At 39.2% G+C, this 54392-nt stretch overlaps 1 protein-coding gene and 1 long non-coding RNA gene across 5 annotated transcripts; one reads left to right on the top strand and one right to left on the bottom strand.

The window, feature by feature from the left end:
• Positions 1 to 2509: 2509 nt before the first annotated feature.
• LOC129058094 (uncharacterized) lies at positions 2510 to 34511 on the bottom strand. Of its 4 annotated transcripts, none has more exons than XR_010136072.1 (5): positions 34182 to 34511; positions 32355 to 32424; positions 30984 to 31052; positions 3871 to 3972; positions 2510 to 3005 (listed from the first exon to the last, which is right to left on the bottom strand). It is a non-coding gene; the product is annotated as an uncharacterized LOC129058094 (long non-coding RNA). The 4 variants fall into 4 exon arrangements; XR_008522943.2 differs by having other exon boundaries at positions 34284 to 34506; XR_008522944.1 differs by lacking the exon at positions 30984 to 31052 and adding an exon at positions 32513 to 32676 and having other exon boundaries at positions 34284 to 34495.
• An 18-nt stretch (positions 34512 to 34529) lies between these two features.
• On the top strand, positions 34530 to 51090 carry C11H2orf69 (chromosome 11 C2orf69 homolog). Its single transcript, XM_002812712.5, has 2 exons — positions 34530 to 35027; positions 47899 to 51090. The coding sequence occupies exons 1-2, from the start codon at positions 34677 to 34679 to the stop codon at positions 48721 to 48723; spliced, it is 1176 nt and encodes a 391-aa protein (XP_002812758.1). The 5' UTR covers positions 34530 to 34676; the 3' UTR covers positions 48724 to 51090.
• The last annotated feature ends 3302 nt before the right edge of the window (positions 51091 to 54392 follow it).

The raw sequence follows: 54392 nt of genomic DNA on the forward strand, positions 1-54392 counted from the left end.
GAGGTCAGGAAATCGAGTCCATCCTGGCTAATACAGTGAAACCCCGTCTCTACTAAAAAATACAAAAAAAATTAGCCGGGCGTGATGGCAGGCGCCTGTAGTCCCAGCTACTCGGCAGGCTGAGGCAGGAGAATGGCGTGAACCCGGTAGGCGGAGCTTGCAGTGAGCCGAGTTCACGCCACTGCACGCCAGCCTGGGCGACAGAGCGAGACACCGTCTCAAAAAAAAAAAAAAAAAAAAAGGATTTAACGTATGGTTTAAGGCACGATGTTAATATTTTCCTTTCTATATCTTCTTTAGGCACCTGTAAAATGTGGATAATAACTAATTCTTCCTTATCATAAAATACCAAATGAGAATTCAGAGAGCAAATCTATTGCTTTTGTCTCAGGTGAAACTTTTGTAAGTCGTGACCAACAAAAAGAAAGTCAAAGCTTAAAAAGGAGTAACACCAAGAGAAAAGGTTTGGTGAAAGGGATAAATTATGTTTGAGATGAAAAAGGTATGAACAAACAAACTGCAAAGTGTTGGAGACAAGCAAAACAAAGATGCAGCAGAAATGTGGGGGCAGAAAAGCAACCAAATATTATACTAAATGTCATGTGTTTACTTTGGGAATCAGGGAATGAACATTTACACACAGAGAAAAGGAGTCAAAATGAAAAGTAGCAAAAGGTACAGGGACACAATGAATGAATAAATAGGAGAGGAAAATTGAATGTCAAATGCAGGAAAAGAACGGTAAAGAGGTTCTGGAATTTATATCATGCCTAATTATTCCCATAAGATCCATGAGAAAAGAAAATTCTGCTGAAGGAAAAACACTAAACAATTTCTGAAGGGAAGAGCACAGAACCCAGAACCTAAAGGGCAATTCACAGTTGGGAAATTTTTAAGTCAGCAAATGCCCACACAAGGATTTGGTTGAAGGGAATTTGATTATAAAGTCACTAGGGATGACTTAAGGCTTTTTCATGGACTCAGATGCCAGGATGAAAGACTGACTTTCAGGAACAGACCAATTTTAAACAAATTAAAAAAAAAATTGTGAGAGAAGAAAATCTTCTGGCTATGAATGCTATTAAGATAGGATATGGGGTTTTTAAATGAATGTGTTATTTACTATATGCTGACAGAAAGAGATTACATAAACGCTAAAAATCCTGAAAAAAAATTGAATGTGGAAAAATTATAAAAGTATAAAACATCAATAGAAAGTTAATTTATCAGTTTGTGCCTGTCCTCCCTATATTTCCCCGTTTTCTCTCCCCCCACATTTCAAGCAAGAAGCCATGCTGTGTATTCACTTTGTCAGGAGAGTTGTGTAGCTGTTTAGTTTAGTTTAAAAGCAAAAGTCACTTATATTCAACAAGCTCTTTCTATCTTTTGTAAAAGTCAAAATTCATCTAAGATATTGAAGCAGGAAATTTTCCCCAATCCCTTCACAGGCAGGATCTGGAGTATGGGCTCTGGAGTTAGCCAGCCACTTTGGTGTTCACAGGGGCAAACTCCATTTACTCAAACTGTGAGGGGTTGTGCTCAACTCCTCAAAGGAGGGAGCACACAGGTGAGTGACTTGCAGGAGCTGGCGTGAGTGCTTTTGGGCACCAGCAGGAGCAAAACTCCGTGTGGTTCCTGAAGCAGCATCCAGGCAAGGGGGACTGGCGACCCCTGAAGCCCCAGGAGTGTTACAGTCAGCTCTCTTTTACCTTTGCCATCTGCAGATGGCTTAAGTGTTAACAGCTCAGTGGCCCTCTGCCTTTTTGCATGAGGCAGCTGCTTTCTGCCAGCAAGGGCACAGGGTCAGTGTGACAGCCTTTTGCATCTGCACCCATGGTACGTGAGCTCATGTTCAGCATCCGGAAAAAAATCAGGTTGCATGAATGAATTGAAGGGTGGTGAATGCAGAGGATTTTATTGCCAGTGTAAGTGGCTCTCAGTGGGAAGGGGAGCTGGAAAGGGGATGGAGCAGGAAGGTGATCTTCTCCTTTCTGAATCCATGCTGTCAAACTGTCCCTCTGAAGTCAAGCTGCTTTTCTCCAACGTCAAACTGCAGTCTCTGACGTCCAGCTGCTTCTCCTCTTCTCTGCTCTCTGCTGGTGGAGACTGCGGTTTTTATGGGCACAGGATGGGGGTGGGGCAGGCCATGGGTGGTTTTGGAAAAGGCAACATTTGAGTGGGAAAACAGGAATGCATGTTTACACTTTGGGCCAGGTTCCAGGCTTGAGAGTGGGGCCCTCACCAGGTACCCACCCTCTTCTGCTAAGAATTTCCCTGCCTCCTGACCCTATCAATATTATGGTAGGTGCCCCCAGTGGGGAGGGGGAAAAGACAGCCAGAAAGAAAGGTATCAACTATGCCAGTGGAGTTTTCAAATGTTCCAAAGGACTTTCAAAGATGAAAAGGTACTGCAGTACTTAACGATTGTGGTGCTTTTAATAATATCTAATATATTCAAGTTGCAAATGTAAAACTAGTTTTTCTTAAACCATTAAACACCACTTTGAAATCTAATGAATGTATTTTATTTTATTGTGGATTTAAAAAAATAAAATAGTTCATACTGTAACCAGCAAAGGGGGCCTCGCTGCTCACCACTTGTAGAAAAGCCAAAATAACAAGAGTGAGGTGTGATTAAAAGAGGGTGAATCTTTTTATCCATGCTAAGAAGGAAAAGACTGCCAGAATTCTTTCCAACAATTGGCACTGTCCAGCTTACGGAGGGAACATGGGGATTTTAAAGAGAGGGGTTTGGAATGCAGGAGAGGCAAGGGGGCGAGAAGGTGTCAAGCGGTGTGACCTGCTCTGATGGCTTGTCTGGAATTATTGTTCCATCTGGTGAAGGGGCTAGCATCACTGTGGGCCCAATCAGGTTACAAGTCAATCTCAGTGCATCTTGTAGTCAGTCTCCAGCAGGGAGTGAGTTCTGGCCTTGAAGTAATCTTTTGCTTGGGATAGAATTCTGGAGGTGCCTGGTTCATGTCAGGATCCAGCCCCTGAAGCTTCTAAAGAAAGATATGACCAGGTAAGTGAGCATGGTGTGCATTAACAAGCATTTGGGTAAATAAATATGCATAAGGCATAGGAGCATAAAGTGAGAAAGGGAAGGCAGTGGAGGTTCACCGCACATTCTGAGGCTATATTTCAAGAGGAAGAAATAAACAATTGTAGTTTGTCTCAAAGCTACATCATGAGACTGAGGAGAAAGGAAGAAAGAAAAAAAGTTTTAAAACATGGTTGGAAGCTAAGCCACTTGGTTACAATACTACAAAAAAATATATGTGTATGTATATGTGTACACACATATATAAAATGACACATATAAAATTATATACATATATATATATATATATATATATATTTTTTTTTTTTTGAGACGGAGTTTCACTCATGCTGCCCAGGCTGGAGTGCAATGGTGTGATTGCGGCTCACTGCAACCTCTGCCTCCTGGGTTCAAGTGATTCTCCGGCCTCAGCCTCCCAAGTAGCTGGGATTACAGGTGCCTGCCACCACACCTGGCTAATGTTTTGTATTTTTAGTAGAGATGGGGTTTCACCATGTTGGCCAAGCTGGTCTCGAACTCCTGACCTCAGGTGATCCATCTGCCTTGGCCTCCCAAAGTGCTGGGATTACAGGCGTAAGCCATGGGCCCAGCCCTATAACACTGTATACATATATGATTTAAAGAATAATACAGTTGCTGGGTGTGGTGGCTCATGCTTGTAATTCCAACACCTTGAGAGGCCGAGGCAGGAGGATTGCTTGAGTCTAGGAGTTCAATAGCAACTTGAGAACACAGAAAGAGCCTGTCCTTACAAAAAATAAACAAACGAACTGGGTGTGGTGGCAAGGGCTTGTAGTGCCAGCTACCTGTGAGGTGGAGGTGGGAAGATCACGTGAGCCTGGGAGGTCAAGGCTGCAGTGAGCTGTGATCGTACCACTGCACTCCAGCCTGGGTGACAGAGCGAGACCCTATCTCAAGAAAAACCAAAAAATAATAATAAACATCCACGTAGCCACAACCCAGCTTAAGAAAAGGAACATTGCCTTTCAGGTCCTTTGAGCCCCTCCTGATTACAATCTCTTCCTCTGCCACTCCTTCCAAAAATAACTACCTTTTTTATTTTCATATTTACAGTTCCCTTGCTTTCCATAATAGGTTTTTTTTTCTTGGTAGAATGTGCTTAGATCTATCTATAATAGCTTTGTCCACAAATGTATGTGTGTATTCCTAAACCATATTGTTCAGTTGTCTGCTTTCAAACTTACATGGTGTCATGTTTTACATTTGTTTGTAATTTGCTTTTTTTACTCAACATTATATTTTCAAGACTCACCAAAGTTATTCCATCTGGTTATAGTTAACTTGTTTTTCACTGCTTTATAATATTCCATAATTTGAATGAATAACAATTTATATGACCATGCTCCTGTGAATAGACATTTGGGTTATTTTCAGTTTTTGTTTTGTTTTGTCTTGCTATTGCAAACAAGGCTACTGTGAACATTCTTGGACATGTCTCTTAGTGTATACATGCAGGAATCTTTTTAGGGTAAATATCTAGGTGTAGAATCACTGGGTTGTAAGGAATGCCAAATAGTGTTTCAAACAATTCTACTGCTTTACATTCCCTCAAGCAACATGGTCTTCATCTTCCCCAACTTTTTCATCATTACCAATCTGCTGGAGGATAAAAATCCTTTCATTTATTCTTGATTAATGTTCAATTAATTTATAAGTTCAATATTAAAATTCCTTAAACGGTTAATCCCCCACTTACAAAAAAATTATCTTAACCATTGTAAACTATATTGACAAATTTAAGATATATGTTTATCTGAGCCACTTCAAACAACTAACAAGGCAGACTTGTTTCAATAAGCAAAATCTAAGATTTATAACTATTATTAGTCTAATGAATGAAACTCATTCATGTGTTCAATCAGGGCTATCTTAGACATTCAAGCACTATTTAAACATTTAATTATCTTACATATTTCAAATTAAAATCTTAAGTCTAGCATCAAATTGTCTTAAAGTTTCCTAATTTAAACCACAAGCTAATATATCAAATCCTCTTTAATTTTTTAAATACTTAAAATAACAGGCTGGGGGTGTTCGCTCATGCCTGTAATCTCAGCACTTTGGGAGGCCAAGGTTGGAGGACCACTTGAGGGTTAGAAGTTTGAAACGGGCCTGGGTGACATAGTGAGACTCTGTCTCTGCAAAAAATACAAGATTAGCTGGGTGGGTTGGTACATTCCTCTAATCCCAGCTACTTGGGAGGCTGAGGCGGGAGGATCTTTTGAGCCTGGGAGGTTGAGGCTGCAATGAGTCATGATTGTACCACTGCACTCCAGCCTGGGTGACAAAGCAAGAAACCGTCTCAAAAAAAGAAAAAAAATCCACAAATATAACAGCAGTAATTACAAAATTTATCACTAAACCTAACCATTATTATTATGAATTTGCTTTGCTTCATCATTGTAAATTGACTTACCTAACTATGGGGCATATACACACATATATATGTTTATGTGTGTGTGTGTGTATATATATATATATGATCATGGGCAGGCTAGAGATCCCAAACTGTTTTATAGATCACTGGTTAGAGACGATACCTCAGTCAAAATTAGATGTTACTTCCAAGACCATTCTATCAAAGAAATAAATGAAACCATGAGTTCTTATTGAGACTTCAGCTTGTTCTATTTATTTTCAAAATTATCTATTGCTTTATAATAAACTCCCCCAAGACTTAGTGGCTTAAAAAAACCATCATTTTATACCTGATATATTTTGAGTCAGAAATTCAAGCAGATATTGAATAGGTGATTCGTTTGCTCCATAAAGCTTTAACTAGAAGGTAATTTGGTGGCATTCAGCCGGTGGCTGGGTTGTGTTGGGGAGTCCAAAACAGTGTAGCTCATTTGGTGTCTTCATGTGGACGACACGGAGGCTGGGCTTAGGTAGGTTCCTTTTCACATACTCTCTCCTGCAGAGTAGTTAAACTCACATGGCTGCTCAGGGATCCAAAAGGGAGCATTTCAGGAAGCCCAATAGAAGCCTTTCAGCTTTTTATGACAGTCTCAGAAATTCCAAAATGTTATTTCAGTGTATTCCATTGATGAAGCAAGTCACTAAATCCAATCTAGATTAAAGGATTAAGGAATTAGACCCCACTTCTCCATGGGAGGAATGTCAAAGAATTTGCAGCCATCCTTAATCCACTGCAGCTGAGCTCTGCTTGCTGTGTCAACTGCTGAGACTATACTCAAGCTGATCCTCTAGAATTTAGTTTCCCAGGAAATGTGTTGCTAACATATTTCAAATTTCACATTTTCTAAAGTTTTACAGTAAATGTTTTCAAAACTTAATTACCTGATTTGGCAAAATAGGATTCTGTACTTCCCACTAGCTTGCAGCTCATCTCTTAGCGAATTATTAGAGTTAACTATATGCTCCACGACTCTCTCCAATCTGGCTTAGAACACTATTTAAATTTTTCTTTTTATCTGCTTCTCCAGGCACAGTTATAACCATGATATTACATCTTTTGTTGGGAAAGGTCAGAAGTTGTCAGATCCCAGAATGTTAGCACCAGAGATGTGGTAAGACATCAGAGGATATGTAGGAAAGCTGGACTAGAGGCACATGAACTACTAACTAGAAACATATTTCTGTCTCCCAAGCAGGCAGCAGAGTTATTGGATCTAAAAGGGCTGGTCAAGGGTTGGTAGCAATGGTTATTTCAGTAGTAAGCATTATGAGCTGATAATTTATATCTGGATGTCAAAAGGGGGGCTCCACAATACCTGTGGCTTTTGGACAACTCTGGGAGTCCCAATAATGACTGAGAATGGATTACCCTCCACCCTCATTAACTCGAGGTTTAGAATTAATTTTAAATTGCCTTTAAAAAAATAATGTGGTATTTTTTGCACACCTGAGCTTGTGGAAAAAATTCACACTGGTCTCAGCTGGAGCCTTAATACTCTGCCAATTCTCTTACTCAATACTCTGCCAGTTATTTGGTGAAAATGCCCTATCTCGCCCCACCTCTCACCCCAAGTAGCTATTACAAAGTTCTACCATTCTCGAGGCCCCTACTCTCAATTGATAGTCCTGTTTCCTTCTTCGCAGGAAACTCAATATCTTGTCTATCTGATGTGGTTTGCTGTGTCCCCACCCAAATCTCATCTTGAATTGTAGCTCCCATAATTCCCACATTCTGTTGGAGGGACCCTGTGGGAGGTAGTTGAATCATGGGGGCGGGTCTTTCCCGTGCTGTTCTTGTGATAGTTCACATGAGAGATGATGGTTTTGTAAAGGGGAGTTCCCCTGCACAGGCTCTCTTGCCTGCTGCCATGTAAAACATGACTTTGCTTCTCATTCACCTTCAGCCATGATTATGAGTCACCCCCAGCCATGTGGAACTGTGAATCAATTAAACCTCTTTCCTTTATAAATTACCCAGTCTTGGGTATGTCTTTATTGGTAGTGTGAGAACAGACGAATATACCATCTGTTCCCTAAATTTACCTATGCCCATGTGCATTCTTCCCTAATTAGTACATGCCTTCTTCTTTGAGTTTTAGATCAATACATTCAAGTTAAACTCCACAAAAGGCTGAGATAAGAATATAGTAGTGGGAAGAGGGTAATCTACCTTAAATAGAAAAGTCAGGAAAGACTTTAGACAGGTGCAAATTGAGACCTGAAAAAATAAGGACCTAGCCAAAAAAGAGCAGAAGAGTGAATCAGGCAGAGAAAGGCAAAAGCCCTAAAGCTGCAGAGGTGGGTTGTTCTAGGCAATCAAAGACCAGTATGGCTGAAACACCATGGGCAAAAGGGAAAATGGAAAGAGATGACATTGGAAATATGGATAACACATAGGTCATACAATGTTCAGGTCATGGTAAGAAGTGTGGATTTTATTTTAAGTACATATCACACCAAGATTTATGGGTTAAGTAATCAGAATTTGGGAGGATGCTGGATTGGTTGACTGAGACAAGGAAGTTTGAAGGTAGTAGGGACAGGTTTAAGGGAAAACAAAGATATCCATTTTGGACATATTGAGTGTCTGTGAGACACCCAAGTGGATATGTCAGTTAAAATTTAAATCTTACATTAGGAAGAGCGTTCAAAGTCAGCATGTAAATTAAATGCTTGTATGATACAACTTTACCTAAATAATGGAATATGTGAAAAGAAAAGCTCTGGGCTGGGCATGGTGACTCACACCTGTAATCCCAGTGCTTTGGGCTTAGGTGGGAGGATCACTTGAGGCCAGGAGTTCAAGACCAGCCTGGGCAACATCTGTAGCAACACCCTGTCTTTATTTAAAAACAAAAATACAAAAATTAGCTGGACACGAACCTGTAGTCCTTGCTACTCAGGAGGCTAAGGTGGGAGGATCACTTAAGCCTGGGAGTTTCAGGCTGCAGTGAGCTATGATCAAGCCACTGCATTCAGCCTCGAAAACAGAGTGAGATTCTGTCTCAAAAAAAAAAAAAAAAAAAGATATTCTGAGTTGGAGATATAAATTTTGGACTTACCAGTCTATAGATGGGAATTAAAAGCACTGGTAATAAAGCTGGGCACAGTGGCTCACACCTGTAATCTCAGCACTTTGGGCAGCTGAGGTGGGCAGATGGCTTGAATCCAGGAGTCTGAGACTAGTCTGGGCAACATGATGAAACCCTGTCTCTACAAAAAATACAAAAAGTAGCCAGGCGTGGTGGTGCGTGCTTGTGGTCCCAGCTACTTGGGAGGCTAAGGCAGGACAATTACTTGAGACCTGGGAAGGGGGAGGCTGCCATGAGCTATGATCATATCACTGCACTCCAGCCTGGGCAACACAGATCCTGTCTCAAAAAAAAAAAAAAAAGAACTCTGGTAATTAATGAGATTACTTAGGAAGAAAATGTATAAAAAATGTATGAAGAAGAGTGAGCCTAGAACTGAACTGTAATTTACTTCAGTATTTAGAGAAAAGGTAAAGAAAGATAAACAGACTGAGAAGGAACAGGTAGTGAAGTAGTTGGGAAACCAAGACACTATGGTTTCCGCAATTTCTCTGAAGACAGCCAAGAAGAGTGTTCAAGGAAAAAGTCTTTAAGTGTTTTAAAAGGTGCTAAGAAGCTGGGCTAAATGAAGACAGAGACATAACTTTTACATCTGACAGCGTGTACATCGTTGATGACTCTAATAAGAGAAGTGCCAGTGAAGTGATGAGTATAGTAACCAGTCAGGACTGAGTTGAAGAATTGATAAGAAGTGAGAAATAAAGCTAATTTTCCAGAAGTTTTATTGTGAAAGGATTCATAGAAATGGTGGTAGCTAGAGGATAACAAATAGTGAAAGGCTTTAAAAAACATTCTTTTTAAATGTGGATGGGAAAGAATGGTGATACAGGACAGGGAAGGCGTAACTGAAAAGATGAAGGGCTTGAGGAAAGTAGAAGTAGGATCCAGAAAACAAATGGTGGGAGAAGGAACATATCCTTCATTGCTAGGGAAGGAAAGAAAAGATGGCATACATAGTTAAGTTTACAAATTTTGATAGTGGGAAGATGAGAGTACTCCTGTCTGATGAATTCCCTCAAATTAAATATAAAATATTGTCATCAGGTGAGTAGGAAGGAAGGTATAAAATAATTGACTCAAAGTGGAAAACTGCACTTACTTGGTAAATAAAATAATATTTCCAGGTCATGTTGAGTGTCTCAATTGAAGTTTATAATTACGAATTTAGTGTGAAACCTCTCCTAAAGTGCACACAGAAAAACCTCTCCTCTCATGCACACAAAAAATGTATATATAGTAATTTCAGTTGTAGCACTTTGTATTATCAAATGACAGAAAACCAAAATGTTCATCAATAGCAACACTGTCTCAATAAATGATACATTTTTGGGGTACTACTACATATTGAAATACTATGTATCTATTAAAAGAAATAAGTAAATTTGTCTGTGATGATAGGGAAAGAATTCTAAGATATATAATTAAGCGAAAAGAATAAAGTGCAGAATAATTCATACCATACTGCTCATGTTTATATTAACAATATAGAGGAGAGAGAAGGGAGATGTGAATTTGAGGACTTTGATGAAACCAAATTAACCAAAATCTTCCCTGCTAGAGTTCTGAACAACTGAGAAAGGAGACAAAGAAATAAGATAGAAGAAGCCAAATTATCACCTTTATTAAGCTGATATATTAATGAATATACTTTACATGTGTGGGCAAATGAGTTTCCTAATACCAAACCCCAGAATTAGCACATTCACCCACCCACAGTGCAGCACTGCACCAGGGCAGGCCTCTTCCCATCTTGGCACAAGGTCAGAGGATTACAGAGAAATTTATGGGTTTATTACCCACCTGCAGAGAATAGGTAAAAGGAATGAATTGAGCTAACCATGCCCAGTATATTCTTCCCAAATTTTCCAATCAGACAAGTTTCTCTACCTCTCCAAGCGGAATGAATAAAGAAGTAAAGCTAGGTATTAACAAAAGAGTCATAATAATCACCCATAGAATTTAAGCTAGTCAAATAGGAAGGTAGAATAAAGAAGAGGTTGATTGATAATGAATATCAGTGGGTTAAGGTATTGAGAGTCTGCATTAAATCAACAAATTGTGGCTATAGGAGTTCTACAGAAAAAAAAGCACAAAGGATAAAAGGATATTAGCCAAAAAGTCAAATATTTCAGCCAAGATTTCACAGATAGTGCAGACTTCGGTTCTGATAAATTTGGGAAATGGCTATGGGAATGTGCCCAGAGTGAAATGCAAGAAAAGGTGTTGGAGGTGAGATCAAGGAACTGAGAAAGCAGGTGTAGAATGGGTTATCTGCAAGGAAAAAATTTTAAGCAGAAGGAGGTGAAACGTGAACTATGAACCAAAAGCTAAAATTTTCAGTGGATGAAAGGGGAGGGAGGACATTAAATATTAGCAATAAGGGGGGAAGAAGAGGGAATGAAATTTGAGGAAAGAGATAACCTATAGGAAGGTGGCAGTAAAATGGTTTGAAAGCAACAATGGGACACAAAGACATCTATTCCAACTCTTAGCCCTAAGATACTCAGCGGTAGAGAAAAAACAGGTGAAACAAACTCCTCTGAGCTAAAGGAGCATGTCTTACCCAATGCAAGGAAGCTAAGTACCTTGAAAAATGGTTAGAGGAATTGCTAACTAGAACAACCAGTTTAGAGAAGAACAGAAATGACCTGATGGAGCTGAAAAACACAGCAGAACTTCGTGAAGCATACACAAATATTGATAGCCGAATTGGTCAAGTGGAAAAAAGGATATCAGAGATTGAAGATCAATTAATGAAATAAAGCGTGAAGACAGGATCAGAGAAAAAAGAATGAAAAAGAATGAACAAAGCCTCCGAGAAATATGGGACTATGTGAAAAGACCAAACCTACGTCTGATTGGTGTACTTGAAAGTGAAGGGAAGAATGGAACCAAGTTGGAAAACACTCTTTAGTATATTATCCAGGAGAACTTCCCCAACCTAGCAAGACAGGCCAAATTCAATTCAGGAAATACAGAGAACACCACAAAGATATTCCTCGAGAAGAGCAACCCCAAGACACATAATTGTCAGATTCACCAAGGTTGAAATGAAGGAAAAAATGTTAAGCACAGCCAGAGAGAAAGGTCAGGTTACCCACAAAGGGCTGAAGCCCACCATCCAACAGCAGATCTCTCTGCAGAAACCCTACAAGCCAGAAGAGAGTGGGGGCCAATATTCAACATTCTTAGAATTTTCAACCCAGAATTTCATATCCAGCCAAACTAAGCTTCATAGGTGAAGGAGAAATAAAATCCTTTGCAGACAAACAAATGCTGAGGGAATTTGTCACCACCAGGCCTGCCTTACAAGAGCTCCTGAATGAAATGCTAAATATGGAAAGGAACAACCAGTACCAGCCACTGCAAAAACATACCAAATTGTAAAGACCATCGACACTATGAAGAAACTGCATCAATTAATGGGCAAAATAACCAGCTAGCATCATAATGACAGGATCAAATTCACACATAACAATATTAACCTTAAATGTAAATGGGCTAAATGCCTCAATTAAAAGACATAGACTGGCAAATTGGATAAAGAGTCAAGACCCATCGTTGTGCTGTATTCAGGAGACGTAGCTCATGTGCAAAGACACACATAGGCTCAAAATAAAGGGATGCAGGAATATTTACCAAGCAAGTGGAAAGCAAAAAACAAAGAAACAAACAAAAAAAGGGTTGCAATCCTAATCTCTGATAAAACAGACTTAAACCAACAAACATCAAAAATGACAAAGGCCATTACATAATGGTAAAGGGATCAATGCAACAAGAAGAGCTAACTATCCTAAATATATATGCACTCAATACAGCAGCACCCAGATTCATAAAGCAAGTTCTTGGAGACCTACAAAAAGACTTAGGCTCCCATGCAATAATCATAGGAGACTTTAACACCCCACTGTCAATATTAGACAGATCAATGAGACAGAAAATTAACAACGATATTCAGGACTTGAACTCAGCTCTGCACCAAGCAGACCTAATAGACATCTACAGAACTCTCCACTCCAAATCAACAGAATATACATTCTTCTCAGCACCACATTGCACTTATTCTAAAATTGACCACATAATTGGAAGTAAAACACTCCTCAGCAAATGCAAAAGGACAGAAATCATAACAAATAGTCTCTCAGACCACAGTGCAATCACATTGGAACTCAGGATTAAGAAATTCACTCAAAACCACACAACTACATGGAAACTGAAGAACCTGCTCCTGAATGACTACAGGGTAAATAACAAAATTAAAGCAGAAATAAATAAGTTCTTTGAAACCAGTGAGAACAAAGGCACAGCATACCAGAATCTCTGGGACACAGCTAAAGCAGTATTTAGAGGGAAATTTACAGGACTAAATGCCCACAGGAGAAAGCAGGAAAGAGCCAAAATCAACACCCTAACATCACAATTAAAAAAACTAGAGAAGCAAGAGCAAACAAATTCAAAAGCTAGCAGAAGACAATAAATAACTAAGATCAGAGCAGAAATGAAGGAGATAGAGACATGAAAAACCCTTCAAAAAACTAATGAATCCAGGAGGTGGTTTTTTGAAAAGATCAACAAAATAGGTAAATCTCTGGCAAGACTAATAAAAAAGAAAAGAGAGAAGAATAAAATAGGCACAATAACAAATGATAAAGGGGATATCACCACCGATCCCACAGAAATACAAACTACCATTAGAGAATACAATAAACACCTCTATGCAAATAAACTATAAAATCTAGAAGAAATTGATAAATTCCTGGACACATATACCCTCCCAAGACTAAACCAGGAAGAAGTTGAATCCCTGAATAGAATAACAAGTTCTGAAATTGAGGCAGTAATTAATTGCCTACCAACCAAAAAAAGCCCGGGACCAGACAGATTCACAGCTGAATTCTACCAGAGGTACAAAGAGGAGCCGGTACCATTCCTTCTGAAACTATTCCAAACAATAGAAAAAGAGGGACTCCTCCCTAACTCATTTTATGAGGCCAGCATCATCCTGATACCAAAACCTGGCAGAGATACAACAACAAAAAGAAATTTCAGGCCAATAACCCTGATGAACATCGATGCAAAAATCATTAATAAAATACTGGCAATTAATAAAATACCGAATCCAGAGGCACATCAAAAAGCTTATCCACCACAATCAAGTTGGCTTCATCCCTGGGATGCAAGGCTAGTTCAACATACATAAATTAGTAAAAGTAAACCATCACATAAACAGAACCAATGACAAAAACCACATGATTATCTCAATAGATGCAGAAAAGGCCTTCAACAAAATTCAATGCCCCTTCATGCTAAAAACTCTCAATAAACTAGGTATTGATGGAACGTACGTCAAAATAATAAGACCTATTTATGACAAACCCACAGCCAATATCATACTGAATGGGCAAAAGCTGGAAGCATTCCCTTTGAAAACCAGCACAAGACAAGGATGCCCTCTCTCATCACTCCTATTCAACATAGTATTGGAAATTCTTGCCAGGGAAATCAGGCAAGAGAAAGAAATAAAGGGTTTCAAATAGGAAGAGAGGAAGTCAAATTATCTCTGTTTGCAGATGACATGATTGTATATTTAGAAAGCCCCATCGTCTCAGCCCAAAATCTCCTTAAGCTGATCAGCAACTTCAGTAAGGTCTCAGGATACAAAATCAATGTGCGAAAATCACAAGCATTCCTACATACAAATAATAGAGAGCCACATCATGAATGAGCTCCCATTCACAATTGCTATAAAGAGAATAAAATACCTAGGAATACAACTTACAAGGGATGTGAAGGACCTCTTCAAAGAGAACTACAAACCACTGCTCAAGGAAATAAGAGAGGACACAAACAAATGGAAAAACATTCCATGCTCGTGGATAGGGAGAATCAATATCATGAAAATGGTCATACTGCCCAAAGTAATTTATAGATTCAATGCTATCTCCATCAAGCTACCATTGACTTTCTTCACTAAATTGGAAAAAACTACTTTAAATTTCACGTGGAACCAAAAAAGAGCCCGTATAGCCAAGAAAATCCTAAGCAAAAAGAACAAAGCTGAAGGCATCATGCTACCTGACTTTGAACTATGCTACAAGGCTACAGTAACCAAAACAGCATGGTACTTGTACCAAAACAGATATATAGACCAATGGACAGAACAGAACAGAGGCCTCAGAAATAATGCCATACATCTACAACCATCTGATCTTTGACAAACCTGACAAAAACAAACAATAAGAAAAGGATTCCCTATGTAATAAATGGTGTCGGGAAAACTGGCTAGCCAGATGCAGAAAACTGCAACTGGACCCCTTCCTTACACCTTATACAAAAATTAACTTAAGATGGGTTAAAGACTTAAAGGTAAAACCCAAAATCATAAAAATCCTAGAAGAAAACCTAGGCAACACCATTCAGGACATAGGCATGGGCAAAGACTTCATGGCTAAAACACCAAAAGCAATGGCAACAAAAGCCAAAATTGACAAATGGGATCTAATTAAACTAAAGAGCTTCTGCACAGCAAAAGAAACTATCATCAGAGTGAACAGGCAACCTACAGAATGGAAGAAAATTTTTGCAATGTATCTACCTGACAAAGGGCTAATATCCAGAATCTACAAGGAACTTAAACAAATTTACAGAAAAAACCCCATCAAAAAGTGGGCAAAGAATATGAACAGACATTTGTCAAAAGAAAACATTTATGTGGCCAACAAACATATGAAAGAAAGCTCACCATCACTGGTCATTAGAGAAATGCAAATCAAAACTACAATGAGATACCATCTCATGCCAGTTAGAATGGCAATCATTAAAAAGTCAGGAAACAACAGATGTTGGAGAGGATGTGGACAAACAGGAATGCTTTTACACTGTTGGTGGGAGTGTAAATTAGTTCAACCATTGTGGAAGACGGTGTGGCGATTCCTCAAGGATCTAGAACCAGAAATTCCATTTGACCCAGCAATCCCATTACTGGGTATATACCCAAAGGATTATAAATCATTCTACTATGACACATGTACACGTATGTTTATTGCAGCACTGTTCACAATAGCAAAGACTTGGCAAATGCCCATCAATGATAGACTGAATAAAGAAAATGTGGCACATATACACCATGGAATACTATTCAGCCATAACAAAGGAAGAGTTCATGTCCTTTGCAAGGACATGGATGAAGCTGGAAACCATCATTCTCACAAACTGACACAGGAATAGAAAACCAAACACTGCATGTTCTCACTCATAAGTGGGAGTTGAACAATGAGAACACATGGACACGGAGGGGACCATCACACACCAGGGCCTGTCGGGGGCTAGGGGACTAGGGGAGGGATACTATTAGGAGAAATAGCTACTGTAGATGATGGGTTGATGGGTGCAGCAAACCACCATGGTATCTGTATACCTAGGTAACAAACCTGCACGTTCTGCACATGTATCCCAGAACTTAAAGTATAATAAAAAATTGGGCTAGGCGCATTGGCTCACACCTGTAATCCCAGCACTTTGGGAGGCTGAGGCATGTGGATCACCTGAGGTCAGTTCAAGACCAGCCTGGCCAACATGGTGAAACCCCATCTCTACTAAAAATACAAAAATTAGCTGGGTGTAGTGGTGGGTGCCTGTAATCCCGGCTACTCGGGAGGCTGAGGCAGGAGAATCACTTGAACCTGGGAGGTGGAGGTTGCAGTAAGCCGAGATCACACCATTGCACTACAGTCTGGGTGACAGAGTGAGACTCTGTCTCAAAAAAAAAAAAGAAAAAAAAGTTAAAAATTAAAAACCCTTATTCCATTGATACCGTTTTCTGAGGAGGTTGGAATCAACCCAATTGAGAAAATGAACTACGGAGATTGCCAGTTGTGTAGAATGAACAGTTTGTGAAGGAGAATCAAATATCTCATAGCTAGTTTGAAAGGAAGGCAGATGTAATCTTGAATGATTCACACAAATTCATAAGGTGTTAAAGGCATGAAAATAAATTTTAAAATACTTAAAAAAAAAGGTGAAGGAAAAAACAGCTTCGACATGGGAGGGCTGCAAGAGAAGCAAGGACATCAGAGCTCAGGGCAATTTCCATTAATGCAAGGAACTTCAGGAAAGAGGTTGAGGTCATAGGGTGTTTTGTTGATCGCAGTTAGACATGCTGGGTGGCATTTTGGAGATCATGATGAAAGAATTGGGAAGCTAAGGAATAGGTAAATAGGGCATTATGCACCTTGTGCCCGATTTACAATTCACATAGAATCCAACTCCATGAGTTCTGCAACACGAAGACCCTGGAGGTTGCAATTGGAGGAATACGAGAATAGGCATGTTGAGGATGCTTGGCCCAAATGGAGGTTAACAGAGGTAGAGATGTGAGACAAGATAGAACTATGTCTTACAGTCTCTAAAAGGAGGGTGGGACTTTAACTTTAAGGTATCAATATTTTGGTTTGTTGATAATGCAGCTTTGGAGGCAGCATTCATGATGGCTTCCCCAAGAAGTACTAAATCCTGAGATTCTTAGTTTCTAAATATTTCTCTAGTTAATCCTCTTTTCCCTCTCCCCTCTGTTACTGCCATAGTTCAGGATCTCATTTTCTTTCCCCTGGGGTTTTGCAGAAACCAGAGTCATTATTTGCTATGCCCACACACACTAAACTCGTTATTTTCCCACAATGTCAATTTACCTGGCATCTTCTACCCATGCCATGCCTTCCTACCCCCACATGCCTTTGTACTTGTTCTCTTCTCCTGCCTTGTCCTTTCTCTCCTTGTTTTCCAGGTAACAACCAATCTGATTTCTGCCTTAAGGCCCATTTTGAATACCATTCTGTAAACACTTTTTTGACTACTCCTACCACTTTGATTTTACAAACATTACAATTCCTCATCTGTGTCTCTGCTACTTTGCAGAAGTGATTTGTATTTGTTTCCTCAATTATACTATAAATTCCTTGGGCCAAAAGTTATTTCTTATATATGTTTCAGTCCATAGTCTTTCATACACAATAAGTTCTCACTAAGAGTTTGTTGAATAAATAATGTGATGCATCAAATGACACATCCATCTCGGTGTTTTTCACCAAAGGGTATCTCTAAATATGTTTCCTCTTTACTTTCTTGTTAACATCAAAGGTAGGTGGTCCTTCAATTCTCTCTTAAGTTCAATCATAAACAAAGCCCTTACTCCCAGGTTTTTTAATCCAAGTGACTTCATCAGTTCTTTCATTTCCTTATTTATCTCCACACTCTCTCCTTTTCGATTTGCTTTATATTTTCTGCTGTCAAGTATATCAGGTTTCAGTTATTCTTCCACAGGATCACCACCTTGACTCTGCTGCTCCTTATAGATACTTCATTTGTGCCAGATCTTCCCACCAATGCGAGCTGTAAAAGCATCTGTTTATTCTTCTTGTCCATCAGGTAATTGTGAGATTGCACATACAAAAACATGCACAGAAACAAAAAGTACAAATCTTAAAGAAGAAAGGAAATATTTTCCTAATATTCAGTAATTTTGAAAGATTGCTGTACAAAAGCTAAGCCAAATTTTAGAGATTACTATTTATTTGGGCCCATTTAACATTTAGACAAAGGCCACCTTCCTTCTCAAGCGGTGACTAATAAGCTGTAATGAATCTTTGGTCTTCTAGTCAAACATATAAAATCTAGAGAATGGAGAGTTATTAATTTTTATGATAGACCCTTGAGAACCTGAAGAAAGGTATATACAGTCTCACCCCAGGAAAAAACATACTGTCATTTTTTAGTTAGTTCAGAGGTTCACAGATCCTGTGAAGCCTAACCATAGATCCAGATGTAAAATCCTCTCATCTAAAAAGTTAGCAGTTATTAGAGATGGTTTAAAGGTTTCCTTTTTGCTAATTTTTATTTTCTAATTTTCATAAAATGAAAATTATTTGTGTTAAAAAAAATACATATATATTTTAAAAACAAGCCCATGCTATATGATATGCATAAAGGATCTTGTAAAATAAATTCATCATGTAGTGAACTTGTCAAAGACTGACAGGTTTTCAATGAGGCATGACTATAATACAAGGCACTTAGTTTTACCATCTGTAAAATAGAGTAATTAATATTTATCAGTCATTATGTCATATAGGTTAATACTTGCAAAATTCTAATAATTGTGATTTTTCTATGCTCTCCCTGGGTAGTCTCTCTGTCATTTAGGTTGTAATTTTCTTCCCTAGTCTTGAAGCAGATATAATGCCACAGCTGTTTCTTCAGCTATTCTGTTTTCTGTGAACAAACACCTGCTTAGAATGTACCTAAGGAGTTTCTTTGTTTTTTGACAATTAAAGCACTGCTATGGTGATGGCCGACATCTGGATTCACTTTTAAAGACTTTGTTGTGTTTTTCTGGCTCCTGGGAGACTCATGAAGTATAACGCATTAGATGGAAATGTGGTGATGTGCTTCACTTTGCAACAGCAGTTTTACTCTTGCTTTGTTATTTCCCTACTGCAATGAGAGAGAGCTGCCACTCTGCTTGTTGCTGCTAAGAGATTAGGGGAGCTGAGTTGAGCTCTAGAAATTTAATATGCTATATAATGCCTGATTCATTTTGATTCTGGCTTTGACTTGATAAACTCACTTGGGACTGCTATAAAGAATCAGAATTGGCCCGCTGCCACAGTGGCTTATGTCTGTAATCCCAGCACTTTGGGGGACTGAGGTAGGCGGATCACTTGAGGCCAGGAGTTCAAGATCAGCTTGGCCCACATGGTGAAACCCCATCTCTACTAAAAATACAAAAATTAGCTGGGCGTGGTGGTGCATTTCTGTAATCTCAGATACTCAGGAGCCTGAGGCACGAGGATTGCTTGAACTCGAGAGGCGGAGGTTGCAGTGAGCTGAGATTGCACCACTGCACTCCAGCCTGGGTGACAGAGAAGAGAGGGTGTATTTAAAAAAAAAAAAAAAACAGAAACAAAAGAATCAATATCCAGGGATTGAAAATTTGTATACATTTGTATTTGTATTAACTGGTTTTAAGATAATTTCTTTTGGAGGACAAAAAAAGTCTAAGGTCTCCAACTATTTCCAACAATAATAAAGAAACTTGGCAAAAAATATCCCCATATTATGTATAATTTCCTTAAAAGATACATTCTTCAATTTCTGCTCAATAATAGTTCACTAAACTTTTCTAGAGTTTGTTTTCCAGCATTATGCACCTTTGTTTACAGTGATTATAAATTATATCATTACTGCCTCTACCTTAATATTCTTAGCCTGTTACAGGTAACAATTCTTCAAAGGAAAAAAAATATGTTTTCAGTCAGGGCTCACAGTTGTAAGTAACAGAAGCTAATTCTGGCTGAGTGAGCGGAAAAGAATTTGTTAAAAGGAGATGGGAAGACTCAGAGAATTAATGGGAGGCTAGAGGAGCAGGTATGGAATTAGGCTTCCAGGAACAATGCTTAAAACTATCCCATAAAACTGGTCCAATGATAAAGTCACTGCCACAACTTATTATTGCCCTACCAAACGCTAATTGTAACTGCTGCCACCCCCACTGCCCAGCAAGGCCACTACTGCACTAGTTGTGGCCTTGCAAGCAGTGCCATCTCAAATGTCATATGCCTTTACCAGCAAATTGTTTTCAAAGCAGAATCTTTCCTTTCTCAAGCTGCTAACTTCCAAATCAGTCTTCTACAGGTGTGCTGGCCCTAGCTTTGAGAGTCTGGAAAAATTTTCAGAGCTTACCTTAGGGAAGCACCACTTATATTAAGATTGGAAATTCCCTAAACATAGCAAATATATTCAAAACATCCTGAGCTACCAGAAAATATGAAAATGTTTACTACAAGAGAAAATCAATTTTAGTTAAGAGTATATGCTAAGTGTCAGATGCTTTAAATCACATTACTTAATGCTCACAAAAATAGATATTTAACTCTATTTTAGTGAAGGGAAAGCTGGGGCTCAGAAAGGATGTTACTAGCCCTGAATCATCTTGTTGGTAAAATGGAGAACACAGATTCATGCCAGGCTTTTATCCTTCTGAATTCTTCATTTTCTTTTCTTTTTATTTTTATTTTATGTTTTTGAGACAGAGTCTCGCTCTGTTGCCCAGGCTGGAGTGCAGTGGTGTGGCCTTGGCTCGCTGCAAGCTCTGCCTCCTGGGTTCACGCCATTCTCCTGCCTCAGCCTCCTGAGTAGCTGGGACTATAGGCACCCGCCACCACGCCCAGCTAATTTCTTGTATTTTTAGTAGAGACGGGGTTTCACTGTGTTAGCCAGGATAGTCTCCATCCCCTGACCTCGTGATCCGCCCTCCTCGTCCTCCCAAAGTGCTGGGATTACAGGCGTGAGCCACCACGCCCGGCCTATTTTATTTTTTTATAACAGAACTCTAATTTCCATTTCCCAGCTTCTAATGCACATATAAGCAGTGGTGTGTAAAGTAGTGGGGCCGCGGGGAGAGTAAAACCATCAGCTCTTGGGAGCAGGCAACCAAAGATGCCTTATGTGGGAGAAAATTTAAAAACAATAGTAAAACAGACTAAAAATAGATCTGCTTTTCAATGATAATCATCATGTGATATCAATTGTAAACAACGTCAGCAATAAAATATTCCTTCTTGCTGAGGTGAACTATTCCCCACTCCTTGGTAACCAGTACATATAGGAAGCCCCCAAGTTAATTTTCAAGATTATTCCAAAGAGACGTTTGTTTAGAACTTGTAATAAAAGTGCCATAAACAGTCTTATTTTCTTAGAGTAGACCATAAAGAAGCCATTTAACACATGATGTACTAAGTACCTATCTTTTAACATTGTCTCTAAGAATAAATGAATTCCAATTTTCATTTTGGAAGCACATCTCTCCCAATTTTGGCAGTGTGAGAAGGGGCTGTTTATCTTCTAGTAGCATCAGACCCTCTGGTAATATGACAGAACCTCCTGGGAGAGCTCCTTGGGCAGTAGAGGCTCTCTTGGCAAGATGGCTGTTGCAGATGAGAAGAAAGATGGGTCTTGGTAATTTACACAGTAGAAGAGGAAAGGGCACCTCTTTAAACTGGCAAGAGAAAGTAACTATTTAGGTTAATAGGTTTCGAGAGTTTGAGATCTTAAAACATTACTTTGCACCACCACCAAATTATATGTTGAATTCATTCACAAATAGGGAACCTTGGCTGGGCACAGTGGCTCACGCCTGTAATCCCAGCACTTTGGGAGGATCGAAATTATTAAAAGACTACTGACTAGATCAATGAAACAGAATAGAAAGCCCAGAAATAGAAACAGACCCACTCAAATACAGTCAACTAATCTTTGACAAAGGAGCAAGGGCAATACAATGGAGCAAAGATAGTTCAACAAACGGTGCTGAAACAACTGTCCATCCACATGCAAAATAAAAAATAAATGTAGACACAAATTTTACATCTTTCATAAAAACTAACTCAAAATGTATCACAGATCTAAATGTAAAATGAAAAGCTATAAAAGTTCCAGTAGAAAACAGGGAAAAATCTAGGTGACCTTGGGTTTGGTGATGTCTTTTTGGATACAACACTTAAAGCACAATCCATAAAAGAAAACACTGATAGTTGGACTTCCTCATAATGAAAACTTCTGCTTTGTGAAATTCACTGTTAAGAGAACAAAAAAAGGTTAGCATGGTGGCTCACGCCTATACCAGCACTTTGGGGGGCTGAGGTGGGAGGATTGCTTGGGCCCAGTTCAAGACCAGCCTGGGCAACAAAGTGAGACCTAGTCATAGAGACAGAGAGAGACAGAGAGAGAGATAGAGAGAGAGAAGACAAGTTACAGATTAGAAAAAAAATTTGCAAAATATATATCTGACAAAGGCCTGATATCCAAAATGATTAAAGAACTCTTAAAAGCTAAGCAGTGAGAAAACAAACAGCCCAAATAACAAATAAACCAAAGATCTAAGCAGACACCTCATCAAAGAAAATATTCACATGGAAATAAGCATATAAAAAGGCACTCAACATTATACATCATCAGGGAATTACAAAATGAAACAATGAGTTATTATCACGCACCTATTAGAATGGCCCAAATCCAAAACATTGACAACACCAAATGTTGGTAAGGATGTAGAGCAACAGAATCTTTCATTTAATGATGGTGAGAATGCAAAATGGTATAGCCACTTTGGAAGGTAAGTTTGAGTTTTTTAGAAAACTAAACATACTTTTACCATTCAATCCAGCAGTTGCACTTTTTGGTATTTACCCAGATGACCTAAAAACATGTCCAAACAAAAGCCTGCACACAAATGTTTATAACAGCTTTATTCATAATTGCTGAAAACTTGGAGGCAACCAAGATATCCTCCAATAAGTGAAAGAATACATTAACTCTGATTCATAAATTCAATGGAATATTATTCAGCAATAAAAAAATGAGCTGTCATGCCAAAAAAGGTATGAAGGAAACTTAAATGCATATTGCTAAGTGAAAGAAGCCAATCTGAAAAGGCTGGCTACTACCTAATTCTACCTGCGTGACATCCTGGAGAAAGTAAACTATGGAGACAGTGAAAAGATCAGAGGTCTCCAGGGGAGCAATGACTAGGTGGAACACAGGGGATATTTAGTGTAGTGAAACTATTCAGTGTGATACTGTAATGGTGGATTCATGGCAGTACACGTTTGTCAAAATCCATAGAATATAAATATTAGATGGTGCAAAAGTAATTGCCGTCTTTGCCATTTTAATGGCACCAACCTAATACAAACAGTGAGCCCTAATGTAAATCCCCCTGCCTCAACCTCCCAAAATGCTGGGATTACAGGCGTGAGCCAATGCTTCCAGGTTTCCTGGTCCCTTTTTTAGATGGAGTTTCACTCTGTCACCCAGGCTAGAGTGCAGTGGCACGATCTCAGCTCACTGCTACCTCCGCTCCCCAGGACCACCTCAGCTTCCCGAGTAGCTGGGACCACAGACGTGTGCCACCATGCCCGACTAATTTTTTAATTTTTTTGGTAGAGACGTGATTTCACAATGTTGCCCAGGCTGGTCTTGAACTCCTGAGCTCAAGCAATCTGCCCGCCTCAGCATCCCAAAGTGCTGGGATTACAGGAGTGAGCCACTGCGCCCAGCTTACAAGCTCTTTTTGAGGATTTTCTTTTTCTTTTTGTTTTTGGTCTATGCCTAGTGGCATTTCTGAGTTGCTGGCTTCTTCAGCTCCAATTCTGCAATATATGACGCAAAAAGAATACCCAAGGTATCACCACCATTTTGTTCCTTGAGTCCTGCATCCCTAGGTGGTCTGCTTTCTCCTTTCTACCTTTCAGAGTCTTCTTCAGTTTGTTTTACAAATAATGTCCGGGGTTTTTAGTTGTACTTATCAGGAGGAATACAGAAATTCCTATTTATTCCATCTTCTCACAAGCATTTTATGAACTTCCCTATTTCACTAAGGAGTTCTTCAGTAAGAATGCTGATGGTATCAGCTCCTAGTTGTGTACGAAAAGATACAGAAAGAAAGAGACAAGAGTTAAAAATGGCCAGTAGTCAAACCAAATATAAAGGGAGTATAAAGGGCCCAGGACTTCTTATGTTGGAAAATGAAACTTTCTATCTCCAGTCTCTCCAATTAAAATATAGCCTGGTAGCCACAGATAAGATCAAGGGTATAAATATAAGATCCTTCATACAAGTCTTTGAAAGAACTAAAGTATAACTATTAGACCTTATCAGCAGGGCAGAGGGGTTTTGGAATTTTAGGGTCATGGTCTCACAGAAACCTTTTCCCTAAGTAAAAATCTCTATATAGACAGGCATGCTTTATTATTATTATTTGTTTAAGAGATGGGATCTCACTATGTTGCCCAAGCTGGAATGCAGCGGCTATTCACAGGTGCAATCCCATTACTGATCAGCACCGGAGTTGTGACCTGCTGTTTCTGACCTGGATTGGTTTACCCCTCCTTAGGCAACCTGGTGGTCCTCTGCTCCTTGGAGGTTACCATATTGATGCTGAAGTTAGTGCAGACACAAAATTGACATAGCGCATTACAGCCCAGAACTCTTGAACTCAAGTGATCCTCCTGCCTCAGCATCTAGAGCAGCTGGGACAATAGGCACACACCACCATGTCTGGTGAGAGGCATGTCTTAAAAACAATTATGGAGGCTGGGCACAGTGGCTCATGCCTGTAATCCCAGCACATTGGGAGGCTAAAGTGGGAGGGTCGCTTGAGCCCAGGAGTTTGAGACCAGCCCGGGCAACAGAGGGAGACTCTGTCTCTACAAAAAAATTAAAAAAATTTAGCTGAGCGTGGTGCATGCCTGTGGTCCTAGCTATTTGGGAGGCTGAGGTGGGAGGATTGCTTGAGCCTCACAGGTCAAAGCTGCAGTAAGCCGTGATTGTGCCACTGCACTCCAGCCTTGGTAAAAAAGTGAGACCCTGTCTCAAAAAAAAACTCAAAACCAAAAAAACAATTATGATTGTGAGCTTTGGAGCATGACATAATCAAATACATAGGAAACACACACAATTTTTAAGTAAATTTTATAGGTAAAAAAGCTATTAGCATGCCCTTAAAAGGACTGAGAGTATTCGAACATGCAAAAAGACCTCTGGATCCCTAATTTGCCATTGGCAGAAAGCAGGTTAAGAAAGTTAGTCAGCTGCCAACATGAGCTACTTAAGATGTATCCAAAGGACGATGGAGAAGAAAAGGTGTCTCATAATATATTGCTCAGAATCTAGAGCCAAAACTCACAGGACACAGTGGAATACAGAGCCACTCCCAGAGACCTAAGCTGGGCCCCAATCAAGGAATATTCCCTTTCCCAGGAATAGAGGGATCTGATAACATGTGTCTAGAGGAATTTCAAAACTGCTCGGAACCAAGGACTGAAGTGTGCTAACTTTTCTCTTTTTGAATGGAAGTATTTATGTGATGTTCCACTCCTTATTTCACCACTAAATATTGAGTGTATGAGGGACAGGTAACCTTTTTCACTTTATAGATTTGCATATCAGGAGGTGCTGCCACATTGGTACCTGATACAGAACATGAAATTCTGAAGTATGAAACCATGATTGGACGAGAATTAGGGTGTCTTGCGGTAGAAGTGAATGTATTTGTATGTGAGTGTATGGGAAAAGAGATTTATTTTCTCATCAATCACCAGATTCATGGCTGAGGCCCCTATAACAAAAGAAAGATTAATAGGAGAAAAGCATACACTTTTTTAAAATATAAGTTTAACATGACACAGGAGCTTTCAGAAATGTAGACTCAAACAGGGAAGTTTGTGTATTTTTATGCTATGTTTGATGAAGAAGTGGATAGCTGAGAAGTATGGACAAAGGTGATGTGACCTAACGGTAATAAACTGGGGGGAACTTAGCAAGGCTTGTTTGTTCAGATCCTTCTCTGTGACCCTGTGCCTTCAGAGATAAGGATGTTCCTTTCCTCCGAAAATAGGAAAGGAACCTCTGACAAGAGAGTCATATGATCTACTTCAGGGGAAGTTCAGGAAATTAAGTTTTATGGCTGCTCCAGGAAAGAAAAATGAGGGGGAAGATGAGAGTGACCTTCCTGCTTCTGCTGTTTTCTCAAATGCCATGATACCGTATTTTGGAGTAGGAAGAGGGATCATGAGGAGGGATGTGAATAATTGTGGCCAGAGAGTGGACTGTGGTAGATTCCAAAAATGGCTACAATTCTTCAACCCTTTCTATATCTATGTCCTATGCAATGTGGCTTTGCAGTTTCTCCCATTAAGAGGTGGAATCTATTTCTTCACTCCGTGAATTGAGCTGGCCTTATTTCTTGCTCTGGTTAATAGAATGCAGCAGCTGGATAACATGCAAGTTCTAAGTCTTGGCTTCACTGTTGCTCATTCTCCTAGCCACTGCCATCATGAAAATAAGCCCAGACTACTCTTCTAGATAATAAGTGATACACAGTCTAGTTATCTTTGTTGCCTTAGCTAATAGCTAGCCAGTCACCAGACATGCAAGTGAAGCTATAATAAATAAGCCAGCCCCTAGCCATTCTGTCAGCTGAATAAAGGGATTAGCCAAGATCAGTTGATACTGGGCCAGATCAGCAGAACTGCCCAGCTGACTAATAGGTTCATGAGCAATGATAAATACTATTGTTTTATGCCACTGAATTTGAGATTGGTTTGTTAAATATACAACATTATTGTGACAATAGATAACAGACACATATGGAGTACTGAAGTAGCTGTCCAACTGGCTTCCCTTGACTGCATTTCTGCCTCCTTCAATTTCTTCTCCATACTGCTGTTAACAGTGATCTTTCTGAAGTGCAGATCTGATAATGAGTTTCCCTATTTAAAATTATTCAGTGGCTCCCCAGGTTTTTCAAGATAAAGGTTATGTTTAGTCTCATACAATCAAGCTCTGTTGGACTTGACAATAATCTAGTCTTAGCTAAGTCTACCTTCTTTCTTTCTTTCTTTTTCTTTTTTTTTTTTTGAGACAGAGTCTCTCTCTTGTCACCCAGACTGGAGTGCAATAGCGTGATCTCAGCTCACTGCAACCTCTGCCTCCTGGGTTCAAGTGATTCTCCTGCCTCAGCCTCCCAAGTAGCTGGGATTACAGGAGCGCACCACCACACCCGACTAATTTTTTTTTTGTATTTTTAGTAGAGACATGGGGTTTCACCATGTGGGTCAGGCTGGTCTCGAACTCCTGAACTCGTGATCCACCCACCTCGGCCTCCCAAAGTGCTGGGATTACAGGTGTGAGCCACTGTGAATGGCTGTACCTTATTTCTTTATTCACCTTGTGCTTAAATTCAAAGTTCTCTGAATTCTGATGGGTCTAGAGTGAGCTTGGGTATGGTTGTTTTAAAATATGTCTACAAGAGTTTTGATGCTCCTCCCCTCAAGAGGTAGAGCCTCTTCAAAAGGTAGAAGCTAATTCTTGTCCCCTTGAGTGGACTTAATGACCAGGTTTTAATTAGTTCCTCTTCTCCCCATCCCTATGTAATCATGAATCTAACTTCTGAATCTATAGATACTCAATTTTTAGAGCACTTAAATAAATGGACTCATACAATATGTAGTCTTTTGTGACTAGCTTCCTTCACTTAGCATGTTTTCATAGTTCATCCATGTTGTAGCTTGGATCAGTATTTAATTACTTAAAAAAAATAGAGGCAGTGTCTCACCATGTTTCCCAGGCTGGTCTTGAACTCCTGGGTTCAAGCAATCCTCCTGCCTCAGCCTCCCAAAGTGTTGGTATTATGCATGAGCCACTGTGCCTGGCCTAATTCCTTTCTGTTATTATTGATTAATATTTTATTATTCAATAATATCAATATATTATATGAATATATGACATTTTTTATTCATTTATCAGTTAATACACATTTGTGTTGTTTTTACTTTTTGGCTATTATAAATAGTACTGCTATAAACATTTATGAACAAGTTGCTGTGTGGTTATATGTTTTCATTTCTGTTGAATATATACCAAAGAGTAGAATTGCTGGGTCACATGATAAATCTACATTTAACATTCTGAAAACTATCAAACTGCTTTCTAAAGCCACTACACCATTCTTATGAGCAATGCATGAATACCCAACTTTTGTTGACATTTTTTATTATCTGTCTTTTTACTATGACCATCCTGGTAGATATAACGTGGTATCTCTGATGGTTTTGATTTGCATTTCCCTAGTGGCTAATGGTGTTGAGCATCTTCTCATGTGCTTATCATTTATTTGTATATTGTCGGTGAAATGTCTATTCAGATCCTTTACCCATCTAAAAAATTGGGTTGTCTTTTTATTACTGAGTAGTAAGAATGGTTTTTATACTTTGGATATAAATCCTTCAACCAATGGTATAGTTTGGATGTTTGTCCCCTCCAAATCTCATGTTGAGATGTGTTCCCCGATGCTGGAGGGGGGACCTAATGGAAGGTGTTTGGGTCATGGGGGCAGATCTCTAGCCAATGGCTTGGTGCCTTCCCTATGGTAATCAGTGGTTGTAGGCTCACATGAGATCTGGTTGTTAAAAAGAGACTAGCACCTCTTCCCTTTTCTCTTGCTACCTCTCTTGCCATGTGACATGCCAGCTCCTTTTCTCTTCTGCCATGGGTAAAATCTTCCTGAGGCCTCACCAAAAGCAGATGATGGTGACATGCTTCTTTTATAGCCTGCAGAACTGTGAGCCAAATAAACCTCCTCCTTTGTTTATAAATTACTCAATCGCTGGTATTCCTTTGCAGCAATATAAAATGGACTAACACAACCAATATGTTATTTCCAAATATTTTCTCTCATTCTGTGGGCTGTCTTTTCATTTTCTATTGGTGTTCTTTGAAGCACTAAACTTTTTCTAATTAGATAAAAGTCCGATTTGCCTTTTTTTTTTTTTTTAATCTTGTGCTTTTGGTGCCATATATGAGAAGACTTTGGCTAAGCTAAAGTCGTGAAGGTTTACTTCTATTTTTTTCTTCTAAAATTTTTATAGTTTTAGCTCATATATTTAGTTCTACACCCCCTTTTGAGTTTTGAATGCTTAAAGAAGGGATCCAACTCCTTTTTTTGCATGTGTCTCCTGTACCACTTGTTAAAAGACTTTTTTTTCCCCCATTGAATTATCTTGGCACTTTTGTTGAAAAACATTTGACCGTAAATTTAGGGTCTATTTCTAGACTCTCAATCCTATTTTACTGTTTTACATGCCTATCCTCATACCAGTATGCACTGTCTTGATTATTGTAGCTCTGTAGTAAGCACTGAAATGGGGAAATGTGAGCCCTCCAACTTTGATCATTTTTTTCAAGATTGTTTTGGCTATTCTGGGTCCCTTGCATTTCCATATACATCTTAGGATCAGCTTAAACATTTTTGCAAAAGAGGCAGCTGGAATTGTGATACAAATGGCATTGAATCTGCAGATCAATTTGAAAAGAATTGTCATCTTAACAATAAGTCTTCTGATCCATGAATATGGGAGATCTTTCCATTTCCTCCCATTTAATATGGGAGGTCTTTTCAAATTTCTTTGAATAACGTTTTGTAGCTTTCACTATATAATTTTGCATTTATTTAAATTTATTCTTAAGTATCTTTTGATGCTAATGTAAATGGAATTGTTGTATTTTTATTGCTAGCATATACAAACATGATTGTTGTATTGATTTTGTATCCTGCTGAACCTGTTTATTATTTATAATAATTTTTTAGTGGATTCCTTAGGATTTTCTATATTCAAGATCATGTCATCTGCATGGCTTTACTTCTTCCTTCCCAATCTATGCAGCTTTTATTTCTTTTTCTTGCTTAATTGCCTTGGCTAGAACTTCCAGGATGATATTGATTAGAAGTAGCAAGAGTAAACATCTTTATTTTTTTCCTATTCTTAGGGGGAAAACATTCAGTCATTTATCATTAAGTATGTTAGTTGGGTTTTTCATAATGCCCTTTATTAGGCTGAGGAAGTTCCCTTCAACTCTTAGTTTGTTGAGTGTTTTTAATCATGAGTGTTAGATTTTGTCAAATGCTTTTCCTGTGCCCATTAAGATGATTACGTCATTTTTGTTTTTTATTCTATTGATATGGTATATAATGTTAATAGATTTTCAGAGATTAAAAACCAACTTTGCATTCCTGGGATAATCCCACATTTTTATGATGTATAATTCTTTTCATATGTTGCTGGATTTGGCTTGTGTATTAGTCCAATTCTTGCACTGTTATAAATAAATACCCAAGACTGGGTAATTTATAAAGGAAAGAGGTTTAATTGACTCATAGTTCTGCATGGCTGCAGAGGGCTCAGGAAACTTATAATCATGGCAGAAGGGGAAGCAGCCACCTGCTTCACAAGGCAGCAGAAGTTAGAGAAGTGTGTGAAGGAAGAACTCTCAAACACTTATAAAACCATCAGATCTCGTGAGAACTCACTCACTATCACAAGAATACCATGGGGAAACCGCCCCTGTGATCCAATCACCTCCTTCCCCTGACATGTGGGGATTACAATTTGAGATGAGATTTAGGTGAGGACACAGAGTCAAACCATATCAGCTTGTTAATATTTTGTTAAGGATTTGCTGTATTTTGAATTGATTCAATTTTTTCTACCCTTTAACATTGAGTAAAGTACAATATATGCAAGTATTTTTAGCTAATTATTGCATTTGAGGATTCATTGAGTGGTAAAGATAATCTATAAGGTCTTGACATGTAGTGATTTGCATTTTGAGGAAGTAGGTGTCTAATAAATTATAAACCACAGGAACAGTGTACATGGTGTTGCTTAGCTGGTGAAACTAGCCAAAGAATAAGCTTTCAAATCCCCAAATGGCTCTATTCTCTAATTTTTATTTTATCAAGCATTTTGGGGGCCAAATTACATGCTAGAGTGGCATACCTCATATGAAGCCTGTTCCTCTCAAGGCCCAGTTTTGGCAAACAAGCTTATTAAAACACAAAAAAATACCTGTTCAAAACCAAGAATAATTTTTTAAAACTAAAACTTTTCAATCTCTTAAAGAACATCAAATGGGATCCAATTAAAATCTCACAGAACTTCTTAAAATCATTTCCCCATTCTTTTCCCTCTCAATTGCTCACAGAAAGCCACATTTAAGGGCTTTTGCTGTCCCCCTGCCACCCCCACTCCGCTTTTTTTTATTTTAAAGACAGACTCTCACTGTGTTGCCCAGGATGGAGTGCAGTGGCACAATTTCGGCTCACTGCAAACTCTGCCTCCCGGGTTCAAGTGATTCTCCTGCCTCAGCCTCCCGAGTAGCTGGGACTACAGGTGCCCACCACCATGTCCGGCTAATTTTTGTATTTTTAGTAGAGACGGGGTTTCACCATGTTGGCCAGGCTGGTCTCGAACTCCTGACCTCAAGTGATCCACCTGCCTCGGCCTCCCAAAGTGCTGAGATTACAGGTGTGAGGCACTGTGCCCGGTCTTTTTTGTCTTGTCTATTTTTTCCCCTCCATCTCCTGCCTTCCTGTTTCCACCCATTTCACCTTTCAGTAGAGAAGCTGCACATCTGTGGCCCATAGGCTAAATATGGCCTATGTGTGCATTTAATTTAATACGGTGTTTTACAAGCAAATTTAATTAGTTGTCAACATTTACAAGTTGGCAAATGAAACATAAAAATCTGTATCTGATTTGTGTCGAGAAATCTTTTAACAAGTTTGAAGATTTGGCAAAATGTTGCCTTCATTTTACAATTGGCTAGCAGTGAATAGTGACTGCCTTCTTCAAATATGACATCTCTCTAGTTTGCCAGTGTTTACATTCCCTATTGTTTATTTGTGGCCAATTTTACTATTTATAATATAGACCTGGCCCCTGTAGATATTGGAGTTTGTGCCTTTTAATGCTGTCCTTTCCATTGTAAATTAGCCTTTCTCAGATTCCTTCCAATTTTGCAACTTTTCTATTATATTGAATAGCATTAAAAAGGTCTGAGAGCTCAGCAGGATCTCTTGAGAACTCTCAAGAGTCCAGAGGTAAGCTATAGCCTTTTGGACACTATAAGCATTAATATAATCCCTGTGCAGAACCCTATCAGTTAGAGAAGAGAAAACTCACACAACTGATTAGAGTAACTTTGTATATGTAAGACCTCTTTCCGGGATGGAAAACCAGCTCTGAGAAAAGGGAGAATGCTGGGCCACCTGTGCCACTGTTGTTAGAAAAGTAGCGATTTACAAAATTGGTCTCCTAGAAGAAGACGGAGGGGATGGAGACAGGTATTGCCATAAATGACATACATACCTCAGCTAATCAACTGAGAGTTGTTACTTTCTCTGGAGGTGTCTCCTATAGGGCTGTACAAATCCCTTGACTGTAAGGAAACATTTGTGCTTACTTTAGTCTGTTTCTTTACTTTACTCTTTAAATCCTTATTTGTATTTCTCAAAGACCTTAATTACCTTAGCGATACTGAGACAACTTTGTAGCATTTAATATTTGCTACAATTTTCCTTCTAAAACACATTCTCCATTCTCTTCAATAAGAATAGATTTCATTAAGGCAGGGCATGGTGGCTCCTGCCTGTAATCCCAGCACTTTGGGAGGCCGAGGCGCGTAGATCACCTGAAGTAAGGAGTTCGCAATCAGCATGGTCAATATGGAGAAACCCTGTCTCTACTAAAAAAATACAAAAATTAGCCGGGCGTGGTGGCACACGCCTGTGATCTCAGCTACTAGGGAGGCTGAGGCAAGTGAATCGCTTGAATCTGGGGGGCAGAGATTGCAGTGAGCCGAGATTGTGCCACTGCACTCCAGCCTGGGTGACAAAGCAAGACCTTGTCTTAAAAAAATAAAAATAGATTTCATTATAAGGTCAAGCTAAAAACAAGATCACAAATCAAAAGCTGCATTTGCAATTCATGTACATGTTTGGACTTTTAGATAACATTTCAGCAATCCTCTATCTAACAATGGAAAGTAACATGTATGCAATTGGCAAAACAGAGTGACGTCAGGTTGCCTAAATGTCATTATATACTAATTATTGTATAATTAACCTCTACTTGTTTTTAACCAGTTATTTTAGAAAGCAGCAGATTTCCTTAGTAATTAATTGAATAATTTTTGATTGACAACAATATTTTGATGTTAGATGGAATGCAACAATTTAGACCAGAGTAGTTTAGCATACTAAATCACTAAGTCTATATATATATATCATATTTTATCATTTGCTCATTTATGTTCCTACTCCAAGCCATTTGTTATTATTTGCAAAATGTAGACCAAAGAAAACAGTATGTGTGCTTAAATACACATATATAAACTCCGAACAATTATATATAAAGTGCTTAGATTTCTGGCTTATAGTAAACCCTCAACAAATGTTGGCTGTAGTTTTTGTAATTTTCATTAATTATTCTCTTTACAGTGCTTTGTCTCACAAGTACTTGGATCTCATCCTCGCTCGCACACATTTCCCTGTTTTGTTTGTTTTTGGTTTATTTTTTGAGACAGGGTCTGTTTCTGTTGCCCAGGCTGGAGTGCTGTGGTGGGATCACTACTCATTGCAGCATACAACTCCTGGGCTCAAGCGATCCAATCTCCCACCTCAGCCCTCCCAGTAGCTTGGACTATAGGCATGCACCACCACGCCCCGCTAATTAAAAAAAAAAAAATTTAGTAGAGACAAGGCCTCCCTATGTTGCCCAGGCTGGTTTCAAACTGCTGGACTCAAGTGATCCTCCGCCCCGGCCTCCCACAGTGCTGGCAGTACAGGCCTGAGCATACACTTCGCCAAATCTTATTCCTACTCAACTGGCCACAGATAGTTGCTGGACACACATGACTTTCCTACACTGTTTAGTTTTTGAAAACCTCCAAATAGCAAAACACCAAGTAATGCATACCGCCTCGCCCCGTTTTTCCTGTCCTAGACCATGTACCCTGTTCCCAAACAGAGATGAATTAGCTTCATATCTAACCACAAATTCCCCATGAGCATAGAGATCTTCGTATATCTATAATAATTGTACTCAGGAAACTCAAGGTATGAGGAGAGAGATTCCCTTCCTTCGGGGCTTGTAGAAGACTTCCCATGGAATCCTCTACAGGTCAGAATTACTCACCTCTTTGGGACTGTCTCCCTTTTAAGCCCCGAAAGATCAGATAAATCTCAGGTGAACCTACAGAAACAGGGAGATTGGTATACTCAAAAGTCTATACATTACGTATTATTGAACGGCGACCTGCGGCCACCCCTGCTGCTGCGCATGCGCCATAACTGCCGCTTGCTCTAGCTGGGAGTACTCAGTCCATCTCTTTGCTCTTCGCCTGCTCTTCCCCAGACTTCTGTTCGAACTTCCCGGCCGCGGCAGAACCCACCAATCACAAACGCCCTTCCTCAAGCCACGCCCACCGTCTTCTCCGGGATCCCAGGCCCGATTTCGCGCACACCCCTCCCTTCCTTTCCTTACGCACGCTGCGCGCAGACGTCGGCCTCTGACGTCGTCGCCTCAGCGCCGGCTCCCGGCCGGGCCGCGGCCGCCGACCGTTGAGCCGCCTGCTGAAGTCCCTCCCTCAGGAACCCTTCCACCTCCGAACCGCTCTCGCGGCGGCGACCCATGTGCGGGTTCAGGCTCCTGTGGGGGTTCAGGCTCCTGCGGTCGCCGCCGTTGCTGCTCCTGCTGCCGCAGCTCGGAATCGGAAACGCCTCGTCCTGCTCTCAGGCCAGAACCATGAACCCGGGCGGCAGCGGCGGCGCGCGATGCTCCCTCTCGGCCGAGGTGCGCCGCCGTCAGTGCCTGCAGCTTTCCACCGTGCCTGGAGCCGATCCGCAGCGCAGCAACGAATTGCTCCTGTTGGCGGCGGCCGGGGAGGGACTGGAGCGGCAGGACCTCCCCGGGGACCCAGCGAAGGAGGAGCCGCAGCCGCCGCCCCAGCATCACGTCCTCTATTTCCCTGGGGATGTGCAGGTAATTCGGGGCCTGCCTGGGTATCTGTTCCCTTTTGTCGTGTATACGTACGCGGTCACTGATTCTTCCCTCGTGGCTGCTGCCTGGTTCCTTTCCTTGCCTGAACACACCCACACATTCACTGAGGGTGGCTCTTCCGTTACTCCACGAAATCCAAAACCGTGCCTTCCACGCCCTTGGCGCCCTTTGTCCATAGAACCCCATGGGGAAGGTGTCCAACGAGGGCTACGATCTCGAAAGAGCCAGCTGTCGGTCCAGGTTTCCAAGAGGCGGAATTTGAGACAGGGAGTGACACGCATCTTGTATATTCATTCTATAATTTGGTTTCTCAGAGGACCGTGTGTGTGTGTTGGGCAGGGGACAGAGCGATGGCTTTCAAATTAAGTTAGCACGTAGTGTTTAGAAAACGGTGGCAGTAATTAAAAACCAAACAAACAAACATTACAAAGGTATGACACCCAGTAACCCTAAAAAAGAGTGGGGATGGGTGGAAGAAAAGGGACGATAATTATTAAGCGTGTCAATGTTTTGATGCTCACCTCTTTTGTACTTTTGCTTTTGCATGTTATGTTTATTATTTTATAGCTGCAGGCAAATATCCGTGGTTATGTTGCCCTGAAAACTGGGTCTTAATCTAACGTTGCATTATCTAATATGGTAGCCATTAGCCATATATGGCTATCTGAATTAATTAAAATTAAATAAAACTAAAAATCCAGTCAGTCATATTAGCTGCATTTCAAGTGCTCAGTAGCTACAGATGGCTTGTGTGTGCTGTATTGGACAGCACAGATATATAGCATTATCATAGAAAATAATCCATCATCATAGAAAGTTCTAGACAGGTAAAGCTAGAATATAGCTAGGTATGTTTCTCTTTTTTGTTTTTTTGAGACGGAGTCTTGCTCGGTTGCCCAGGCTGGAGTGCAGTGGAGCAGTCTCTACTCACTGCAACCTCCGCCTCCCGGGCTCAAGTGATTCTCGTGCCTCAGCCTCCCGAGTAGCTGGGATTACAGGCGTGCGCTACCACACTGGGCTAGTTTTTGTATTTTTAGTAGAGATAGGGTTTCACCATGTTGGCAGGCTGGTCTCGAACTTCTGACTTCAAGTGATCTGCCCACCTTGGCCTCTGAAAGTGCTGGGATTATAGGTGTGAGCCACCGTGCCCGGCCTACATGCGTTTCTTATACTATGAAACTACATTAGTTTATTTTCAAAATTGATGCCTTAAAATGACATACTTAGAAACTTTGTGCTCTGAGTCAGATAATGATTAAGATAGATATATATATATATAGTATTTTCTTTTGCCCTCAAAATAATCGACTGGTTTAGTTGACTGCTAATAAAAACTGGAAAAAAAAAAAGAGAGAATAAAGAAAAAAAAAACAACTAGTACTTAGATTTAGGAGAAAAAAAGTCACTTAGTTACTTGGTGCCCTTGTGGCTCAGATTGGGAAAATAACATGTGACATTTCTGACTATGACTGCCAGAATAATTTTGTGGAACAATTACTGCATGCATTCCTAAAATAATGATGATGATAATGATTACATTTATTGAGCATCTCCTAAAGTGTTTTTAAAGTGTGCCAGCCAGGATATGTAGTACAAGTCTTCAGAGGAAGTCTAAGAAGTCTTACATAAAGTTTGAGGCCAGATTGCCTGGGTTTGAACCCTGATTTAGAACCTTTTAGGTATAAAGTGCCTGGACAATTGTTACATCTCTCTGTGTTTCAGCTACTTCAACTATAAAATAAGAATAATAGTTTATAAGGTGTCAATGGAGATTAAATGTGTGGATACTAAATGAGTTCTGGTCCCTTCTTATCTCTCTGGTGACTTTAAAAATTATTGGAGTACCCTAGTCGTCTGTTCTTCCCCGTTTCCTCTGTCTGTGTTCACTCCCTTCAGTCTCATGGCTTTACTCACTACCTGTACACTGACACCCCTCAACATTTATGTATCTAGCCTACACATACTCCCCAAACTTTAGGCCAACCAATTATATGCATGATTATTTCCTTTTGGATATTTAATAGATATCCTAAACCTAAAATCTCTGGATCTTCACCCATATGCAGTCTTCCTCATGTCATTAATGGAAACTTTACCTTCTCAGTTGCTCAAGATAGAAATCTTGAAGTCATCCATTAGAACTGTCTTTCGTACCTCATATCATCAAATCTAGTGGTTTTACCTTTTCAGTGTATCTAAAGTAATCAGAATAACCATTGAAAAATATAAGTCAAATCATTCCACGTCTGCTCAAAACTGTGCAGTCACTTCCCATGTCACTCAGAGTAAGAGCTAGCGTCCTTCCTGTTAATGTCCTGTCCTGCAAGGCTTTTAATTATTTCTCTTTTCCCACCCTGTTACCTATCTGACTTGGTCTCCTTTTTCTGTTTACTCTTCTCCAGCATCTCTGGCTTTCTTGGTGTTGCTCAAACATGTCAGGCACACTATACCTAAAAAAGCTTTGTGTATACTGCCTGGAACAGCCTTCCAAGTAGATGACTTGTAGGTTTATTACCTCACCTCTTCCAGGTCTGCTCAAGACTCTGCCTCTCTGAGGCCTTTTCTGACCATCCTGTTTAATAATCATAGTATATATAGGCTTCCTATCAACTTTTCTTCTTTATTTTTACCCATTGCATTTACTATACTAGTTACTTTTCATTTTGAGTTTTGTTTGCCTTCTGCCACTAAAATATAAGCTCAAGTCTGTTCACTGATATAATCTGTGATGCTTGAGAGTGGCATGTTGTAGGTGTGCAGTAGATGACTTGTATAAATGAGTATTTTTGAGTTGCTTTGAACAATGCATGAAGTTGCTTTGAACAATACTTGAAATGTGTTGGCTATTATATAAAATGCTGTTAGGTTGATTTCTTCATCTGTATTTTTGTACTTGATTCTTTTGAGCCTAATATTTATCCTTATGAAATTTTCGCTGCTAAATACGGCCCATCTTTTTATTGTGTTGATCCTTTTAGAATGCCTATGGACATTCTATTTTCTTAATTTTCTTTTATTACTATTTTTTACAGAGACAGGGTCTCACTATGTTGCTCACTCCTGTGTTCAAGTGATCCTCCTGCATCAGCCTTTTACAGTGTTGGGATTACAAGCATGAGCCACCACACCTTGCTCAGCATTCTTGTTATAGCTTTATTCTTAATTTGAATACATATTGAACAGAATAGGGCTAAACAGAATTTTGTAAGATAGTATTAGAAGCTTTGCCTATCTTTTTTTTTTTTTCCTTGAGATGGAGTCTTGCTCTGTTGCCCAGGCTGGAGTGCAGTGGCATGATCTTGGCTTACTGCAACCTCCACTTCCCAGGCTCAAGCAATTCTTCTGCCTCAGCCTCCTGAGTAGCTGGGACTACAGGAGCGTGCCACCACTTCTGGCTAATTTTTCTTTTTTTTTGTATTTTTAGTAGAGATGGGGTTTCACCATGTTGACCAGGCTGGTCTCAAACTCCTGACCTTAGGTGATCCTCCCACCTCAGCCTCCCAAAGTGCAGGATTATAGATGTGAGCCACCACACTGGGCCTGAAGCTTCGCCTATCTTGATACTGTTTCATTATTTGGTGTTTGTTAATTGGAACTGGTTTTTCATATGATTTTAAGTCCTCTTAATTCCTATTAACTTCTTGATGTTCCTTTTGCAGTCGTTTTGTTGTATGTCCTTTTTTAAAATTCTATACTTGCCCTTTATCATTTGAATTACAAGAAAGCTAAGGCCATATATATTAGTCCATTCTCATGCTGCTAATAAAGACATACCCGAGGCTGGGTAATTTATAAAGGAAAGAGGTTTAATTGAATCAGTTCCACAGGGCTGGGAGGCCTCAGGAGACTTAGAATCATGGCAGAAGGGGAAGCAAATGCATCCTTCTTCACATGGCAAGAGGAAGGTGAAGAATGAGACTGAAGGTGGGGAAGCCCCTTATAAAACCATCTCATGAGAACTCACTCAGTATTATGAGAACAGCATGAGGGTAACCTCCCCCATGATTCAGTTACCTCCCACTGGGTCCCTCTCACAACACATGGGGATTATGGGAACTACAATTCAAGATGAGATTTGGATGGGGACACAGCCAAACCGTATCATTCCACCCCTAGCCCCTCCCAAATTTCATGTCCTTACATTTCAAAACATAACCATGCCCTTCCAACAGTTCCCCAAAGTCTTAACTCATTGTAGCATTAACTCAAAAGCCTAAGTCCAAGTTTCATCTGAGACAAGGCAAGTCCCTTCCACCTATGAGCCTGTAAAATCAAAAGCAAGTTAGTTACTTCCTAGATACAATGGGGATACAGGCATTGGATAAATACAGCCATTCCAAATGGGAGAAATGGACCAAAACAAAGGGGCTACAGGCCCCATGCAAGTCTGAAATCCAATAGGACAGTCATTAAACCTCAAAGTTCCAAAATGATCTCCTTTAACTCCATGTCTCATATCTAGGTCGCACTGATGCAAGAGGCGGGCTCCCATGGCTTTGGGCAGCTCCACCCCTGTGGCTTTGCAGGGTATAGCCCCCCTCCAGGCTGCCTTCATGGCTGGCGTTGAGTGTCTGCAGCTTTTCCAGGCACACGGTGCAAGCTGTTGGTTTACCTACTGTTCTGGGGTCTGGTTGATGTTGGCCCTTTTCTCACAGCTCCACTAGGCAGTGCCCCAGTAGGGAAATGTAGAGCCCCACATTTCTTTTCCATACTGCCCTAGCAGCAAACTTCTGCCTGGACATCCAGGTGTTTTCATACATCCTCTGAAATCTAGGCAGAGGTTCCCCAACCTCAATTCCTGACTTTTGTGCACCCACAGGCCCAACATCACATGTAAGCTGCCAAGGCTTTGGCTTGCACACTCTGAAGCAACAGCCTGAGCTGTCCGTTGGCCCATTTTAGCCACGGCTGGGACACAGGGCACCAAGTTTCAAGACTGCACAAAGCAGCAAGGGCCTGGGCCCAGCCCACAAAACCATTTTTTCCTCTTAGGCCTCTGGGCCTGTGATGGTAGAGGCTGCCCTGAAGATCTGTGACATGCCCTGGAGACATTTTTCCCATTATCTTGGTGATGAACATTTGGCTCCTCGTTACTTATGCAAGTTTCTGCAGCGTGCTTGAAATTCTCCTCAGAAAATGGGTTTTTCTTTTTTATAGCATCGTCAGGCTGCAAATTTTCCAAACTTTTATGTGCTACTTCTCATTTAAATATAAGTTCCAATTTCAAACCATCCCTCTCAAGGTCAAAGTTCCACAGATCTCTGGGGCAGGGGAAGAATGCTGCCAGTGTCTTTGCTAAACCATAACAAGAGTGACCTTTGCTTCAGTTCTAAGAAGTTTATTATCTCTGTCTGAGACCAGTGCAGTCTAGACTTCATTATCCAAATCACTATCAGCATTTTGGTCAAAGCCATTCAACAAGTCTCTAGGAAGTTCCAAACTTTCCCACATTTTCCTGTTTTCTTCTGAGCCCTACAGACTGTTCCAACCTCTGCCTGTTACCCAGCTCCAAAGTCACTTCCACATTTTTGGGTATCCTTATAGCAGCACCCCACTCTCTGCAGTACCAATTTACTGTATTAGTCCATTCTCATGCTGCTAATAAAGACATACCCAAGACTAGGTAATTTATAAAGCAAAGAGGTTTAATTGGCTCACAGTTCCACAGGGCTGGGGATGCCTCTGAAAATTTATAGTCATGGTGGAAGGGGAAGCAAACATGCCCTTCTTCATATGGTGGTAGGAAAGAGAATGAGAGCAAAGAGGCGGATGAGCCCCTTATAAAACCATCTTGTAAGAACTCACTGTCACCAGAACAGCAGGAGGGTAACCGCCCCATGATTCAATTACCTTCCATCGGGTCCCTCCCATGTGGGGATTATGGGAACTACAATTCAAGATGAGATTTTGGTGGGGACACAACCAAACCATATATCCATAGTATTTTGTATTTCTTTAGGTACCTATGTTTTTCTCATCTAGCAATAATGATTTTGAAGGGTGATCAAGATTTTTTTAAAGTAGGTGCTTTCCATTTTGAGTTATCTTTTTAAAGCGTTGGGTATATAATTATATGTATCCCCTTTATTTTACTGTATTTTAATTTATTTATTATCATTATATTTTCAGACGGAGTCTTGCTGTGTTGCCCAGGCTGAAGTGCAGTGGTACAATCTCGGCTCACTGCAACCTCCATCTCCCGGGTTCAAGCAATTCTTGTGCCTCAGCCTCCTGAGTAGCTGGGATTACAGGTGTGTGCCACCACGCCTGGCTAATTTTTGTATTTTTAGTAGAGATGGGATTTCACCATGTTGGTCAGGCTGGTCTCGAACTCCTGACCTCAAGTGATCTGCCTGCCTGGGCCTCCCAAAGTGCTGGGATTACAGGTGTGAGCCACTGTGCCCGGCCCTTGTATTTTAAGTAAGAGTACAATTTTGTGAATTTTGGCAAGTGTTGTAATTATGTAACCACCAAAATCATGTTGTAGAGTATCTCCATTATCCTAAAAAGTACCTCTGTGCTCCTTTATGGTCAGTTTCCTTTTCCCAACCACTAACCTGCTTTCTTTCACTATGGTTTTTGCTTTTTCTAGAATTTTGTTACTTTGTCATATAGTATGTAGTCTTTTGTGTGCAACTGTTTCACTATTTAATACTTTTGAAATTCATCCATATTGTTACCTGTATCTGTAGTTTTTTTCATTTTTCTTTTTTTTGAGACAGGGTCTCGCTCTGTCACCTAGGCTGAAATGCAGTGGCATGATCATGGCTCACTGCAGCCTCAACCTCCCAGGCTCAAGCGATCCTCCTACCTTAGCCTCTCAAGTAGCTGGGACTACAGGCATGCACCATCACACCTGGCTAATTTTTAAAATTTTTCGTAGAAACGAGGGTCTCATTAGGTTGCCTAGGCTGGTCTCAAACTCTGGGGGTTAAGTGATCCTCCTGCCTTGGCCTCCCAAAGAGCTGGGATTGCAGGTGTGAGTCACTGTGCCCAGCCAGTAGTCTGTTGCTTTTATTTACAGAGTAGTATTCTATGTATGGATATATACTTTGTTTATCCATTCAGCAGTTTATAAACATTTGAGTTATTTCCAGTTTTAACTCTTTAAAAGTTTTGCTTTCCTAAAGGTTAGGATCTATAGATGATCATGCCCTAAGTGGTGTCTCCTGGTCATGTACCTTGGAGCTTCCTGTGCTTTATCAGGCAGCTCTCTTAGGCTGGACCCTGTTCTGGTCATTCTAGCCTGCTTACTTCAGATGTGCACTTTATGTTTATAATAAACAGAAATTTATTTAGCTCATGATTCTGGAGGTTAGGAGGGGCCTACATCTGGTGAGGGCCTTCTTGCCCTGTCATCTCATGGTGGAAGGCAGAAGGGCAAGAGAGCACTAGGGAGTGGGGGAGGGGAAGGAGAGGCCAAATTCATCCTCATATCAAGAACCATTAATCCATTAATGAGGGCAGAGCCCTTGTGACCTAATCACCTCTTAAAGATCCCACCTCTAATCATAGTTGCTTTAGGGATTAAGTTTCCAAAACATGAACTTTGGCAGACACATTCAAACCATAGCAGAAGTTCCCTCTGCTCTAAGGGCAGAACACTTAGTTTGAATCTATCATTTGTCTACAAACTCTTGGAGACACATGTCAAGATTTCCTAAAAATCCTTTGTTCCTTACTTCAATAGCAGTTTGGAGTGGGTCTCTGAGTTTTTGCAGGTCAGCAAGCATCTAACTGGAGTAGTAAGCATTCTTTAAACTCTCAAGAGATTCTCTTGTGGCCTGCCTCACTGGGGATGAGAAGCATGGCCTTTCACCCCTTACCTCTTACAGGGATAGTCGTGCATTGCATTCCCAACTAGGATGAAAACTCTCTTGAAAGAAATCTCTCTCTTTCCTTAGTCTTTAACCTATTCTGTAGATTGGCCATGGGTAACAGCCTCGGTTGCAGAACCAGTTTGGGCTACCTCTTAGTAACTCCTAGAGGGGTATCTGGTGCCTCTTTTTAGAATATGAAAGTGTGTTTCCATTGTTCTCAGATCTGGGCTTTGACACACAGTAATGATTCCATCTTTACATTTTACTGCATACAGTTCCTTAGAATAAGCATTCTCCTTCCTCTAATCGTGGAACCTGGGGCTAATCAAGGAAAATACCATGTTTCTAGATTTAGAGCACCTTCTATGTGGTGGGACTAAACTGAGAGTCATAAAATCTAGGTTCATTTTGGCTCATTAACTAAATAAATATATAAATAACTAGTTTCTAGGACCTCAGGTTCCTTAACTATAAAAAGGATTTAGATGAGCCCTTCAAGATGTAAGCGCCTATGATTTCATGATAATTGTATATATCATTAGTTATAAAATAATTGTGCAGAAAGCAATAGCAGAATCCATAAATAGTCAAATGATGGGCTGCGCGCGGTGGCTCATGCCTGTAATCCCAGCACTTTGGGAGGCTGAGGTGGGTGGATCACGAGGTCAGGAGATCGAGACCATCCTGGCTAACATGGTGAAACCCCATCTCTACTAAAAATACAAAAAATTAGCCGGGCATGGTGGCACGCACCTGTAGTCCCAGCTACTCGGGAGGCTGAGGCAGAAGAATGGCGTGAACCTGGGAGGCGGAGGTTGCAGTGAGCCAAGATCTTGCCACTGCACTCCAGCCTGGGGGACAGAGCATGAGACTCCCTCTCAAAAAAAAAAAAAAAAAAAGTCAAATGATGACCTTCTAGGAATTAGTTTTTTTTTTTGTTTTTTGTTTTTTTTTTTTTGAGATGGAGTCTTGCTCTTGTTACCAGGATGGAGTGCAGTGGCGTGGTCTTGGCTCACTGTAGCCTCCACCTCCTGGGTTCAAGTGATTCTTCTGCCTCAGCCTCCCGAGTAGCTGTGACTACAGGCACGCGCCACCACGCCTGGCTAATTTTTGTATTTTTAGTAGAGACAGGGTTTCACCATGTTGGCCAGGATGGTCTCCATCTCCTGACCTCGTGATCCGCCTGCCTCGGCCTCCCAAGTGCTGGGATTACAGGCATGAGCCACTGTGCCCGGCCTGGGAATTAGTATTTTTAACATATATGGCAAACTGCTAATATTAGTGAAATATAACTTAGGAAGGTATCGAACATCATAGTGGGAAAATTATCATAGGACATGAACAGAAAATTAAGAAAAATGAAAACCGCCAGTTAACAATGTTTAACCTGATTGGGAATCAAAACGTGCAAATTAAATCAAAAGTAAGATATTTTATCATAGTAGCAAGGATTTTAAAAAATTGATGCTAATAGCCATTAGCATTAAGGATGGGTAAAGATGTGGGAAAATAAGCACTCTTTTATGTTTTCAGTGAAAGTGTAAATTGGTATTAACCTTAGATGTCTAACAATTATGATGCAAATCTGTATTGATATGGAACCATGCCTATAATATATTTTTAAGTGAAAACTATGTATAAGCTTATTGCTTGTTGGGGGAGAAGAATCCTTCCTTGTATACATACTTGTATATGTGTATGCTAGAGAAAACTGGACTGCTAGACATCAGAATTTTAATGATTATTTTTAATTGGTAGTTATATGGATGATTTTTCTATCTTACCTATACCTTTGTATATAGAATTTTTGTAGTATTTACTAGTTTTAATTTTTAAATAGAGAAAATGTGCATATTGCTAAAAGTTCAGATTATTTACAGTTTTACATTGAAAAGTAATTCTTTCACCCCATTCCCTCCAGTTGCCCATTTCCCTTCCCCAAGGCTGCCACTGTTATTTTTATATATATATATATATATATGCTTCCAGAGACATTCTATACTTATGTGTTTTTTTTCCTTATTCTTTTTCTTTTTCTTTTTTTTTTTTTTGAGGCAAGGTCTGACTCTGTTGTCAAGGCTGCAGTGCAGTGGCAAAATCTCAGCTCACAGCAACCTCCACCTCCTGGGCTCAAGCCATCTTCCCACTTTAGCATCCCGAGTAGCTGGGACTACAGGGGCACACCACCACACCCTGCCAATTTTTGTTGTTGTTGTTGTTTTGTAGAGACAGGATTTCACATGTTGCTCATGCTGGTCTCAAACTCAAGTGGTTTGCCTGCCTCTGCCTCCCAAAGTGCTGAGATTATAGGCGTGAACCACCGCCCCCAGCCTCAGGCTTTTTTAAAAAATACAAATGGTTGCATGGTGTACTGGATTTTTTAGCCCTTATTTTGCAACTCATAGGAGTACTCAGAGCTGCCTCATTCTTTTGAAGCAGAAATAAATATCCTTATACATATTTATTTATGCATATATGTAAGTATATCAACGAGATAAATTTCTTGAAGAATTACTAGGTCAAAAGGAAGGTGTATTTAAAACTGATAGATACTGTATATCACCATTAGAAATAAGGAAAACTCACACCATTTATCTTATTTTTCTGTCACCTTCTATATCCAATCCATTTGCAAATCCTGTTGACTCTACCTCCAAAATAAATTCAGGACTTGACCACTTCTACTCTGGTTCAAGCCACCTTCTCATATCAGGATTATATTTCAGTAGCCTTTTAACGGTCTCCTTGCGTCAGCTATTGCCCCTTCATTATTAGGAGCCAGAGTGATATTTTCAAAGCATATATCAGCCCTTGGCTCCAGATCCTTTCGGAGCAAAAGCCAAAGTCTTTGTGGTGTCTTAAAAAGCCTGATCAGCACCTCTCCTTTTCCCCACACCATCTCTCTGCCCTCCTTTGTGATCACATTTGCTACTGTTGACTCCTCTGGAGCCACACTGACCTCATTGCTGTGTCTGGGTTATGTCCAGCAAGCTCCCACCTCAGGGTATTTTGCAGTTGCAGTTCCTTCTGCCTGAAATACCCACGTGGTTCACTCTCTGAGTTCCTTCAGGTCCTTTCAAACTATCACTTTATTGGAGAAGCCTTTCCTGACCATTCTGTGTTAAGTAATAATTTTCCACCTTGTATTCCTTTTCTCCTGCTTTATTATGTTCCGTTGTACTTACCACCATCTAATATATATATTTTTTGAAATGTTTCCAAGCTATAAGTCTAATATGTTTTGAACTGTCCAATATCGTAGCCACTAATCACTTGTGGCTATTGACTACTTAAAATGTTGTTAGTCTACTTGAGGAACTAAATTTAATAGAGGAACTAAATTTGTAACTGTATTTAATTTCGGTTAATTTAAATGTATATTAAAAAACGGATAACCAGTTCAGTTAATGGAAAACTTTTAAGTATATTTGGAACAAGTTGGGTATGTGAGTTTACTTTTTCAGCTGTAAATTTTATGAGATTCAAATTCAGATCAAGTATTTCTGATAAAATTTAGCATCCAAATTGAGATGTACTGTAAGTACGAAATACACACTGGATTTCAAAGACTTAGGAAGGAAAAAAGAATGTTAAGAATCCTCCAGTAATTTTTAATATTGGTTACATGTTGAGATTGTGATATTTTGGATATATTTAGCTCAAAAGAAATGATTAAAATTAGTTTCACCTGTTAACTTTTTACTTTTTAAAATCTGGTGCTTGAAAATTTTAAATGTGGCTCATGTTTTATTTCTGTTGTAGATATAAACATTTATTTCTTGTTGTAGACAAGTAAATAGAATGCTGCTCTATTTACTTGTGGAGTTGTTTATTGTGTATCTCTGCAGTAGAATGTGAGCTCCATGTGAACAAGGGTTTAGTCTGTTTTGCTCCCTGCCCAACTGGTAGGTATCCAGTAAATTTTATAGAACAAATGAATAAATTTGAATGAATCACCTCCTCTTTAAAAAAAAGTCAGTATGAGTAAAATTAAAAGGAAAACAATTTATATGCATGTCCTAGGACCTAAACAAAAAGTTATGGTTAGTGTATATGGAATGCTTATAAATAAGGTGTAAATACAAAAGGGCAAAGGAGGCTGGGTATGGTGGCTCATGCCTATAATACCAATACTTTGGGAGAATGAGGTAGGAGGATGGTTTAGCCCAGGAGTTTGAGACCAGCCTGTGCAACAAAGTGAGACCTTCTCTCTACAAAGAATAAAAACGTTAGCCACATGTGATGATACGTACCTGTGGTCCCAGCTACTCCGGAGGCTGAGGAGGGAGGATTGCTTGAGCCTGATAAGTCAAGGCTGCAGTGAGCCATAATCATGCCACTGCACTCCAGCCTGGACGACAGAGTGAGATCCTGTCTCACACAAAAAATGGGGAATGGGGGGCAAAGGATATGAAAAGGCAAGAGTAGAAATCCAGACTTAAATTACAAATATTCTTTGACCCAGTTTTTCCATATCTAGGAATTTAAGGATATAATCACAGATGTGTACAAAGAGTTTTCTATAATGTTTATTGCAGCTTTGTGTATAATACTAAATTTGAAATTGAACATAGTGTTCAGGTTGCTAGAGAAATCCAAAGAGGGAGAGATATAGAATGGCAACTTAGGGAAATATTTTAAGATTCTGTGTTGGTCAAAAAGTCTATCTAGTGAACCAAATTTATATTTTCAGTTGATGTGTTAGGAAAATTGATTATATGTATATACTAAATAAAATTTGTTAAACATACCTATAACCCTTCAAAATTAAACTTTTAAAAACTTTTTACTGTTTCATGTAGGTATAACTTATTTCCTTGTCTCTTGATAGATTTCAGGCTTAAACTGAGGAAGTAATTGGTTCAAAAATCTTATTACTAGAAAGTAATGACAAATTTATAGTTTTCATTTCTAGTGTGCATTAACCATAGGTCATTGTAACATCCTTTCTCTACAATAAAAATGGAAACTATTTTGTGGAAATTTTATGTAAATATGTACTTAATACTTATTTCATCTTTCTTACCTTTCAGAATTACCATGAAATTATGACTCGTCATCCTGAGAATTATCAATGGGAAAACTGGAGTCTAGAAAATGTTGCTACCATTTTAGCCCACCGGTTCCCCAATAGTTATATTTGGGTGATAAAATGTTCCCGAATGCATTTGCACAAATTCAGCTGCTATGACAATTTTGTGAAAAGTAACATGTTTGGTGCCCCAGAACACAACACTGACTTTGGAGCTTTTAAGCACCTTTATATGTTATTAGTTAATGCTTTTAATTTAAGTCAGAATAGTTTATCAAAGAAAAGTTTGAATGTTTGGAATAAGGATTCCATAGCATCTAACTGTAGATCCAGTTCTTCTCATACTACGAATGGTTGCCAGGGAGAAAAAGTGAGGACCTGTGAAAAATCTGATGAGTCTGCCATGAGTTTTTATCCACCATCACTAAATGATGCATCTTTTACTTTGATTGGATTCAGTAAAGGTTGTGTTGTTTTGAATCAGTTGCTTTTTGAATTGAAAGAAGCCAAGAAAGACAAGAACATAGATGCTTTTATCAAAAGCATAAGAACAATGTATTGGCTGGATGGTGGTCATTCTGGAGGAAGCAATACTTGGGTTACTTATCCAGAAGTCTTGAAAGAATTTGCACAAACAGGGATTATCGTTCACACTCATGTAACACCTTACCAAGTACGTGATCCAATGAGATCTTGGATTGGAAAGGAGCACAAGAAATTTGTTCAGATACTTGGGGATTTTGGTATGCAGGTGACTAGCCAAATTCATTTTACAAAGGAAGCTCCTTCCATAGAGAATCACTTCAGGGTTCATGAAGTATTTTGAGATTACAGATATATTAATGAACTTGTTCAGTGGAAGAACATAAGCACTTTCGAGTGTTATAAATTCAGATAATGGGATGTAATTCATAGCTGCGTTGTCAGTTTTGGGGTATGGGGGGAAGCACACATTCCTAAAATGTGAGTGTAATGTGCAATAGTATTTTTTGCTTGTGAATGTGAGCAGTTATTTGGATTGAGTTAGAATTAGTTAATTTGAAATCTAACAAGGTGGTTTGTAATAATCCTGAGGAGATATAAGACCCTTAAAATGAAAGTTACAACATTGTTCTTATAAAAGGTAACTAAAATTGTTACTGTTGGAAATAACTGATTTTCTGAGTAATGTTTTAAACTAATTTGGTGACATTTTAACAGTAATTAGCTATTTTGAGTGGAAATATTTTCATTTCTCTTCAAACAAAAGCAAAGGTACGATGCTGTTTTCTATCATTTTGGAATAACTGCACCCTGCCTCTTGTGTTTTTGTAAACTCCTTCACTCATTCTTTAATGTGTCACCAAGTACTTTTCTCATGAGAGTCAACATATATTTGTTTCCGTATGTCCAAAAGTGTACAATAGTGTAAAGGTGGTTTTTAAAAACATAGCCAGGTGTGGTGGCACGTGCCTTTAGTTCCAGCTACTCAGGAGGCTAAGGCAGGAGAATTGCTTGAGCCCAGGCTGTGGTTCACCATGATTGTGTTTGTGACTAGCTGCACTCCAACCTGGGCAACATAGTGAGACTTCATCTCTAAAACAAAATAAAACAAAATTACACTTAAGCACTATTGTTTAATTTTTAATTGTCAGTTTTTCATTATTTTGGATAAGACATTCTGGGGTTTCTTGAATCTTGTCCAAAAACCAGTTGTTTTGGAAAATTGCTTTAAATTGAGCATATTTATGTATATTGGATAAAAATGTACTACAGAGCAAATTTCAAATTTTTCATTATATCAGTCTTTTTGAAAGGATCAACTTGGATAAAATAAATATATAATGCTCTATTTGTTAGAGCTCTATTAAAAAGGAAACAGATTCCATAGATCTAAGTCAGTGTTTCTCCAGAAGCATGATTTTGTCTGCCAAAAGAAAATAGCTCTCTTTGGCCAAAATGCAAAATTACATTGCTATAAGAAAAGTTACAAGGGAAAGTTTGAAGACACAAATGATTTAATTTTGGCTCAAAAACTGAATTTGCTTAACACTGCTACATAATTTGGGTGAAGTTTCCTTCTGCCCGTTTTTCTTGACCTAGATAAATACACTTTGAGAAATCCAGATCTAATGAATGTCAGCCAACATTGACATTGTAATTGGGTGATTACAATAAAAGGTGAGCAGTTTGTTGTTTATTAATAATTAGCTTTTGCAGGTCATGAAATAGCAGGGAAGTAACATGCTGCTTTAGGACTAAAAAAAAAAAAAAAAAGACACTGAAGCTTAATACCTTAATGACCCAGAAGACAGATTTATAAAGCCATATAGAATAAAAATGTTAATTTCTTGGTTTCTTCCCAGAATTATATTTTAATGACTCTATAAATACATTCCAAATATTCAGAGACTCATGAGAAAGGATTCTTAACAAATGTTTAAAAAATAACATCTCTTTTTGGTGTTTTAACACTTAATTTTATAAACTGCAGAACAGCATCTCTAAATGGCTTTTTTTTTTTTAAAGACAAAGTAGTAGTATGTTGCTTCAGTTTCTTTAAATACCTCCTGTTTCTTTTGAGACCAAAAATTCCCATCAAGGAAATAAATCAGCCTGATTTTAACATTTTACATATTACATTGCCTTTAAGCACTATGATTGGATGGCTTTTTTTCTATTTGTTTAATAATCCTTGGTTAAATTCATATGTATCTAAAGTAAAATAGCTGGGTTACTGAATTCTATAAGGGGAAGAAAAAGCATTTATTTTCACATGATTAACTGAAATGGAAAAGTAAGACATTTAGCAGAATAATTCATTTAACAATAATTTTTAAAAATCAGACATATTTAAAAATCTAGGTTGTCTATCCAGTATGTGAATGCTTAATTATAATTGTTACATGTTGAATGAGTATTAAGAGTAACTCACCAGGCACCCAAAACTGCCATCATAGCAAAATGAGACAGTAAGAAAAAATATTTTCTGGAATGAAAATATATTCAAGTTGATCCATATTCAGATGTTTTCTGTTTAATACTTCAGATTGGTCCTTTGTCCACATTTGTTTAAAACTTACTGTAATGTTAATTTATACTTTTGGATTGTGCCTTTGTCATGAGTTGAGAAAAGTAGTCCTACAAATAATGTGAAAGTTGTTACCACCACAGCATGAATGTATAATTGTATTAAAGTTGATCATCCACAGAAGTTTGTTTGGATGTGCTTTATATTATTAGCATTGTTAAAACTTCAGATTATTGAAAAGGAAGCCATTTCTCCACCCTGCTAAATTGGGTTTGTATACAGTAAGTCCTCACTTAACATATCAGTAGGTTCTTGGAAACTGGGACTTGAAGCAAACCAATATAACAAAACCAATTTTTTTCTCATCATTGTTTTAACTCGATGACAATGAACAAAACATTGAGGGCCTGCTGTTTGTCCTTTTGTTTAAAGTCACAGATTCTAAGAACCTATGCACATTAAGTGAGGACTTACTGTACATCTTTTCATTATCCTCCACATCTTTTCAAATGAGCAACTTTGAACCTTTTTTGTACAAATACATATCTTCTCCCTTTAAAATTGCTCCATAAAAATTTACACTATATCCACTTCTTTTATTGGATTTCATAGAGAACAAAACCTCTAACAAGTTCATCCTTTTCTCTTTTCTGTGCTAATCATCTCAGGGATCTGTAGTCCTTTAGCTTCTTACAAGACTTGGTTAGGGTATGGTGTAATCTATTTTCCATTTCATTCATGTACTATCTAAGTAACCACCAAGGTCAAGGAAGGTCTAGGCAATGAGGATATAAGACAGACAATACAAAGTTCCAGCATGTTGGTATAGATATGTTTAATACATTAAAGCTTATGAGGTAAAATACAAAAGAAAAGGTAGTATTCATAAAAGAGCTATTTTGTTTTATTTCACTTGAAGTTCTTTAAGAGAAACAAACATAAGAGGAGATATAGACAGACCTCATCTGTAAACTCATGTTGCTCTTTACAAAGGAAGAGACCCAGCAGCTTTTAAGCCTGTTAGTGGTAGAGACAGGCAGAGTCACCAAAAAAGGTCATTTTAGTATCCTGTTTAATGGAACTTAGACTGCATCACACACGGGACTGTCGTGGGATTGGGGGAGGGCGGAGGGATAGCATTAGGAGATATACCTAATGTAAATGACAAGTTAATAGGTGCAGCACACCAACATGGCACATGTATACATATGTAACAAACCTGCACGTTGTGCACATGTACCCTAGAACTTACTTAAAGTATAATAAAAAAATAAATAAATAAATAGAGACTACAACTTAGGTATATTTAAGACACCCAAAAACTTGTGGCTTGTATGCTTGAAACAAGACTAAGGTAACACCAGAGATGTGTGGGTGACTGCCAATCTATGTTAGTTCCTCCTGACTACATCTATTTTTTAGCACTGGGGAAAGGAGTCACAGCAGCACAGTTCCAATTCCATCCAGGCCTGCCTTCCAGCTTCCTGCATTTTTTTTTTTTTTTTTTGTCAACTCCTTTGATGTCTGTTGGCAACTTTTTATAGGTGATAGAAAAGCCGCCTTACTAAGGTTCTTTCCAAATGTTCACATAGCTGCTGTTCAAAAGGATGAAGGATACAAATTAAGTTTTGTTGACTTTGTTTCGTTTGTTTTGGTATTTTATCACAGTGAGTTAGAAATTAATTACAGGACAAATAATGTTATGAAATGCTAATAATTACAGTCTGTTCAGTTTTTTTTTGAGACAGGTCTCCCCATGTTGCCCAGGCTGAACTTGAACTCCTGGCTTCAAGCACTCCTCCTGCTTCAGCCTCCCAAGATGCTGGGACTACAGGTGTGGACCACCACTCCCAGCTCTGCATATAATATTTTTTTTTTTTTGAGACAGGGTCTCACTCTGTCACCCAGGCTGGAGTGCAGTGGCACAATTCCAGCTCACTGCAACCTGCACCTCCCAGGCTCAAGTGATCCTCCTATCTTAGCCTCCTGAGTAGCTGGGACTACAGGCGCACACCACCACAGCCAGCTAATTTTTTGTATTTTTGGTAGAGACAAGGTTTCGCCATGTTGCCCAGGCTGGTCTTGAACTCCTGAGTTCAGATGATCCACCCACCTCGGTGTATACAGTATTTTTAAAATGTATTTTGAAAGGATAATGTGAACAAAAGTCCAAATAATACAAAATTGCAGATTCCAATCAGCCCACCTAGTTGAACCTCTTCTTGGAGGCATAACTATCACTGGTTTCTCGTGCATCCTTAGAGATGATTATATGCATATGCAAATAAGATGTTCACACACCACATACCTTGTTTTACACAAATGGCAGTACAGTTTCAAATATGTTTTTCATGTAACATTTAATTTTTATATTTTTAGTAGAGATGGGGTTTCACCATGTTGGTTGGCCAGGATGGTCTTGATCTGACCTCGTGATCTGCCCACCTCGGCCTCCCAAAGTGCTGGGATTACAGGCATGAGCCACCGCACCTGACCCACCATTACTTTTATTTTGAATCTTGCCTGTGTAGCAAGCAGTGCAGTGAGAAATTTTGTTGGCAGAGGAAAAAAATTCCTCTTTGCATCAGGTCAAGCCCCAAACTAGCCAAAGAAAAGCTGTGTAATCTATTCAGAAGTACTGGAGATGTGCTGCACATTAGGGAGAAAGAATGGAGAATTACTGGTCACAACTAATCCCAGTTTCTATCACCCATAGCTATGTGAACCCAGACAATCATTAAGCAATCTGGGTTGGTTAGATGGCTTCTAAGATCTCTTTCAATAAAAAAGTTCTAAGATTCAGAATTCCTGAGAAGTTGTAGCTAACATACACTGTATAATATTTTATACATTAAAAACAAACATCTCATTTGGTCTTAATCCAGTAGAAAAAAAGATTAAAATATTTTGTATTTGAAATAAACAGACCCAAATATTAATTATGACCAGGGAAATAATTTTAAAACATCCCAAAGGAAAGTTCTCTTTTTAAATATTATAAATTAATACTGCAACAGGAGCTACCTCAAATCTCTCAGCAAAGAAGGAATATAATTAAATAGAAGAACTACCACCAGTTATCAACTATGTGCCTGCCCTTGAACTATCTCTCTGCATTTTTGTAGTTCTGTTTTAAAGATGAGGAAAATAAGCTTCATAGATAAATGTTATTTTATCTAAGGTCATCCAGTTTGCTTCTCCATTAAACAATCAATTAAGATGAATATTCAGTGCACAAACTGTAATCTATTCTATTAATACTTCCAAGTTTTCTACATGACTCTGGATTTATACTTTGTATCAATTCTCTTGCTGGTTAAGAAAAAAACAAGATTTATTAAAAACTGACCATAAATATTGTGTAAACTAAGGATAGTTTTGTCTTTTTCCTTACTGAAGGACAAGGAATCAGTAAAGAAGTTCTTTGCTTTGCTTAATGAAGATCAAAATCTGGTAATTAAATTTGGCTAATATAATCATTCCTT

This window comes from Pongo abelii, chromosome 11, assembly GCF_028885655.2.
Source record: "Pongo abelii isolate AG06213 chromosome 11, NHGRI_mPonAbe1-v2.0_pri, whole genome shotgun sequence".
NCBI classification, from domain to species: Eukaryota; Metazoa; Chordata; class Mammalia; order Primates; family Hominidae; genus Pongo; species Pongo abelii.

Excerpts from the sequence above, each read along its gene's own strand:
- C11H2orf69 (XM_002812712.5), top strand. The coding sequence starts at position 34,677 with ATGTGCGGGTTCAGGCTCCTGTGGGGGTTCAGGCTCCTGCGGTCGCCG. Across the intron at positions 35,028-47,898 it reads ATTTCCCTGGGGATGTGCAG|AATTACCATGAAATTATGAC; the intron begins GTAATTCGGGGC and ends CTTACCTTTCAG.